We start from the raw sequence: 72,089 nt of genomic DNA, 5'->3' as shown, positions 1-72,089 counted from the left end.
ATTTTTGTTGGTAACATCTTACAGTGAGATGGTTACACTTTGGGAACACTCAAGTTTAAATAAATATCGACAAGCACAGTACAGGTGTATTTGTTAGCACTGAACATTTTAACTTAAAAGTGCAGGTTCAACAAGAAACCCAAAGGCACCATTAAAGCGGAATGAAAGACTAGGTGTCAGCATTGAGCCCTGCACAACTTTGGGTCACTCTCAACTCTCAGATCAATATGAGCTGTTACAATTTCACAGTTGGTCATGCTTCACTGTTTGACACTTGCTCCTTTAGCGTGGATTGGGATAGTTTCTGAATGTGTGAGGCAGGACAGAGAGAGGCCTGTCGCCATATGGGAGCTCACATTGACACATCCGATGCACAGCTCCACTTGGAATGCAGTCGACAGTGTTCGTTGAAGGGTAGCTGCAAATGAGTCCAGTCTATCTCATAGTTCCCCAGGTGCCAAAATAACCCTTTCCTCATCTCCATCAGAGTATCCTAGAGACCCTCAGGCAGTGATATACAAACCTTAACTTTGCCTGGCTCGATGGGGGGCACCATGTATAATTTAATGGATCATGTATACAAATGCCCTCTTCAACACACTTTTATTCTTATAGAGTGAGTGGGATGGCAGAGTACCGCAGAGTCAAATGTGTACTTCAGTATCTGGTACTTGATTGAAGCTGTTTGCTTGTGCTAAGAATATGTTTTTCTAAAATTAGTCCTCATGTTATTCCATGGTAAAAAAAAATAGGTATGCACAATATCAGTACCATTTTTCAGTGGTTTTCAACCAGAGGGCTAAAGGCCCATTAGGGGGCCTCAGCACACTTCCAGTGATGACTTAAAATTATTCAAATAAGACAAAACAAGCATTAAAATAAGTCTAATATCAAGAAAAATCAAGATATTTCTTATTTTAATTCACCAGGGTTCCCACTTTCCAGAAAAAACAGAATAGATTAGGTAGCCTAATAAAATTTCTATACCTGAATTAAATAATGTACATAAATATAATCTTATAATGCCAAGCTCTAAATATTTTATTGTGTTGAAAATGTAGATTTTTTTGTTGTTGTAATAATCCTTATCCTTAATCCTTATCCAGTACATCATGAAAAAACTGGTTGTGGGGTCTTTGATTGCATTTAACAGTAACATTTAAAATCTTTAGTTTTCAAGCACAAGACGTAAGAGATAAGAACTCAATCCAGTATTTGCGTGCTGTTGTGCGTAAATGTTTAAATTGTCATGGCTTAAAAACGTGCAAATAATAAACTTTCATGACGATGCAGCACTGGCCTGATTGGGAACAGCTCAATCAAATCAGGAAGGTTTCTTCAAGCATCTCTGAGACTTTCCCGCAGTTCTTCTGGATTTAGTCTGTCTCAGTTTTTTCTGTTTCTTCATGTAATCACAGACGGACTCAATGATTGTGAGATCAGATCATACCGGCTGTTGTCAGACTCCTTTTGCATACACAGATCTCACTGGATTATTACAATTAATGGCAAAAAGGGTATTAACATGCCTAAGATTTTGCACAGTACTGTATTTTTTTATTTGCAAATCTCATTTTATTTATTTATGAATTTTATAAATTTTTGTGAAACTCTTTAAATTTATTTGTGGATCTTAATCTATTTATTTGGAATAGTGCAACAATTCTAACCCCATAGAATCATGCCCTGAGTCAATAACCTTGTACCTTTGAGCAAAGCACTTCACCCTTTGTTGCTACAGGGTGTCTGTCCATGTGATAAACAGAAGCCAATTCGCATAGCTCTGGTTGTGTGGTAATAACTATTTTCAAGCATGTAGACTGACCCCTTATGACTGGATCAACAGTTTCTCATCGGGGACTAACTTCCCTGCAGCTTGGCACCTTGATAATTCGTCTCTAATGTGGCACCAGCCCATTGGCTGTTTACACTTCATTTTACCAAAGTTATTCAACACATCTGTCACTGAGGTAAGGTGCTGTTTCCCCCTGGCAGTGAGCTGAAGATTTACTGCTGCACACTGATACGTGAAGACTGTTTGTGTGCTTCCAGTCATCTCTGGGAGGAAAGTTAGTAAGTACTTTCGAAACTTTAAAAAAGTGACTACTTAATTTGTATACCTGTTGCTCCAGCCTTGGGTTTTTTTTCTTTTGCATTGTGTGCATTGTGATTAAGAGTTCAGCACAGAAGTCAGAAATTACTGTAGCAGTTGAAATGACTTTCCAACTCATTATGCTTTGTGAAACCAGCAAAGGCTTTTGTACATGCCCAAGAAAGCAACCAAGGATATTCTCTGAAACAATAAAGGCCCTGATATACTTGCGGCAAAGTTCTTTTTCGTTCTTTGTTTAGGGGTTTAAAGTTCGAAATACGTGACCAGCGATGTACTGTTAGTGAAGATCCGATGCTGCCCACACTGCTGAGATCGCCGTTTAGATGAATATGTAAATATGTGCTGCGCGCTTCCCTCTCAATAACAAAATAAACGCACAACAAAAATGAGAAAACAGCAAGCATTTTTTTAATAAAGCATAAAAGCATCTGGGGCCGTATTCACAAAGAATTTTAAGGCTAAAAGTAGCTCCTAACTGGCGAATTTAGGAGCAACTCCTAAAAATAATGGGCGTGTCACTCGTAACTTTAGGACTCCTAATTTTTTTCACTAAGAGTAATTGACGAAGCATTTTAGCCCTAAAAGTAGCACCTAAGCCTGGGACAGCTTAAAAGAAGTCGAGAGGACTCCTAACTCACTAAGACCTATTCACAAACCGCTTTTTGTGGCATTTCACGTTGCGATGTTTTGAAATGCGTATGCGGCGGCTACAGGAGCTTCCAATCGCGATGGAACAATTTTGCATTGTAGGCATAACTAGGGATGCAATAACGCCACCAACAACAACCAAAACTAGGCTACTCATTGCATGTAAACTAATTGTAACGTTTCATTGTGAATCAAATTAAAATGTTCTTCTCTTTGCAAACAGAGGCAGAGGCATATAGTGACAGATTAATTCAATAATGTTGCAAAGATATTGCATCAATCCATATGTTTCATTAGGCTACTAGCTATTTGTTTTGCCTTACTCTTTATTCATTTAGGCTATTTATTCAGTTATTCATCATCTTCCGTACTTCGCACTACTTGTGTAGCGCACGCATTCTCAGACCTGTCACCTGTCACTCATCATCGTAGGGGAGGTGTTTGTAATCATTCCCGCGTTACAATCATCAGCCAATCAAGGTGGACACTTCAGTCAAGCTCGTGCATGTGTAATGACGTCATCCATAGCAACGAAAACTCACTCTTAGTTTAGGAATTGTAATTTTTCTTTACTAAGAGTAGGTCTGAAAGGCGTTGTGAATAACTTTTAAGAGAAAACTCCTAGCTAAAATCTTTTAGTGCGATTTAGGAGTACTCCTAGTGGTAAGATAAAATGTTTTGTGAATACGGCCCCTGGTGTCTATTGTGGCTTGTTTGTCCTTTATGTGATTTTAAATGTGCGTTGAAGATAAGACAAAAATGTCTTTCTTCAATTGTTTGCCCTCTCCTGCCAGTGATGCCTTTTCTCTCTACTTCCTGTGCCCAGAAAGCAGCAGGGCTCTGAATCAGCCATGCTGAGATCAATAGAGAGGCGGGAAGAGAAAATTACTTCCCTCTCCTGCTGGAACATAGATTGGCTTTTCACATCTTCATTTGGAGCTGTGCAGTTGGGTTTCAATGGCTGGCAGCACTGGCAGGCGATACAGCATCTGATTCTTGTGGACGAATGGCACATTTTAGCCCGAGTAATTTATTTTGGGAGTAAGTCAGGGTGGACTGCATGTCTGAGGAAAGGCCATTGTGGACATGGGTAGTTATCAGGCTGACTTGCTAGTCTGGGAGAGTATCTATATAATTTTGTGAGACTATGGGTGGGTGGTGGTCCCCAGTGTAGGGTCAGCGCCAGGACCCTTGAAGTGGGTGGGAAAACGTAGAATTTTTGCTTGCTAAATTCACAGCACATGCAGAAATGGAGTTCACTGCATTCACTGTAATAGCCACTGTTTTTATTACAAGCTGATTTGCATGAGCAAAGGAGACTGTTGTTGCTGCAGCCTGTAGTGTGATGACGTAGTGGGTTAAAACCATAGACTGTAAAAAATATGGACAAAGCGTCTGTGACGTCACCCATAGACTTTCTGAAGAACGGTTTTGAAGCCGTTTATGGGGGGTATGGGCGGCGCCATCTTGGAAAATCTTGGGAAATCCTAACCCCGCCCACCTTCTGGCCAATTCATATATGGGTAAAGTAGTCCATGAGCCAGGGCCCCAAATTTGGTCCATCGGTATCAACGGGGGGGCAAATGCTATCATTGTTTTTTGGCAAGGTATACACCCCTAGTATTAGAAAAATCACGATAGCAGTGCAGCGGTGGTAGCGAAATCACTTTTTTGAGCTCATGAAGTTACTAACCCCCTAAGATTAATTCCGTTTTTGAAATCTGGTGTATATCTGGTTTAGGCTCATGCTAGGGATATTGTCAATATTCTATAATATGGTGCTTGGTATCGTTGGAAAGGGGACCTTTTAGACTTTCATTTAAGCCCAGTACTGAATCTGCCTGACAAACACAGAGGTCACATGACTTCTTTAAACCAGAAATAACACACATTTTTTCACAATTTCCGCCTAAACTGTATGCTTTCTTTTATCCCTGTGGCATGAAAGAACACCACGGACACACAACTCAACAACTTCAATACTCAAGGCACTCTGATGACTCAGAAAATGTATAATATACCCATACTATTTATTTGTGAGAGCCTTAAATTTGACTTGTGCAGCCAGCACAAGTCTTCAAAATAGAATAGAGCCAATAGAATGGACAAACAGAATACCCTATTAGGTTTCAGAATACCAGGGCCAAATGGTCTATTTATTCATGTACAGTTGTAATAAAAAGTAATTGTTTCAATAGTGTAGTCAATGGTGTTGTCAACATAACACTTGTAAGTGGTTTAACAAAATGTTTCTATCGTGTATTTTGATATTCACCCACTTTCAGTTAGAATGTCAGAAAGTAGCTCATGCACTGAATGTTGATGGATTTTGAAAGTTTGACAAGGTTTTGTCAGTTTTGTGAAAAGATTGTTGGTTCAGTTGACTGGTTATAACAACACTACCAACTATGCCATCTTCAATCAACTTCCATTGAGTTCCAGGGGTATTAAATGTAAGTACAAAATACTTTTTCTCTTGTGCTTGTGAATTGGTGGGGAATAGTAGCAGTAGCTAATGTAAGCTTGGTGTTTTTCACACTTAGTATACTTCTTTTAAACTTAAAATAAGAAAGTATACTTTCAGTCTACATTTTATGTACTTCTCAGAAATATACTTAAAATTACACTTCAGTGTAGGCCTACTTGATTTATACTGAGAGAAAAGTCCAGGGCCCGTATTCATAAAGATTCTAAGAATCCTCTCAGAAAACTCTTAAAGGACAAGTTCGGTATTTTACACTTAAAGCCCTGTTTTCAGATCGTTTCTGATGATATAGAACGGTTAAGATTGAAATTTGGACACATGTTGCTGACCCGAGAATTTTCGGTTTCTGTGGTAGCACCCCCCCCCACCTCCACCTCCACCTCCACCTCCACCTCCACAATGGCTGCATAGGTGCACTGGAACAATCCTTCCTAAAACGCATTACACTTTCGTTTACAAAGACGTGAAACTCACCGAGTGGTCAGGGGTGTCCACTGATATGCTCACACAAAAATCACTGCAAAAGATGCTTTCCAACAGGTGTTTTACCATTCGTTGTAAAACTGTGGACCTATTTTTCCAAACGCCTCACACCCGTACATTCTTCCGTTGAGAGCTTGAATAATAGACGGCGGCCGAGTAACACCATACCTCACAGCACATCCTAATACAAGTCAATGGAGTTGGAGTTGGGGTGGGGGGGGGGGATGTGCTACCACAGAAACCGAAAATACTCGGGACAGCAACATGTGTCCAAATTTCAATCTTAACCATTCTATTTCATCAGAAACAATCTGAAAACAGGGCTTTAAGTGTAAAATACCGAACTTGTCCTTTAATTTAGCTTAAAAACTTTTACATAGCAGTCTTAGCTTAAGAGCGATTCGGGGCCAATCTGAGAGCAACTCTGAGCAAGGAAAAGACAAAAACTTTCATCTTAGTGAGGAGGCGGGGCTGACCCCGTTGCTATGTATGACACAATCTTTTGAAGACTGTGATTGGCTGGTTGTCCAAGAAGGAAAAAAGAGTGATTTTAAGTATAGGGTATATTCTAAGCATTCACTTTGAAATTACATGCGACTACATTACACACTGCTGCAATGTTGCATTTTCCCAGTTGCCAAATATCGTAATGTAGTGATTACTTTCATTTCTGGCGCTATGGCATTTCTGTGCTGTGTCGGAGATGTTAGCGCGTCTCTAATAAGATCAGTCACAAACATGATCCCTGCACGATCTAATCTATAGCATCTTATTAACTCACTGTCATCCATTGTCTGCAACACATTTTTTCTCCCTCTTCGTCTTTCTGCCATGTTCTCCTCTGCTAAAGAAACTCTTAAGCCTCTTAAAAGTCCTCGTCCGTACTCCTTACAATTTTGACCTTAAGACCTCTTTTAAGGGTTAAGATGCTTTCTGAATTATTTTTGTCTTTACTGGGATTTTTTCTTTAATTTTAAGAGTAAACGCCCACATTTCTAAGAATTTTCTTAGAATTTTGTCACTAGGAGCTACTCATTGCATTAAGATTCTTTATGAATACGGGCCCAGGTATATTTGGCCTGTACTTGAACTCAATTTTTTGATCCAGATATACTTAAAAGAATAATTAAGAATTCAAAGTATACTTGTCTTGTAGTTGTGTTAACTCTTTTGATTGAGTAGTCAATTAAATATACTTTTTTTACATAGTTTTTCATATACAGTCTTATGAAACTTACATTGTTTGAAAATATTGATTAGAATATTGATATAAAACAGATATGTTTCTAATTCTGCATATCTGAATTTTTGTGTAGGCTAGTCCACTGGTAGTGTATAGCAATTTACTCTAATTCTACTTTTTTGTTTAAAATGTTGCCTTTCTTTATGAAACTTACTGACATTCAAGTGTTGATTAAAAAAGGATGCATGAAGCTAATAAAATGTTTTTAAAATTAAAGTACAGTTAAAGGTATTTTTCAAGTGCAAATAATATATAAGAAGTAAACTATAAGTATAATGTTATGTTCACTTAAAGAAAACTTACAAGTATACTTGCAGTATAAACTACGAAACTAGTAGTTTACTGAGAGTACACATCAGTTTGTACTTTCATAAACTAAAAAATGTACTACTTGTATTAAAATAGTAAACTACTAGTATACTTATAAGTTCACTTGTAGGACAGATGCATTACAAATGAGAAACCTAGTTTACTACTCTTACAAATACTAAAAATACTATAAGTGGGCCAATTTAGTCCCAAGCAGTATTGAAATAGTACACAAGTTTACTACAAGTACACATTGATATTAGTATACTTACTACATAAAGTATACTTAAAAAATATACTTGAAAATTACTTAAGTATACTTCATAAAATGAACATGAAGACATGCACTTTTATGATGAAGAGATGCACTTTTATGATGGACAGATGCACTTTTATGATGGACAGATGCTCTTTTATGATGGAGAGATGCACTTTTATGATGAAGAGATGCACTTTTATAATGGATAGATGCACTTTTATGATGGATAGATGCACTTTTATGATGAAGAGATGCACTTTTATGATGGACAGATGCTCTTTTATGATGGATAGATGCACTTTTATGATGGACAGATGCTCTTTTATAATGGATAGATGCACTTTTATGATGGAGAGATGCACTTTTATGATGGAGAGATGCACTTTTATGATGAAGAGATGCACTTTTATAATGGACAGATGCACTTTTATAATGGATAGATGTACTTTTTGATGGATAGATGCTCTTTTATAATGGATAGATGCACTTTTATAATGGATAGATGGACTTTTATGATGGATAGATGGACTTTTATGATGGAGAGATGGACTTTTATGATGTACAGATGCTCTTTTATAATGGATAGATGCACTTTTATGATGAAGAGATGCACTTTTATGATGGACAGATGCTCTTTTATGATGGATAGATGCACTTTTATAATGGATAGATGGACTTTTATAATGGATAGATGCTCTTTTATGATGGATAGATGCACTTTTATGATGGATAGATGCACTTTTATGATGGACAGATGCTCTTTTATAATGGATAGATGCACTTTTATGATGGATAGATGCACTTTTATGATGGATAGATGCACTTTTATAATGGATAGATGCACTTTTATGATGTACAGATGCTCTTTTATAATGGATAGATGCACTTTTATGATGGATAGATGCACTTTTATGATGGATAGATGCACTTTTATGATGGACAGATGCTCTTTTATAATGGATAGATGCACTTTTATGATGGATAGATGCACTTTTATGATGGATAGATGCACTTTTATAATGGATAGATGCACTTTTATGATGGACAGATGCTCTTTTATAATGGATAGATGCACTTTTATGATGGATAGATGCACTTTTATGATGGACAGATGCACTTTTATAATGGATAGATGCACTTTTATGATGGACAGATGCTCTTTTATAATGGATAGATGCACTTTTATGATGGATAGATGCACTTTTATGATGGATAGATGCACTTTTATAATGGATAGATGCACTTTTATGATGGACAGATGCTCTTTTATAATGGATAGATGCACTTTTATGATGGACAGATGCTCTTTTATAATGGATAGATGCACTTTTATGATGGACAGATGCTCTTTTATAATGGATAGATGCACTTTTATAATGGATAGACATTCCAATAATAGATTTTTACAGTGATTGATTCCTGCCGGTTCCATAATGAGACTGGCTGCACAAGTCTAATTTAAGGCTCTCATAAATAAATAGTATGGGTATATTATACATTTTCTGAGTCATCAGAGTGCCTTGAGTATTGAAGTTGTTGAGTTTTGTGTCCGTGGTGTTCTTTCATGCCACAGGGATAAAAGAAAGCATACAGTTTAGGCGGAAATTGTGGAAAAATGTGTGTTATTTTTGGTTTAAAGAAGTCATGTGACCTCTGTGTTTGTCAGACAGATTCAGTACTGGGCTTAAATGAAAGTCTAAAAGGTCCCCTTTCCAACGATACCAAGCACCATATTATAGAATATTGACAATATCCCTAGCATGAGCCTAAACCAGATATACACCAGATTTCAAAAACGGAATTAATCTTAGGGGGTTAGTAACTTCATGAGCTCAAAAAAGTGATTTCGCTACCACCGCTGCACTGCTATCGTGATTTTTCTAATACTAGGGGTGTATACCTTGCCAAAAAACAATGATAGCATTTGCCCCCCCGTTGATACCGATGGACCCCCCTGGCTCATGGACTAAAGGAGGCGAGTCCGGTTATTCTGCAAATGGAACAGCGCGCGTCACTCAGCTCGCTCTGCTACTGTGGTTATCTCTGTATGTATATTTTAGGCAACGAAATATGTTATAAATCACCATACTAACTCACACATTATAACATTATAGCCACACAAATGTGGTTTAGACAACGTGTATTGATTATATTCACTGCATATAACGTTTGCCTATTTATAACAAAACGAAATATAAAACACAAACCTGCCTCTTTTCGTTTAAATATAATATAAAAATATTAAACATTTTAATATGGTCCAGGCAATATGTGCATTTGTACTAAACAACAGATGTTGCAGTAAACAACATTACAGATCATCTTCGTTGTATTAAAATTTAAAATGACAAAACTCAACCCAGTCTCTTTTTGTAAAATTTTAGTTTTATCAATATTAGCCATTATAAAAGTATAAGTAAATGGTACAAGAAGCTATACAAATAAAGCAAACAATTCAGTCAAACATACAAAGTCAGCTCTCTAGTCTAACCATACAACGGTAAAGTTAAATAGCTTATAAAGTTATGAAATTTCACTTAACTTAGCCCTCAGCCAAAAGGATTGGCCAGGGAACAAATTATAGATTCACGAGACCAAAAATCGCCCGTTAGATATACACAAGACGAATTATATATCATGTTTAACCACTACAGAGACGCCAGAGTCAGCGGCAAATGTCAGAACGACTAGCCGAGGAAAGGCTGTTCCCAGCGGGGTACATGAGCGTTGAGCATACTGACTGCAGCCTCTGAGGGACGACTGTGTACGCGTTGAGCGTACTGAGCGTACTGACTGCAGCCTCTGAGGGACGACTGTGTACCTCCAGCACCACTCTGAGATGGTAGCAGGTCCATTGAGAATATGACAGCCCTGCAGTTAATCATGTAATAGCCACTGTTTTTATTACAAGCTATAATTTGCATGAGCAAAGGAGACTGTTGTTGCTGCAGCCTGTAGTGTGATGACGTAGTGGGTTAAAACCATAGACTGTACAAAATATGGACAAAGCGTCTGTGACGTCACCCATAGACTTTCTGAAGAACGGTTTTGAAGCTGTTTATGGGGGGTATGGGCGGCGCCATCTTGGAAAATCTTGGGAAATCCTAGATGCCAGAGTCAGCGGCAAACGTCAGAACGACTAGCCGAGGAAAGGCTGTTCCCGGCGGGGTACATGAGCGTTGAGCGTCCGCTGATCATCTGTATCTCACAACCTGGATAAAATTTTCATAAATCTTTATAAATAAACCACAGATTTGAGCTTTAAACAACTACATTCTCGCCTGAAAAACTCTTAAAACTACATTTCATGATACAGAAACAGTAGTATTATATTTCAACTGTATATTAAAAAATGGCGCTTCTTATGTTGTCATTCTCCTTGGCGCAGCCTATGCTCGTTATCAGCTGTCAATCAAGCTGTCAATCAAAGTTAACCACGCCCTTATTTGGCATACATTTTATATCTAAATACGATCTAAACTAACGAGTTAGAAAAAAATTCACCCCCCTCACAGTTGTCAGGCACTCGGAACCTATCGAAAAATACAATAAAAGTCCATGGGACCAACCTGTAAAAACCTTAATTTATGCTGTGAAAACGTACATTTTAACATGGGGTCTATGGACATTTGCTCCCTTTTGGGACCTGCCCCTAGCGGATTTTCAATGTATTGCAGTTTTTCGCACTTCCGGGTAGGCTTCATTTTTCAGATTAGAATGTTGCCCCTTGGTTAAAACCAATACATAGAGTAATTTTTTCCTCAAAGCAGTTCAGTGCAATCTCTGCCCCGCAGCATTGATTTTAAAAGATTTCATTACTGATGTCAATCACAGTGCTGATGGCCTACACAATGCTACAACAAATACTAACCCTTAAACTTAGCTCGTTTGGGAAGAAATCACACGTCCACTATATTGGATTTAATCCAGTATGTAATTACGACTGCATTGACATTGACACCATTTCCTGGATGCTTCCAGAGCTGTGTATGTTTTATTGTTTGAATGCGAGAAAAGTAGGACTGGGTATTGATACAGATTTCCTGATTTGATTCACAAGCTCTCAATTTGATTCGATTCCAGTTTAAATTGTATTGAATTCAGAAAAAAGTTTTGGGTCAGTAAGATTTTATTTTTGTGAAGAATTTAAATTCCGCAAGGACATTCAATTGATCAAAAGTGACATAGATCACATAGATCCTGTGATTTTATGAATCAATAGCTGGATTGAAAATAAACTGAAAAACTTTGCAGTCCTTCTCACACAGGAAGTGCTTGGCTGATGTTGGCTGAATGCTGTTCAAAGCTTTTGTGCCCTCAGCTCTGCACTGCTGACTGCAGCCTCTGAGGGACGACTGTGTACCTCCAGCACCACTCTGAGATGGTAGCAGGTCCATTGAGAATATGACAGCCCTGCAGTTAATCATAATTTATTGCCGTGATAATTACATTTTAATGTTAGCCTAGCACTAATTGTCCCCTGAGGTCTGGCCACAGGAATCACTGGTGAACAAAAGTGAGTGAGTAAATTGAGAGGGAAATGTTTTTTTGAAAGCATCTAAATGCACACGTGCTTAGTCATATTTCAGGATATGCGGATTTGCCGTTGTAAACGGTTACAGCTTTTACTATAATAAAACACATTTTCTTGCATCTCACAGGCTCCAACCTCAATTTCTGTGAGACTCAGTGATAAGTGGGCTAAAGCACAGACCTTCCCAGATATATTCAGCTCTCGATACCAAACCCAAACTAATGAGACCCCTGGGATAATTTCCCTGTAGATTTTATAGTGGAAGCTTGTGCTCTAAATGGAGTTTTGTTATATGTTTCTGGTTTAACACTAGATACTGTATCCTGTAGACCAGGGATGGGGAATGGCAGTCGTGGAGGGCCACTGTCCTGCAGAGTTTAGTTCCAACCCTACTCAAACACACCTGAACAAGCTAATCAATGTCTTCAGGATCATTAAGGCTACAGGCAAGTGAGTTTTTATTTATTTATTTTTTTCCAGGGTTGTAGCTATACTCTGCAGGACAGCGGTCCTTCAGAACTGATGTTCCCCATCCTTGCTGTAAACTAAAGGTTAAAATTTAGGATACATCTCCAATTCTGGGCCCATATCGATAAGAGTGAAATCACTCTCATGTTTGTTGTTCCTTATTCCTTTTTGCTTTATTATTTGGGGAAACACAGGCTTTATAGACCACTGAACTTGAAATGTAGTTAAAAGATTAAACAAGACAGGCCTTCTTGATTAGTTCTCCTGTCTGGTCACACAGAGAATAATTTTATTGCTTATTTACACAGAACAAGCCCCTGTTTTATATGCAACGTTCTTGATTAACTTCTGTAATGAATGTTTTGGAGCCATTTGTGCACTACAGAAATGTATTATTTATCAATGATTGATTAATTGTTTTTGTTTTTTTTAATTTGTCTATATTTGATATTTAATCGTGCACGGTCATTTTCTTTATTTTTACATTTAGATTCCCTTTTGGTTACCTAACATACTCAAAATTAACCTTTAAAATGTATGATTATTGAATGCATTTGTGTTGAATAAGTCTATTATTTAACAATCCATTTTTCATAATGTACATTAGAATGATGATGCCTGAATTCACTTCTAGCAATTTTAGTTTTAAGTGTTTTATTTTTAATTTACAGAAAAAATATAAAATTTTAATTTCAGCCATAACATGAAAATAATAATTTGCTTATCGGTATTGACCAGAAATTTTATATTGGTGCATCTCTAAATACTGATTGATACTAAATGCTGATCTAAATACTAATTGATTAAGCCTATTTGACTGTTGAATATTAACTTCAGCAGAAAAAAACATTCATTAATCATACATGCAGTTGGTGAAAACTACGCAGTCATGTGAAGCAAGATTGTGCATGTCATGTCTTAACACAAACTTGCACCCTTGCCATGCTTGTAAAAATAAAGCTGGCTTAACGTAATCAAAAATGATTTTCACTGCAAACTCTGCATTAGTGTGTTAAAGTACATGACAAGCAATGTTCATCTGTTAGTCTTATTGCCTCATGTCATATTTTTAAGTATATACATTTAATGTAAAAACAACATGCAAATGATATAATTTGGAGTCCTCCATATTCGCTTTTCTTCTGTAATGTGTGTGTTTTTTTTTGTTTTTTTTTTGTTGCCATTTGTCAGTGGGCACATGAGCTGCACTATACCCTCTGGAATCGAATACTGCTATTTCTAGCAAGAAATCCAGACATTTTGCTGAGGTCTTGCAAGCATTGCTACTCTTAGCCCCATTGAGAAAGCAAAGCTCTGTAAAAAGCTGCTCGTTTAGTCACTCTGATGTTTCCTAAATTTTAGCTCGGGGAAACCAGAGAAAGCTGTTTTCACATGCAGTCTGTTACAGGTTATCACTTACCTCCTGGTTATTTCAGACAGCATAACAAATGGGTTCGGTCTCACAGATGCTCTCTCAGAGAATTTGTAGAGATTGTTTTGCAGATGAACACCTGACTTGCCTTAGTTGTCTGAGATTGTTACATCTATTCTTGTGATTTTTGCCCTTCTTGTTTTTTTTTATTCAAATCAAAGTTTCATTTGAATATTTGCTTTTCTATTTTAGTCAGTATCCCTGATTTGTAAAATGAATTGGAGAACTCAATAACATTCTGTAGAAGGCACAATGTAATGGCCTTTTCTTTCCTCAGTGGATTTGTGGAAGACCTGTCCTAGCTTTTGTTAGGTTATGTGGTCATGGTCCACTGCTATAAACTTAAGAGTTATTGCTTTAGACCTGTGTGCCTTTCTTGCTACCTTAATATCCTGCTAAAATAAACCACTGGGGCTATAAAAGCAGCCAGCAGTTAAGCCACTTTACAGGGGCAGCATGCAGTGCCTGTAAATCCAGCAGCAGTCATTATGTCTCAAAGCCTGCTGCGACTGCATCAAATGAGAGATTTATGCTGTGATAATGACAACTTTTGTCTGGGATTTTTAAATCATTGAAGTTAGCCCACGTAGATCCACTTAAGAGTTTGACAGCAAGCAGGCCTCATTTAAGAGACCACCACACACTCAGATCAGAGAAATCGAAATGTCTTTAATAATATTTTTCAGGGCTAAATACATTTAGTTCCTCACAGTTTTTAATTGGGGTGACATTTAGGGTTCTTTCACACTTGATTCCATTGCCTGGTCCAAACCCGAGTTTGAGTGCTCCCCCCTGCCCCCCTGGACTGTGTTCACATTATATTATTTGAGTCCGAACTGCTATACGTTTGCATCATCAAAGCAGTAGCTTGTTGCCCGTTAACGTTTTTTTAACTTTTGGTTTCGTTTTAAAAGCGTCAGCACATAAGGCACTTGTGTATATCTGCCGCAAATGTACTGCAAATGTTCTAAAGAACACAGGAGTCCATTTCTGCTGAAGGTGAGCATTCTCACTGCTTGCATTGCATCAGTCACACTTGTCAGGAGTGTGAACAAACGCCCAGTTTTATCTTATCATACGTCATCAATAACGGTTCACTTCTGCGAATTAGAACAATTGCGTTCATATCAGCAGTGATACATACCGAAGTTCACATGAACTGTACCCCAGACCACTCTTTGCGGAATCGAGTACGGTTCGCAGGTGCGCACCCGAGTTCGGAAAACAGCGTTCACATCATCCAAATGAACTGAACTCTGACGTCAGTCAATCCTGGGTGCAGCAACAGTGCTTGTATAAAAGCACCCTTAAATTCTTCTTTTTCTGAAAATTTTTCTGTGATTTGTTTATTTTTGAATGTGCGATTATTTATGACGTAAGTGTATTTCATATGTTATGTTGGTTACAGCACAAGCCATTTATAGTATACCGAGATATCTGTATCATCTCATGCAAAATAAAATCCTACAGAATTGGAAAATTAAAATTTGTCATGCTAGTCGTGTAATGAATTTCACACATTAGGACATATATGACATGCACTACTATGGCCAAAAGCATTGAGGATGCCTTTTGGATATTGATACAGATTTCCTATATTTCAGTCATAATGTATATTTTGGACACCTAAAAGAAATTCTCTCTCTGAATCAGCACATAAGAGTAATTTGTTTCAGGAATCAAGCTATACTGTTTTTGCTGTGTTTTATATTTTTTTAAATATAATTGGTTTATAAGAGTCATTCATTTGTAAATCGTACTATACTGGTCATGTTGCATGTTTGTTTTTGTGCAGCGAGTGAGGACAACTCAATAGAAAGACACTTCTTGCCATTGAAGTTCTTTACTCACTACAGTACACTGGAATTACTGGCATAGCCAAATCTGTTTATTAGAGGGTGTCCACTTACTTTTGGTCAATTAGGGTACTTAACATCTGAACGTGAATCCCTTGGCATTACATTTGTGTCAAACATGCATATTACATTGATGTTTTCTTAAGAGAGTGGCTGATTGAGGAGAGCAAATCTCATCTCTAAGGCGGTTAAATTGGGTTGCATGTTTTTAATCACTCATGTTCTTCAATCAAATTGAGTTGAGTCAGAGAGGCCAAATCATAATGTTTTGTTTTCCTGCATTTGCACTGAACAATATGAGAAAATTAAATTCACAGAATTTAACATTTATTCATTTATTTTAATTTTGTGATAAGGAATTCAAACAATGTGAAAATGTGTTTTAAAATTAGACCGCTTGAGGCCTGGATGAGATAATATTTAAACAAAATCAGCGCAAGACAACATTAATGTAACTGTGGTTGTGGAAATGAACAGACTAAATATCTTTACTAAAGATATATTTATTGAATATTCACATTTTCCCCCCTACAGTTTATCTTCTCATAACACTGTCTTTCAAAAGGCCTTTGTCAGCACTGCAAGAGATGTTCAGAGAAAAAGACAAGGGAAGAGGGTACAATGACCGTTTCCACCATTCTCATGGCCTGATTAATTAGTTTGAAGTTATCCATGAAAGCAAGACAATGATAAGAGAAGGAACAAATAAAAGTCAATTACAGCTCTCTCCCTCATCGCACAAAGACTCAAAGTTGAAGTAGGCTTAATGCATTTTGCTGCCTGAGAAGGTTGATTTAGTTACTCTGTAAAGTTGTTTTACATCATACCCTTGTCATACAGCACTGGTCAAAAACAAAACCAGCACGATAATCACTCATACTATTTTATTCACTGGATTTCTTCCTCTTCAAAGAACCAAGGTCACAGCTATCATAAATTTAATACAAAAACATGATGTGGCTCAGGATAGTTGCTAGTTTAGAGTTTGGGATTGTTCTGTATGTGTGCCATCAGCCAATCACCTTTGCCATAATGTTGGCTAATTTTCCTGTGGCTCTAGAGGAACAATTATGCATCCCATTAAAAAATGAGGGATTTTTCTGCTTAAACTTCTAAGCTGTGATTCACATCTCTACACACTACTGACAATAGACATTGGAACGTCTTTGCCAATGAAATTTCGCTAATGTGACTGCACATTTAGTCACATACCATTAACGAAATGGGAATACCAGCATATAGATTTCTCCAGGTATGACGGACCTCTTGGGCCTTCAAACACAATAAACCTCCACAACACTCATCTCACTATCAAGCTTGCATATAACTCGGTTTTGCTTCTGCTGCAACTCTTGTTTTCACCACCACCTTCTGACCTGATGGAAAGTGTTTTTCTATAAATACCCTGACAGCTGGCTGGTGCTGTCTAATTAAGAATTGATCAGGCTGTGTGAATACCTCACAGGTCCTTTTTGAATCCCCACCTGAGCCATCTCTGCATAGTCACCTTCAGAGCTTCTAGGATTGAGAAAGATCAGAAAAATAGTGACAAATACAGAGTTAAGACCTCATTTGTCATTCATCACACCAAAAACAGCCTCTATCTTTTACAGTAGATTATCCTCAGTCTTTGAGTGGAATCAATACTCCACAATCATGGACTTGTCCATCTGTTGTCACCAAATTGTCTGTCTTTGATTTTAGTCTCTGTTCTTTCATAATTTTTTCCCCAGTTTCCTATAGTGAGCTCTTTGAAAGAGAAGTAACAGGTGAGATTAATTTGTTGCTAGTGGACATGCCATAAACCTACCTCCTCTACAGGGGTGTCAAGAAAGCTTCAAGAAAGCTTCACCGCGTCATTGGACTTTGCTGTCATGGTGGTAATTCACTGTCCATTGTCAACCAGGATCTGTTCCTCTCAGACTTTATTCCAGTTGGTTTTGGTGGCAAAATGTCACAGCTCAACTTCTCTATCTCTTTCTCTGAGTTGGAATTAATACCGTTGCTTTGGTTTAGACATGTCTCGAAAGTTAATTACCTTGCTGAATTATGGAGAGGTGCTCTAGCCACCTGCATTAATCAAGAAATGTTCCAGATTTAATGGCTAATCCTGTTAGAACATATTACTTCTTACATGTGCCAGTCATCTCCTACATTCATGCTCTGAGTCAAATGTATATTGATTTACAGAATATGAACAAACTCGTTATGTAAAAGCTTTACAAAGTCAAATACCAATAGGAATACCAGTTTACCCAAAAATAACAATTCTGACATCATGTTGTTCCAAACTTGTATGGCTTCTTGTGTGGAACACAAAAGAAGATATTTTGATGTTTAAACTGTTCTTGTCAATACAGTTAAAGTCATGGGGTCCAAAAAAAAAAAACCATTGGGACCCTACTGACTGTATGGACAAAAAATGTTTTTTTCAGAAGTCACACAGGTTTGGAAAAGGCATGCATGTGAGTAAATGATAGCAGATTGTTTTTTTTGTTTTGTTTTTTAAGGTAAAAAGATATTGTCCTCACAGTTGGAATTGGAGGGAACATTGGTGGTGTTATAACAGAAATAATGAAACGGACGGATTGAAAGGGCCAAAGATAGATATGTCATTACATGAGAAAGGGAGGAAGAGAGGCACAGCCTCATTAGACTGTCTGGGAAGCTGGCTCGCAATTGTGACCCTGAAAAGGACGCAGGTGAGAGTGCTGCTTTTAATGACCAGAGTCTGTGATGTTACCTGTCGACAATATTTTGGGCCTAAAGAAAGCTATTAGGCTGAGGACTGAGAGGAAAGCGAGCTTTGTGAGCTACAGTACTAGTGTTTATTTCATGTTCATCAGAACAGAAATAATTTGTGTGCAGGGAACATTTTAATAATTTTTTTTGATTTCTTGCCATTTGCAAACTTAAATCATGGAAGTATTAATGATTTGTTTTGGCAAATACATGTATTTGCTTTGTTTTATTTCAAAAACAGCCTTTATAGAAACAGCAACCAGAGTATGAAATTAAAACCCACAAACCAGCTAGTTGTGCTGTTTAACTAAAAAACAAACAAAAAAACGGTGAAATGGAGACCCAAGTTCTCTTGCTCTCTCTCTAAATTATATTATTATTTATATATAATTGATATATTTAAATTATATTATTATAATTGATTTTGCACCATGGCAACAGGGGTTGTATGTTTCAGAAATGTTTTGAAATTACTACATAAGCTCTGTTTTAGGGAGTTACCCAAGAATCGGCATTCAAATTAAGCTCCTGTGAATGAGAAATCTTATTTATCTTTGGTGCTTACACTGTGCCCGAAGCTTGTGGAAATACTCAAACATTTGCTTTGATTTCTTTCAGTAGACATGGATATTGACAGAGTGTGGCAGATGCTTCACCAATGCAGTTTTTATATCGTTCCAAAGCGAGGCCTGACATTTCTTGGGTAAGAATAAGATATTGTCTGTGCTCTTTAGATTTCATCTTACTCATCTTTTATTTTTTCTACATACATATATACTGTTGAATTTAGTTGATTTGACAGATTATTCATTTTCAAAAGTGTTATTCATATTTGAAAGACAAATCCCAACCGTAAAAACAGGAAAGATTTTGTTATTGAGACTGGAGTGATCTGTGATTTAGTGGCTGTCTGTTTAACTTTTGCTGGTCCATATGAGCCAGATAACTCATTGTGTTTAAGTCTTTAGATTGTGCACTCAGGGTATATGTTAAGAAGGGTGTACATACGTTGATACTTATTGATTGATTGCTATTACATTTTGTTCAAAATACATAATTCTAATGGTATCATTGATGTTTAAGGCATTTAGTTTCAGCTGATTTCTGCTTTGTTGACATGGAAAGATTGTCCAGTTGGTCACCTGAATGTGCTGAACAAGGCAGTGTATCATTTTCCAGAAGGTGCCATTTTGCATTCCAGTCAGCTTGTAAATGTTTTTGGGTACAAGGTGTAACTTTCTCTTTCTTCCAGTTTTGCTCTTCCCTTTTCATACGATTTAAAGTCGATACAAAATCCTCATAGACATAGCAGGGCCACATGAGAGGCTTTAGGAGATATAAATCTGACTCTTTCATGGCTGTCTCTCTCAGGAAATGTGCATACCAGAGTGAAGAAAAGGCTGAAGGAAAAAAAGGTGTGAGAACAAAAGCTTCTAGTGATCCTTCGTTGTTGGGTTTTTTTTTTGCCTCTTTCGGTGTAAACAATGAGACAAGGATGGCTTTTCCGAGCCACTCATGTCAGGAAGAGATCAAAAATATGTTGTAATCAAGAAGCAATTATGAAATCATGTTCAAAATGACCGTTACTGTGCATTGCAATTACAATCTATATAATGTAAAGGGCAACTCAAACATATTTTTGTGGATGTTACAATTACATTTCAAAAAGATAATTTGTAGTTCTACCAGTAAATTAAGTATTTTTTTCAGCTTTCACCATTTTTTCATGAGACAGTACCTCTGAAAGTTTGGAAACACTGTTAGCAAAGTCTGGTTTTGGATAATATCAGCTTAAATTCTTACCATTTTGTAATGCTTATTAAATTGAGTGGCAACCCAAATAAAACAAATATAAAACAATATAAAACTGATTTCAGAACATGGAAACACTGCTGAAAATAAAGCTGTTTTTCTGGCTGGGAGACCATCGGTGCGTCCCAATTCGCATACTATCCATCCTAAATAGTATTCGAAAATAGAATTACTACATCCCAAATCGTAGTATGTTGAAATGAGTGTTCCAAAGATACACGGATGGTCTACTATTTCCAGTCAGAATCCAAAGTGCAGATCGATGCGCGCTCTAACGACTAATATTGCCCACAACCCATCGCGCGTTGGACGAGGATTCGGTTAGAACTACAAACACAAGTGAAAAATGTTAAAAAAAAAACTACAGACATGGAGGATGCCCGAGTCCGACAGTAGAGAGGTTTAGATAAAGGGGTTAGAGTGATTAATTATCAGTATCTAACCTGATGAAAATGTATTTATTCAATGTTGTCTACATTATATTGCATCTGCATTGTGAACTTTTGTAAAGATACGTTTAGCCATTAACTTTTAAATGAATCATTTAATTGCTAACACATGAGGAGTCTCCGCATGAAAGACCCACGACTGACAGATGAACGTGCAACTACATTTTTCTCCGAAACGGTAGGAAATTAAATAAGATTGAATGGAGGATTTTAACTGTGACGATGATTGACAGGGCAGTTTACGGTGACTGGATGCACGCGACAGATCTGTCCGTTAAGACGACGAAGTAGTATGTCCCAAAGCTTGCCTGCTCTTTTGCTACACACTCAAAAGTATGTACTTTTTCTTCACAAAAAGAGTACATACTTTTAGGGTGTAGTATAAGTAGGTGAATTGGGACGCAGCACATCTAACAGCCCAGCTAAACACCAGTTTAGGCAGGCTGGAAGACAATCTCCAATCAACTTAAACCAGCTAAAACTAACAAACCAGCTTAGATTAGTTTATGCATTATTTTTTCAGCTGGGAAGTAATAAAGGTAATTATAAACCGACTCTAACTGTATACTATGTATAGTCATGTTCTGTTGTGTAATAATCTAAGGTGTGTGGACCCAGTAATCTTCAAAAAAGAAACTGTATATATGTAATAAAAACATTATCGCTCTTAATTCATAACTAATTGCTAGTAATTTTAATGCATTTATCAGGAAATACATTTGAGATTGTCTGAAATCTAGGGGGTGTTTCCAGACTTTTGAAGAGCAGTGCATGTCAGCTGAGTGGATCTGTCGCCTCAAGGGAGTTCATGCTGCTCCAGAGGCCGAGTGCCTGGGGGGCCACTCTCATCATTAGAGCACTATGGGAACTCTAATGGATTAGGGTTACAGGGGCAATCCAGGCAGAGCTGTCTGCAGCAAGCATCTCACTCCCTGAGGATTCACTCACCTATGTGACTCTGGGTCTCTTCATATTCCCCTAGGTTTGGCATCATTTTACCTGACCAGTTCATGCTTCATCCATGAAAACAGCACTCTGCGATTTCCATACTCCATCTCTGATTATAATTTCATGAGGACTGAATAGCATGTATACAGCGCCTCATAACACAAACACTTCCCGCTTTAAGCGCAAAACCAAACTTGCAGTTATTATCCCACAATAGAAGTTGAAAAACAAATGTTGGTGCAAAGAAATGAAACAATCCCAATATATGCACATAATCAGGGAAACTGGTGCTTTAGGGAAATATGCACAACAATTTGCATAGTTTCATATTGAGCAGATATGAACTACTGTGTTGCATATTGACCTGAGTGGGAGTGGAAGAGACACTCTTCTGCACCCACACTCCTCATGTTTCAGATTTTCTCATCAACTTCAGCTGCTCTTTGAGATTGCTAGGAGGAGCCCTGAAGGTGTCTCTGAAAATGCCGTGTTGAGAGGCGGATCTGCTTTGAAACCCATCTGCCTTTTACCTCTGCCCAATATTCTCTTGGCACAATTGGCTATTCCTGTCATGCAGCCTCCTGTTGTAGCGAGCCTGAATTGGCAAAATGGGAAAAGGCAAATTGATACTTAGATATGAACATAATTTGACAGATGTTAGACGGCATGCTCTGCAGAAAAGTAAGAGTCTGGCGGTACAAAGGCAGAAAACGTAATAGTTTCCTGAAATCCGAAGGCATCGTGGAATGCACCGTCCATTATTCATAGAGCGCCGTGTCTCAGTCTGGAGGCCTCATAACACTGTGGATTATGAATGTCTCTCTTATTTAAAGTTAAAATGTGAATTTAACTACTGGGCCTGGATTATCTGTCTGTCTGACCATTCACCAGATGGAGAATTGTTGGGGAAACCTGAAAACTATCTTTATTTTAGCAATTCTGTTTGGTGACATTAGAAATGACACACTTCAGCTTTAACACGGCCAGGCCATAAATGTATTCTACTATTTTGTTGAAGTATAAATTAAAGTGTGTTAGGACCCATTTACACCTGGTGTTTACATACATCTCAAGTGCCAGTGTTTTTGTGGCTGCTTATTTTAATACTTATTTTAATGTCAACACAAACATTTTTTAGAAGAATGCATATTTTAGTCAAGTACTTGTATTAACTGACCTTCAGGTGTGTGTGCTTTTACATGATCTGAGTCATTGGGTCGCCGTGATTTTTCCAAAAAAATCAAAAAATCTATAAAATGCGCAGTAGTGATAAAACTCTTCTACAAGAAGAATAATGCAATTCATTTCCGGTTCCTCTTCAGAAGATGCATTTGATGTCACAGATCAGCTCAGTTGTGCCAGGCTCTATTGCAGATAGATATTAATACCAGGTGTAAATGGGATATGAAAGACATCTGGTGTGTTGTGAGAGCTGCGGTACCAGGTATGAGAACTAATGATGTAGATCAATGACACTGATTTGGTGAACCATCACTTTCACTTCCATCATTAAAAATGTCAAAAAGACTTTCTTCAAAAAATATTTTTCTCCAGCACATTTGATCATGAATGCTATAAAGTAATCCAATTTGTCATAACAGCTCCTGTTTGGCTGATTGCATTTGTAATCAAACAATGAAATGCGTCTCTGCATGTAGTCTGTAGACGATACAGCTCTTGAGGCGGACGATTCATTTAATAATCAATTCATCCAACTTTGTAAATGAATGTTGCTGTATTGCCTACAAAACCACAAGTGATTCAGAAAACAAACCTTTTGTATTTCAGACTGGCTTCCAGGTCTCTATACAATCGTTACCAATGCATTTAAGCAAATACAGTAATGCGTATCAAACCAAATTGCGATGGGGTGGGGGGGGTGAAGCTCCATACTTACACCTCCATACACCCACCCTCCACTGCTATGCTGAAATATGACTCATCCATCTGTTTAGTCTGACTAGTGTTTTGTTCCTGACAAGAAAGATTCACACATAAGGACCACAGTGTATCAAAATTTCACAAGAGGCAAAAACACATCCAGCATTTGCAATAATAGATACAAGATCATTTTTGTCTCAAATTATTTATTTTATATCGCTTGTTCTTGTCTTTCATTTGGAGTATTTACATCGTCACTGTCTTACAAGCACATTCTAATCATGAATGAGAAAAACTCAAGTATCACAATATTAACAAAACACTAACAGCAAAACACTGCGAGCACTGGCATAAAATGAATGTCAGAAAACGACTAGTCACTATGGAAATGCAAATGGTGGGGGGGGGGGAGGCACGAGGACCAGGCTGATACATAATCAAGGGAGGGCAGACACTGACACTGTTCATTTAGAAATTAATGACGCAAACACATGAGGAAAAACGTGAACGGCTTGAGACCTTGACTGAAAGTGAAATCCATTTGCATTACAACTGATTTTAGTTTTTGCTATTTATTATTTATTTTTTTTCCACTTCAAAATAGCAAAGGTTTGCTTGGTCAAGCTTCAGTGGCTGCAAAGTAGCATAGAGTGTTATTTGTAAAAACAATTCTGTTTTGCTATTTCCAGCTATGCTCTGGAGACTAGACACTTTCTCAGAAAAAGCCATTATGGGAAGCTAATTGTGAACCGTAAATGTCAGGTATGACTAATGCATGACCTGCGCTGAGAGACTGCAAGTGTCCCATGTTGGCTTTCAACGCTCTGGGGGTTGCAGTGAAAATGCATTTGCCGAAAACCGCAACAAAACCAGCAGGGTCTTGAGTGTGTGCTGTGCATCATAGGCTCTGAGAAAACAGTAGACGTTTGTGTTTAGCCATCCAAGCATCATTCTTCCCTGTTGTGCACTCTGCTACATACTACTTCAAGTATGTGAATGTAGGGTGGTGTGTTTGCATAAAAAACCTACAAATGTTCTGGTATGACTGGTATGCGAATTCATTTTTATTATCAAGCGCTTAATTGCTGAGTGAAATCTCATTTTGGTGCCATATACTAAACATTAAGGGTAATTAGTTCTTACGGCACAGATATGAACAGTGAATTAACTGTAAAATCTTCATCCATACCCTCGTTTTTCATTTGAGCTCATTCTTGTCTAATAAAAGCTTGGTGATTCAGTGAATTCATTCTCACAAACGTTGTCTTTCCAATTACAGTGCTGGCAATGAGTAAATCTGCTAACCTTGACAAAAGCACCAAACCAATAGAAACTTATCCTCCTGGATATTAAAACAAACCTAATCTCTTGACCTTTATTTGAGATCATGTATTTTCAATTATTTGTATCTGGTAACACTTTTTACACATTCATATAATTCATCAGTATAATAACAATAATGCATAAATCCAGGCTTCTTCACAACAGAACTCCAAGTCAAACTTGTTCCTTAATGTAGCTCAGTACTTCCACAATATGTACTCACTCTTTAACATAAAGACATAAAGCATGACCTTTACCATTGTGCTTTTTTCACAATGAACAGTTCTCCACACACCTTTAAGTCCCTGTGAATTAGTTTCTCCAGAATTCAAAAAGCATCTGCAACCTATACCATCATGTCAGCTATTATGTTTTGGGACAGGACTCATGAAAATCTACTTAAGAAGAAAGGTTCTTAAGAAGTTTATTAGAATGTGCTTTAAGAATTTTCTCAAGAGCATATTAGTAAAAATTACGCTTGATGTTGTCTGATTGTATCATGTTCATGAGGTTGCCTTGTCTAATGGGGGTTGAAGGTTATCCTAACTTAAAGAAGTTGCGTATGATGATTTACGATGAAAGAAGTTTTGTCCTATGAACAATCCTAAAGGGATAATTCACCCAAAAATGAATATTATGTAATTATTACTCACCCTCAAGTTGTTCCAAACATGTATGAATTTCTTTCTTGTGCTGAACACAAAAGAAGATATTTTGAAGAATGTTAGTAACCAAACAGTTGATGGACCCCATTGACTTCCATAGTATGAAAAAAAAAAAATACTATGTAAGTCAATTGTGTCCATCAACTGTTTGGCTACCAACATTCTTCAAAATATTTTCTTTTGTGTTCAACAGAAACAAGCAGAGACGGTATCCAAAATGTATGCAGCACTTCATTCACGAATGAGGCTGGTGGAGATATATAATATATACTGTATGAGGTTTTGCCGACAGTGAGGATCCACTGGAGTTACGAGGTTACTCTAGTATAAAGCTATTTGGTATATAGTTGTATTGTTTTCGGAACTGCAATTTTACGGAAGGTACGCATGAACAGAAATGTTAAAATACTGACTCCGATTTATCCCTACATCAGATTCAAGCTCCATTGTTGTTGAAATGGACCAGTCGACCTTTAACTCAACATCCCCTGTGTTCGTTCTCATGCTTGTGAGCTTACAGACATCCAATACATTATTAATCGATTCAATCTGAGGCCCTTTCACCTGAAAACAAAGCCTGCCTTTTTGTTCAAACATCCGTCTTAGGATTTGAGGAAAGTATATTGTAATTTTTTTTACCATCTGCCTTGAGTTTTGCCACCTCTGAATTTTTCCAATCATATGAGACATTAAGTGATGCATTTGGGGAATACGAGGACAGACCACCATATTATCCACGTGTACAGTTGTTTCATTTATATTCAGTTCAGACATCTTGGTGTTAAAGACAATCTGTTAAAGTCAAGCAAATTATTAACGATATAAAATGAACGCTTGTTTTCCATTCGTGTTTACTTGCTATCTTCTGCGTCCACATAAACCTTGCAGCCTTCGTTGAGTCAAAATGAAGATTTGGACTTTGGACAAAACAAAAGAGAAAATTTACAACACAAAGCATAGAGCCCTAAAGAAGTGGGAACTACATAGAGGTTGTGTATAAGCTGAATTTCACAGATGAATTTCAATTCTTAAAGGTGAAATGTCTTTGATAGCTATTTCTTGTCCTGTAGTTCTGTATCGTGATCAAAAGCATTTAGGTTCATGAACTCCACATTTGCTTATAACATACAAAGCTGTGTTATTTTTCCTTAATAGGGTGGACAGCATTCTATCCTTTTTAACAGAGCTCACAGACTGCAGTTGGTGTATTCAGCAGTGCTGGTTTAATTGGGCCACACACACATACAGGGTTTACCAGACTACGCAAGTAACGAGAGAGAAACGGACAGCAGCTTGACTTCTCTTTCAGGTTCCGAACGAAGCACAGTTATAAAGGGAAAAACAAATCCAAGGGCTCTTGGTCCTTTTGATCCTTACGTGTGTCCTTTGGAATAGCTTCCCTTTGGGTTCGGTTAATTGGATTGCGTATTTGTCTGTAGTTTATATTCTTCACCTGAACTGCTCTCAGACTTAGTTAAGTTTTATCCAGTGTGGTGTGACACGAGGTGAAACTTACATTTATATATTATGACTGAGGTGAGAAAGTCCCCAGTTCTTCTGGTTCATCCTTTTCTGGTTCATCCCTTTCTCTGATTTGGGCGGACAGGCGGTCCACGGGGAAGGATGCGAATGAGACATTTAGAAAAAAGACGTTCAGAGGTGGCTGTGTAGTATCGTGGAGTTCTGTAGTCCTCTCCTGACCGTGCTAAATGTGGCCTGGTTTGGACAGATACGCGATGAGGGCCACCACCACGCCCACGTAGACCCCCGTCCCAATGGTGATGGAGAGAGCGGCCAAGAACAAGGCTCGTCTAGATGCAATGCTTGCCAATGGGAAGTCTCCCTTAGTCACAGCTTTGCTGGTCTGGAACAAAGAAAGGGAATGGTGAGAAAGATCAAGATCAAAGGACACATTGACCTGTTTTCCATTCAAGGATAAATTGCTTTGAACTATATAGTGCTTCCTTGATGATGCTGAGGGCTCAATGGAATATTAGATGTGTTCTAACGCACATCGGCAAGACATCTTACGCTTAGTCACATGACATTTAAAAAATCCATTCGACCCACTTTGCAGGGCAGTGTCACAAAGAATGGTACCTTTTTAAATGTATAAAAAATTCAAAAATTCATTTTAGGTAGAAATGTGGAAGGCCACATTTGATGTGCTGAATGCATCTAGAACAGAAAATAAAATTCTGGACACATTCATTAGGCAGGGTGTCCGTAGATCCTTAAAAAAGAATTTAAATGTCTTCAATTCACATTTGTGAAAAAAATTCACATAAAAAACGAAGGACATAAAAAGTAAAGTTTATCTGACAGGAAACAAAGGACGAATAAAGACATTTAAGGTTATGTTGTTCCATCTTTAGGTTAGTCTTTGTTGACGAAAGAAAGAATTAGCACCTTTTAATCTTTTAGTTGGTTTTGTTTTAATATTTGTCCATGAAAGACAATTGTCAGCGTTTAAATATGTGATACACTCTGCTGTTCGTGTAAATGCACCACTTCTCGGTACACTGATTCAAATTCTGTATTGCCTTTTTAGCGTAAAGACGTTTATAGTCTAAATTTAATGATTAATGCCATTCTGAAATGCAAACTGCCACTGAAAAAATAATCACCCTTTTAATTAATATATAATACCACTGAAGGCTAAAAAAGACCTTTATTGTTTAGCCTTAATTACCATTCATACATTTTTCTCTATTTTTGTTTTGTTGCCAAATCGTGTATCAAATCTTTTAAAAATTAGCATTTAAATAATACTAATTTATAAATAAATCTATTTTTTTATGCATGAATAGTGAGCAGTCAGTTATAGTGAGTTTGTATAGTGAGTCAGTTATAGTGAGCAAGTCAATAGTGAGCAAGTTATAATTGTAACTTGCTGTGTCCCTATTGGTTTTACCTTGTAAACCTTCCTAAAAAAAACATTTGAGGTTTCAGTCACGATCAGTGATGCAACAGAGATACAAGGAAAAGCCAGCATTGCACAGGCGTTCTGTTTGTCAGCAACTAACTTCTTGCATTGTTTCTTTATTGTTATAATGGCCAGTGTCAGGAGGGATGAGCCAAATGTGAAGCAGAGATCAGAATACAGTTTCAGCAGCTGTTCTCTCGACATTCTCTCAAACAAATAACAACACAGTTGCTTGATGGAGTAAAACACCCAATCTTATACTATTACCCCCTGAGCGTTTTAAAGAAATGACATGTGACTTGAAATGGCAATGAATGGCCCTATCTAATGTTTCACTTTCCATACAACCCCATGCTGGAAGTACGCTGTGCTGAGAGCTATTAGACTGAAAAAGGGAACATCACACTGCTTTAATTTCTTTAATAGCAAGCCCTATGGAGCCCCATGTGTAATCAATCCATTTCCTAGTTCAAATGAATAATTAAGTCCTACTATGATGCTCATTTACCAAGAACATGGCTCAAGGGCTGGATGAATTTAACGGGGGGGGATTTTTGTTGAACGTGCATATAACTAAACCGACACAATTATGCACAACATTCTATTTCCCCACAGCGTGGTGTTCGCTATATGTGAGCAAGCAATCATACTTTGAACAATCGCTTTTTGTGATTGTCTCATGACCCCTCAGAATCTGGTGTCTATTTTAGTATCCCCATGAGAAAGTGGAAAGAGTTGCTAGTCACACATGGCTGTCACTGTGGGAGGTGTCTTGCTCTCTTTGTCACTGCATCCAACCCGGTTGTCCAGGGAAAACACTATTGATTTTCAATCCAACGCTTTGTGACAGTCAATAATGTGTTCCTTGGACACACCAGTGCTCGTGCACCAGCTGAGTTGCCATGTTAACATGTTTTTTTTGTTCTTTAAATTTAAAGACATCATCTTATACAAACATTTCCTGTAAGGCTGGCAGATATATTAAAGGGGTCATGAATTGAGAAATGACATTTTCATTGATCTTTTGACATTTAAGAGGTCATTGTATAAAAATATCCTGTAAGTTTCAGAACTCAAATCATCTTCGTTAGTCCAAAAACACCTTTTATTGGAACCAAGCTCAAAAAACAACTCGTTTCGGATTGTCACATTATTACGTAATAGTGTGATAAAAGACAGGCTCTGCAGAAGAAGATCAACGCCTACTTCTACATCGTTGCCTCTTTAGCCCGTCCACCGATTTGCGCATGTAATGTAGAAGTAAATACGAGACAGACACAAACACAGGATTACTCCAGCAACAAAACGATAGAGATGCCTCTAAGGATTTCAAGACATTTTGGAAAACACAGGCTACGTTCATACTGTCGATTTTTGGGATTGACAACCGCATTTACTTACAGGTTTGAGTCTTGAAATGTCCCATTCAAACAGCAACTTACAGCAGCGTCTCGAATACTGTCTGTATAAACGTGCAACGGGAGTCAAGCCAGTATATTAAAATGATCATATTCTCTTAAAGGGATAGTTCGGCCAAAAATGATATTTGACCCATGATTTACTCACCCTCAAGCCGTTCGAGATGCATATGTCAATCATTTTTCAGACGAACACACTTTCAATGGTTATAATGTGAAGCTATGGGGTCCTTCAAGTCCCAAAATGTGCATGCATCCTTCACAAAAGTAATCCATCCGGCTCCAGGGGGATAAACAAAGGCCTTCTGAGGGTAATCCGTGCGGTTTTGTCGTGAAAATATACATATTTAAAACTTTATAAATGAAAATATCTTGCTCCCGGCAACGGTCGACTTTCATTTATAAAGTTTTAAATATTCAAACTGTTTCAATTAATTGATTATTACAGTTATGTTTGTTTCCTCATTCAAAAATGCACTTGGACAACATACTGTATGAATGTAAGTATTGTTTTTATTTCTATGTAATTCTTATATTGATGATTTTAAATTAAAATGATTAAATGTGAAAAACTGATTAATTTGAACTATGATTGTAAATTAGATTGTAAAGTACTTTGATTGTAAAGTAGTACCTACAAAATGATGGATCCCCTTTCAGTCATTTTAGAGTGAAAAAAATTATACCGCTGACAAATATTGTCATATCGCCCAGCTCTATATCCATGGGCTCTGTATGTGTCATGGCCTGTGTAGAACTAATATTGATTTTAACATACAATCCAAAGTGCTTAATTAGTTATAAGTAAGAGTAAGACAGAGGTGGAAGCTGAGAGGAAGGAGTCTGAGGCAAATGGTTGGCGTCACTTCTCATGAACATTCAACCCTATGCCGCGGGGAAGGTGAGAAAATCCATTCAGGATGTTCTCCGAGGAATATTCCCAGCCAGGAGACAGGGCAAAAACATTCGCATTTTCACTAGATCTCATTTCCATCCTCTCTCACACACACAGACACAGACACACACACACACACACTGAAGTTGCATTCTGGAGAACCTTTTCTGAACAACACCACCATCATCATAATTACTCTGGGAGAATTCACTTAGCTCCTGACAAAATAATTCACTCTGCCCGTGTCTGCCACAAACTTAACTATAGATAAGAATAAAAAGCCTCATTCTGAGGTAGAAAAATTGATGTGTTCTGTGCTGGATGAGAAATTGGAGCTGAAATCATGGCACATCATCATGGTCGTCACACCCCATCTGATCAGTGCATTCATGTTTACACCATTTATATTAGAGGAGTGCCTGGTCATTTTTGCAGTCACGCAAGCAGAGCTGTTTGCGCGTATGATGGGTTTTATAATGAAGCTGTTCTGTATTATTAGAGGGAGCTGATAGAGATCACAAACACTTTTCTCTCAGGAGACTACAGGCTTGTTTGGAGGGCATGGATGAAAAAGTGTTGAAGAATTCATCTCTTCTTTCTCGTGTCGTAGCAGATTTTTAGCAGGCTTAATGGTTAGGCTCTGGATTTGGTTGGTGGGCTCTGCACTTACCCCCTGAGAAAAGTAGAAAGCAGCAATGCCCAGAGGCCAGAAGCAACAGAGCATGGAGAAGATAGCGAGGCCTAGGTGATCACGAGGAGGGATGACGATAAAGTTGTCCTCGCTCTCACTGTCACTGGAGCAATCTGTCTATAGGGAGAGAGAAGATTCATTAAAATCACTGCAGTTTGTTTACAGGTGATGCATTTAAATAGAATTATAAATTATAATACAGAGACTTTAAGTAATATTGAGAAATATTAGTATTTGAATATATTTTAAAATGTAAATTACTGCAGTCTTCAATGTCACATGATTCTTTGATGAAAAGAAGGTTCAAAAGACAGCATTTATTTGAAATATAGTTTTTGTAAGAATGTAAAAGTCTTTACTGTCCATTTTAATCACTTTAATGCGTCCTTGCTGAATAAAAAATATGATCTATTATGAACACATCTGAAACCCCACATAGTGGTCAGGGGGGGGGGGGGGGGGAAATGATTTTCTGTGATAATTAACATTAAGCTTCACATACTGTTCATAGGGCTTATAAATGACAACTTTTATTGAATCTGTGCAGCATTTCTACAACAATTTGTGAATTTTCCATTGTTTGTCAGTTCTCTCCTTTGATTCCAGTGATTCACTTGAGTTACTAAAAATAACTTCGCCTGTAGAGTGTGCCAAGAGGAAAGCTGTTAGGAAAATATTTCTGTACTGATTCCCGGCAATAAGCTGCAATCATCAGTGAAGGATAGTTCTGTCACCGGGATTTTATCTGTGCAAATAATAGGCCTACCTCTCTATAAAATAACATGAGATGTTAGATTGGATTTCTCTGTAAGGAGGGGGGTGAAGTGGCTTGTGCACATGGATATTGTCATGTTTCTGCTATATGGTGAAGTACATCTCTTGGCAAAAACCAAAATACAGTTTACCTTGTCGTTAATGCTAAAGAAACCTGGCAAATTTCAGTCCATATAACGAATCGTCACACCTACACTCTTTCTCATTGCTTATATCTGAACACCTTGACGTTACATAAGAGGATATAAATAATTTCATTGGGTGTTTGTTAGCCATTCTGCTGTGTGCTGTGGACTAGCAGTTTAGTGCTTTAAACTGAAACACTTACAAATGAACTGCGGCAGTTGATGGCATCATTTGTATGCATAGTTTTCGCACCCGATTCACTTTGCAAGGCTAGTGGCATTATTGCGTAACTGTGCAAATGCGCACACAAAATCAGTGATGACAGAAATGACAATGAGTGCTATAGGTTTTGGAGGATATACTCTCTGCAGCATTAAATAAATTATAATGACTATGCACAATATGTTATGACTATATATTGGAGACTATTATTTGTTGTTTTTCATCTGTATTAATTAATATTGTGTTTATATTTGTTATATTGTTCAGGGGCGTCATGCACTATTTTTCAGGGGGCACATTTTTATTTCCATGACAATGCGTCATGCTTGTCACGTGACAAACCAAGCTGTATGACTGATGTATTGGATTTATTACATTTTTTCTGGTAATCTGATTCACAAATACGTGCAAGTAAATATATTTTGTCTGTAAATATCTTTATAATGATCATGTTTATCTTTAACGGGCGATGGGTGCCGCTGCAATTCAGAGAATCAGAGTTGTCTGAGTTATAACATGTAAATTCATCCATTTCTCCTGAAAGACATAAAAGTAAGTGGCCGGTGAACTTGGAAAAGAATAGAATAAAATGTATAGTTACAATGTGTATCTGATATTATATATATAAAACAAGTTTAGGGATTATTATTACTGCTTCCATAGACGTCAGTGTGTATTTTACAATCTATAATCTTTTTTTTTTCTTTTTTTTCTAGTACTATGTATGTAAATTTAACCCTCATGTTATGTTCGAATTCCGTACAATTTCCCAGAAATCACACTATGAAAAAAAGAGAAAAAAAAACAAAAAAAGAATCAGGTGCAAACAATCAACTTTCAATATCAATACTTTTCACACATTGCAAAGAATAAAAATCTGAATTAAGGATTAATAAAAAAAAATATAACGACTATTTTTAAGACGGCCCCTCCCCCACACATGTGGGACGTTTGAAAGCTTGAACTATAAATCATTTGAAAGCTAATTTGAAAATTATGGAAATATATGGTTTAGATTGCTCACCATAAAGCCTACAGAACATTGGAAATGGGTGTGTCCTTATATTGTCACCAGTGGAGCCTGGAGGTCATCTAGTGGAAAAGCTTGGTACTGCATACACACATATCTTACTGAAAGTAAAATTTTTTAGATATCAACCTAAAATTTAGCACGTAACTTGTTCAGATGTTTGGTTTTGATTTTCTTGTATTTTTAGAGTTGAAAATGTTTAGTAAAATATATATTTTACATAAAGTATAAAAATTATATTTTTAAACTTTTTTTACTTCTATAATAATCTGCAAAGTGTCCCTTTAAAAAGACACCAAACTTAACTCTGTGCTCCAAAGTGTTCAAGATTTATAACAAATTAAATTAGGAAATGTCTTTTTCTATGCTCAAATAGAAGGTCTATGCTCAAAAAGGGGGACTGACAGTTAACAGGTTAATCAGTTTTGTTTTCACAAACTTTTAAAATAAAAAGTTGATAACTCAGCAAGACACTGGTGCTTCAGGACTAGAGTTGAAGAGCGCTGACATACAACAAAGAAATGTTTCTATTTTGGGTCTGTACAGTTGCCTTTAAATAGCTTCCTATATGGGTCAAATTGACCCATGAACATCAAGATAGTTTGAAAACTATCAAAAAGAAAAGTTTGTATGAAAAATTCACAACACATCAGCCCACGAACATCACACACGTAACAGAAAGTAAGCATGTACATGTCAAAACACATCAGCAAGTTGAAACTTTGTCTTTGCATGCATGTTCATGACCCTAAATGAGAAAAAGTCACAAAATGTCAACAAAAAACCCCATCTCAAACTCAAAAATCTAAATGGGTCAAATTGACCCACAACATAACGTCTCGGTTACATATGGTAACCCTCGTTCCCTGAGGGAGGGAACGGAGACGTACGTCGTGGTGAACGACGAATAGGAATCTCGCTAGAGAGGCCAATCTACTTCGAGTGAAACTAAACGAGCCAATGCATATTGGCGTGCAATCATTTGCATCAGCTGTGCAGCCTCGCAACGCGGGTATTTAACGAGCAGCTGGTGCGATTGCACTTCAGTTTTTTGCTGAGGAGCCGAGCCGGTGAGCTGGCTGCCCCGGCGGGTCGCAGCAGATGTGGCGACGGGACGTACGTCTCCGTTCCCTCCCTCAGGGAACGAGGGTTACCATATGTAACCGAGACGTTCCCTATCGTCCGGTCACTACGACGTACGTCGTGGTGAACGACGAATAGGAATCCCTACTAAAGTGCCACAGCTGCTGCACCCCATCCAGCGCCCTGAGCAAGCCTCTACACCTTGTCTGGAAGGACGATAGGAGAGGGCTTACACCGAGAGTATCCGTCACTGTTGTTCCGTGATAACACATACAGTGAGATAATTGGATAACACTGGGAAGCGTGCCCGATCTGAGGGAGGGGAACGCTGCGGGAGCCACATTCTTAAGAAGAGTTATGTGGGAATAAACATATGGACTAACCCAAGGGTTGTACTGCATATGAATAGTGGGTGACTAAGGGAAGACACGGGCTTCCGTTTAGGAGCAGCCGTGGAAGATATACACATATGGGATCCCCGTAGGGTCACACATATGGGACCCAGCCTAGACCCGGTTCTCAAGGATACAGCGGATAAAGGCCTGGCACCGGACGCTCCGCCACGTCCGGGCCGAGGGTGTTTGGAGGACTCGACAGGTTTTGACTCTGGAGCAATAAGGGTGCACAGTAGGGTGCAGCAAGCCGACAGAGCCGGTACTCACAGTGCTTCTACCCGTTTAGGGTGAGAACACGGGAGGACACCAGCTCTACACGTAGGCTACAGTATCTAGCGAACGTGTTAAGTGTCGCCCAGCCCGCAGCTCTACAGATATCTGTTAGCGAGGAGCCACGTGCCAGCGCCCAGGAGGATGCAACGCCTCTCGTGGAGTGTGCATGCAACCTGAGCGGGCAGGGCACGCCTTGGGCTTGGTAAGCCAAGGCAATGGCATCCACTATCCAGTGGGCCATCCTCTGCTTGGAGACAGCCTTTCCCTTCTGCTGGCCTCCGTAACAGACAAAGAGCTGGTCTGAGGTCCTGACGCTTTGAGTTCTGTCCACGTACATACGCAGAGCGCGAATGGGACAGAGCAAGCCAGGGCTGGGTCTGCCTCCTCCAGGGGCAGCGCTTGCAGGTTCACTACCTGATCTCTAAAGGGAGTGGTAGGAACCTTGGGCACATAGCCAGGCCGGGGTCTCAGTACAGCATGGTTGTCACCCGGCCCGAACTCTAGGCACGATTCGTCGACCGAATGCTTGCAGGTTCCCTACCCTCTTGATCGAGGCCAGTGCAATCAGCAGCAAAGTCTTCAAGGAGAGAAGCTTTAAGTCTGCTGACTGCAAAGGCTCAAAGGGAGCATCCTGAAGTGCTCGGAGCACCAGGGAAAGGTCCCAAGAGGGTATGGAGGGGGGACGAGGAGGATTTAATCGTCTCGCCCCCCTAAGGAACCTGACGACCAGGTCGTGCTTTCCAACTGTTTTGCCATCTATGTGGTCATGATAAGCTGAAATAGCGGCAGCGTGTACTTTGAGGGTGGAGAGAGACAGCCTTTGCTCCAACCCTTGCTGCAAGAAGGAAAGCACTGACCCTATCGAACATCTTCGGGGGTCCTCTCTGCGAGAGGAACACCACTCGACGAACAGGTTCCACTTCAAGGCGTACGCACGTCTCGTAGACGGCGCTAGCGCAGAAGTGATGGTGTTAAGTACCTCTGGGGGTAAGTCACCTAGAACCTCCGCGTCCCGTCCAGGGACCAGACATGGAGTTTCCAGAGGTCCGGACGCGGGTGCCAAAGGGTGCCCCGTCTCTGAGTCAGAAGATCCTTCCTCAGAGGAATGGGCCAGGGAGGGACTGTCACGAGGAGCATGAGTTCTGGGAACCAAGTCCGGGTGGGCCAATAGGGAGCCACCAGAAGGACCTGCTCCTCGTCCTCCCTGACTTTGCACAGGGTCTGTGCAAGTAGGCTCACTGGGGAAAATGCATATTTGCGGAGGCCCCGGGGCCAGCTGTGTGCCTGTGCATCCGTGCCGAGTGTTCCCTCGGTCAGGGAGTAAAACAATCGGCAGTGGGAGGTTTCTGAGAAGGCAAACAGGTCTACCTGAGCCTCTCCGAACTCTCTTCAGATCAGCTGAACCACCTGGGGGTGGAGTCGCCATTCTCCCGGGAGCACGGCTCGTGATAGCTCGTCGGCCACACGGTTGAGCACACCGGGGACATACATGGCTCGAAGCGACCTCAGATGCTTCTGACTCCAAAGGAGGAGATGGCGGGCGAGTTGCGACATGCGACGGGAGCGTAGACCACCTTGACGGTTGATGTACGCAACGGTCGCAGTGTTGTCTGTACGGACCAGCACGTCTCTGCCCTGTAGCAGCCTTTTTAGGCGGCTCAGAGCGAGACGTACTGCTAGCAACTCGAGGCAGTTGATGTGCCAGTGCAGTTGGGGGCCCGTCCACACCCCTGACACTGCATGCCCGTTGTACGTGGCACCCCAGCCGGTGGCAGAGGCGTCTGTGAAAACCACAGCATGCCTGGACACCTGTTCCAAGGGGACTCCTGCCCGGAGGAACGAGGGGTCTGACCACGGACTGAAGGTCTGGCGGCACTCCGGTGTGATTGCCACCCGGTGAGTGCCGTGATGCCACGCCCATCTCGGGACTCGGCCGTGAAGCCAGTGCTGAAGCGGTCTCATATGGAGCAGACCGAGCGGAGTTACCGCTGCAGCCGCTGCCAAATGCCCCAGGAGCCTCTGAAAGAATTTCAGTGTGACCGCCGTCCTGCCCTTGAACGTGTTCAAGCAGTTCAACACCGACTGAGCGCGCTGCTCTGTGAGGCGCGCTGTCTGAGCGACCGAATCCAACTCCATACCGAGAAAAGAGATCCTCTGCACGGAGGCGAGTTTGCTCTTTTCCCAGTTGACCTGAAGGCCCAACTGGCTGAGGTGCCTGGGCACAAGGTCCCTGTGTTCGCATGACTGATCTCGAGAGTGTGCCAGTATGAGCCAGTCGTCGAGATAGTTGAGGATGCGAACGCCCTGTTCTCTCATGGGAACAAGGGCCCCCTCCGTGACTTTCGTGAAGACACGGGGAGACAGGGCCAGCCCGAAGGGCAGGACCTTGTACTGATATGCTCGACCCTCGAACACAAAGCGCAGAAACGGCTTGTGTCGAGGAAGAATCGAGACATGAAAGTACGTGTCCATCAGGTCGATCGCTGCAAACCAATCTCGGGGATCTCGGGAAAATGCAATTCTGCATGAGCATTTTGAACGGTAGCTTGTGAAGGCTCCGATTCAAAACTCACTGGTCCAAGATCGGTCGTAACCCACCACCTTTCTTGGGTACAATGAAGTAGGGACTGTAGTGCCCTGACCTCATATCGGCTGGAGGGACCGGCTCTCTCGCGTCCTTCGCCAGTAGGACTGCGATCTCCACACACAAGACATGGGCATCGGCTGCTCTCACTGTAGTGGAGTGGATGGCCCGAAACTTGGGGGGACGCCGGGCGAACTGAATCGCATAGCCGAGCCTGATGGTCCGAATGAGACAGCGAGACGGACTGGGGAGCGCTAGCCAGGCTCGCAGAGACCGTACAAGCGGGACCAAAGGGACCGTAGGCGTACCCGGAGTGGGGCAGCGAGGTGGAACACAGGGGCTCGGCTCGGAAGGCTCTCTCTGGGAGGCGGCCCGTAGCGGAGTCTGAGTGTGCTGTGCAACACTTACCTGGTTCCACAAGGCAGGAGGTGCAGGAGGCGGCTTGGTTGCGTTCTCGAACCGCACACTGTTGCCTGCTGGCGATAGAAGAGGCGGATGAGAGTGGTGAGGATTCTCTCCTCCCACTGCTCTCCTGGTCCTCTTCAGACCCAGGGATAGAAGAACTGCTCTTTTTTTTTTTTTTTTGAGAATTTAGGTACCACTGTGACTCTAGCTAGTGGTGGAACACTCAAAAGATTCGTACCCCGGCCCTCACCGGGTGAGAGCAGCTCCACCCATCTCCGGGTCACCCATCTCAGGGGTGATTGTTTCACCGACCACTTAACAGTGGCTGAGACGGGCGGTGTCATCCTCCTGCAGCGGACACAGTAGAGCAGGCTGTGCCGGAGTGTTTTTTTTTTTTTTTTTTTGCAGGGGATGACACCCTTGGCGACGAGTAGACTGAGGGGCAGCCAACGAGGCACTCTGGTGGTACATCGGGGAAGCGCTTCAGTCTGCTGCTAACTGCGGAGAACTGCTGGGCCAATTCTCAACAGTGTCGCCGAAAAGGCCACCTTGTGAGATGGGAGCATCGAGAAAGCGTACTTTGACGACGTCTCACACCTCTGCAAGGACAGCCAGTGGAGCTTCTGGACCACCAAGGTGGACATCGTCTGGCCGAGGGCCTGCGCTGTGACCTGAACACGGTCAGTCGACAAGCGCAGCTCAAATCCGGCTCAGAACTACCCTCGTGCCATAAGAGTGCCTTGGCCTCGCATGCAGGGCAGAGGTGGCTCGCCAGGGGCACAGCCACCCCACCCTCGAGGGTAGCGAGAGAGGTGAAAACTTATGCAGAATTTGGCACTTTTGGCGTTCCATATTTTGGCACCAATATAGCTCCATACTCCTAAGTTTTCAATGCACATCCGAGAAAAACCCGGGAAAGCATGGCTGTCAGTTCTGAATCTGATTCAGCATAAGCACACACACTATTACAGTGGGAACTCAGCATACCCTCATTTCCAGAACAAAACAGGCCCTCTCTCCGATGCAGCAATCGACATCTGCCCTCAGCTGGAGCCCTGAATGAAACGCTAGGTTCCTCCAATTTTGAAGGACCAGCAATCCCATCCAGAAGCTGCACAACTTGTGATGCGCTAGAGAGGGAGGGGCCCTAGGGGGTTGGTTCCCCGAAGGAGAAGCCCTCAGCTCTCAGATCACCCAAGCCATTCTACTGAAGTAGACCTCTCCTGGTGGCCACCAGGGAGGGCGCTACAACGAAGAATAGACAAGGAGACCGCGCACTTAGAGCGCGAGCGAGCGCTGGGTTGCCGTGACAACCCGCGCTGCAGCCCGGCAGCTCGACGGCACACGACATGCTGAGGAGCGAGAGATCCGTCGGGTTTTCCTCGCGGAAGCTCTCGCCGATCTCCACGGTCCCCCAGAGGGTCGAGCAGACCTGCAGCTGTGCTTTACACACAAGCAGCGGCTGGCCAACAACAGAGGGGACTCAACTTTCCGGAGAAAGAAGAGTTGACCGGCGTGCCGACGTGGTCATGTTCCCGTGCGAGAACATGAACCACCCACGAACACAATCTCACATGTTTCCCAGGCATGCAAGACAGTGATCGTGGCCGTCAGTGAGGACAGGAAACGACCGCAACCAGAAACACACGGGTGGAATGTCATCTTTAGAAAGACGCAACTCACACCCATGTAAGCTCTTTCAGGGAAATACTCTCCTTGGTACTGAAGCACGCAGGGGAACGGTCGCAGCGGACACAGACAGGAATATGCAACCTGTCGTGCGCTGTCTCTCTTCATGGCAGTCTTACCAGCCATAAGAACGGCTATTCAGCGCTCTTGGCGCACCGTTACCAGCTGTGAAAACAGCTTTTTTTGTTTTGCTCAGTAACACATAAACAAAGAGAGAAAAAGAAAGTCGACCCCGCTGCTGCGCTGTATCGCCCGCACCAGACACGAGAGATCATCTTGAAGAGCTTGCTCGTTGTTTGATCACTCAGTAGATTAAACAGCATCGAAACGCTCGGCTCCGAAGCAAAAAGCTGAAGTGCAATCGCACCAGCTGCTCGTTAAATACCCGCGCTGCGAGGCTGCACAGCTGATGCAAATGATTGCACGCCAATATGCATTGGCTCGTTTAGTTTCACTCGAAGTAGATTGGCCTCTCTAGCGAGATTCCTATTCGTCGTTCACCACGACGTACGTCGTAGTGACCGGACGATAGGGAACTATGTTTAAATGTCAGAAACATAAAGTAAACATTATATGGTTGAAAACACTTAGAGCTATGAAATGATTGATCGCGATTAAATAAAAGTTAAAAGTGTTGTGTTTACATAATATATGTGTGTACTGTGTATAATTATTTGGATATATAAATACACACACATGCATGTATATATTTAAGAAACATTTGTTAATTTTTATATAAAATATTTACATTTATATATAACATTAATTATATATAAATATTTATGCAGTATATGCAAATATTTCTTAAATATATATATGCATGTGTGTGTATTTATACATACAAAATAATTATACACAGTGCACACACACATGTTATGTTAACACAAACTTTTATTTTGGATGCGATTAATCGCGATTAATTTTTTCACAGCCCTAGTTCTGATACATGACAAGTGAGCACTTCCATCTCTTACTCAGCGCCAGCCAAAGCGTGAACACATATTTGAATTTAGCAGTTGATCATGTGATGCACTAATGTTCTAATCACCGGTGTGATCCTATCAAATGTAAAAAATAGTATTATTTTTTGGTCTTTTGGAATCTGTAATCAAAATCCATCCAATGGAGTGAAATCCATTTCACTCAAAAACCTGAGGAGGCATGTGCCCCGAATCAAATCGTGAGATACGTCGAGATTCCCACCCCTAGTACTGACTAAAGTAACTTTGCAACTACGTAAACTTATTTATACTAACCCGAACCCGAACCCTAACCCTAAACTAAAGGGTCTACTACAGATTACTCTGAGTGTTAGGTTACATGTAGTTGCAAAGATACTTATAGTTAGTAAAGTGTCTAAAGTGGACCATTGAAATAAAGTGTAACCAAAAAAGTAGTCATTTATAAAAAAGATTTTGGATGATATTGAATATTTAATTGTGCATGCCCCCTTTGTCATCATAATGAACTTATAGCAGTTAAAATTATTGATTTTATTATTGTGTTTTTTATTACAATTTTTACACAAAATAGTACGGATATTGCCCAATTTGAGAGTATCGGTCATAATAAATAAAAATAATTATTGTTGATCTCTGCATCCCTAATAGTGACTAAATTTGAATAAGTTGCAGCACTGTTTTATCAGATTTAGGTGTTTTTGCGAATTAAACTGAATTGGGGGATTTAGTGAATAGTGTTAGTGACTTTCTAATTTGTCACCAATAAAAAAAGTTAGTATAGCTAAAACTAATTTAGGGCAGATGGATCTGATGACTGATGAATGAATCTGTATTCCTGAATATTGTACAGAAGTAGTGGTACATGACTGTACAACCTGGCGAATCCAATGGCAATCGCATGAATTTTCACACTTTTTTAGCTTGTAAAGCATCTGCATACGCTTACCAAATTCGAAACGACAGCACCTGATTTTTTTCCCCCCAACTTGTTTAAAAAGGACGTAGAAGCATCATGCAACAGAAAATGTACAAACATCTTTCAGCTAATATCCTGCATGGATTCAAATGCCTAATGCATTGAACTGTCCAAAAAATGGAAAACAGATAAGCCAAAAACAAACATCTTTCCGCCAATATCCTGCATGGATTCAAATGCCTAATGCATTGAACAGTCCAAAAAATGGAATAAAAACAGATAAGCCAAAAACAATCTCATCATCTCCACATTTATTCTGAAAGGCATGACATTTTTGCATTATGTTATTACTGATCTAAGCTGTATGTGAATAATCTGCCAGCAGTGTCAAATAGTTAAGCCCCAGAGCCAGAGAGCCACAGCTTGGCCCCCGATAAGCCCACCTCCACCCCTGCTTCTGCTTCTCAGGTGCCTCTCCTGAAAGGGGGGGGGGGGGCACGGCAGATGCTGTCACTGCCTGCCTGCCAGCTTCCTGACAGGTAATGACAGATTAATGGATGGTTTTATCCTTTCAGGGTGGCAGGAGGCACAGGAAGGAAAGCGTGTAATTTATGTTACCAAAATGCCTCCCCCAGCATGAGCACGATGAGCCCTGTCCTTCTTCCTTCTCCCCTTTCGGTCTTTTCTGTTCTTATGCGATCCATCGCTCAGCTAATAGAACTTCATCTCGATTTCAAGGTGATCGATGTCAACACTTTCAAACTTATCATGTATGTCATGTGTGAGGGCTCTGGATGAGTGCCCTCCTTTGGCGGAGAGGAAATTGAATCCATATACATTTGTGATTAGCTGCTTAATCAAATTGATCAAAATTCCAGTTACTCTATCCGACATGATTTCATCGCAGTGCAACAGGAGTAAAATAGCTTCATGTCAAACTGAAATTAGCCTCAGATGGCAATGCCCACAGACCTCCCAAAGTCTGTTCGCTGAACATCTGATGCAAACAAAAAATTTTTTTCAAGCACTTAAGTCCTCAATTTCAATCTGATTGTTTCGGTGTTTTTAGGGGTCCGAACGGTGCAGGAAACCTATTGTATTTGGACAGATTTTTCTATTATTTTATAATCGTTTAAATGTTTTTGAAAGAAGCCTCTTATGTTCACCAAGGCTGCATTTATTTGATAAAAATACAATAAAAAATATTTAGAAATATATTAACAATTATAATAATAACTTTTCAATTTTAATAAATGTTGTTGGTAATGTTAAAAGTAAAAATGTTAAAAGTCTTAAGTTTCACATGATCCTTTAGAAATCATTCTAGTATGCTGATTTAGTGCTTAAGAAACATTTATAATTATTATCAATGTTAAAAGAAGAGAATATTTTTGTGGAAACTGTGATGCATATTTTTTAGGATTCTTTGATTAATAGAAAATACAACACCATATATTCCAAAAAGAAATCTTTAGAAATATTATAAACAGGGCTTGGCATGAACTTTTTTGCTCACCAGCCATGGTGGCTAGTGGTTTTCCAAAATTACTAGCCACTCGGCATTTTCACTGGCCACTGTTTTGACATCGATACCATGGGGAACTACCATAGATATTTTCAATATTATCTCAGAATTTGGCAGCAGGTGTATTAGGCTGCTGTCACTTTAAGACCTGATGCACAGATCTATTCTTTCTCAACTTTAGTCTCAAGTTTACGTTCACTTATAACATAACTGACTGTTGACATGCCAAGACCTGCATTTTGACATTATGTTGTATGTATTTGACTGTTTAAGTGCAATAAACAGTGAAAAAGAACTCAATTCGGTACCGAGAGTCAGCTTTATGTGCGCACTTTATGTCCGCACACAATCTGTGGGAATGAGGGGAGGCGGGTTTGTGTGTCAACTTGCTGTTTAAGAGATAAGAGAGCAAAAAAACGCAGCTGGTATCATGCATCTATTTAACGGAAAACGATATATATCGAAAAATCTATATTTATGACACTCTACATTGCACTTTTCAGATGCCCTTTTAAAAGACTACATTTAGAAAAAAAATATTTATTATATATAAAATTCAACCAAATTCAGCCAAAGTGGCTAGTTACATGCCACTGCTGAAATCCACCTGCATTTTGGCAGGTTGGCGGGTGGTAATGTCATTATAAATGTCTTATCAATTTAGTGGATCCTGGCGCAAAGGTACTAATTTCTTCTTCTTCTTTTTTAAAGTGTATTTTTATAAAATTACATTCTTTCAAATTTGGCAATTTAGTTACTTATCTCCATTTTTCTAAACTCCTTGAATTTAGATAAGTGTTTGTGGCTATTATGCGCTGGCTAATTATTTGTTTCCAAGTCTGCTTGGAAACAAGGAGGTAGCGGGTTTGTATAACGGGTGCATTTGATGAATAAATAACTGTTGTATTTGTTGTATAGACTAATTTAGTTTGAGGCATTTCATTTCAAATAAACTAGATAACCATGAACAAAGCAATATATTCAGTTTTGTTTTCTGAGTTCAGGCAGCCTTTCCCTCAAGACTAAACTGAAAGTAGTGCAGGCTTTGTTTTTGTCCCTTCATGAAGCTAAACGCAACTTGTGGGGTTTTATTCCGAGATGCATTTCAACTTGGACAAACATAGGATTTATGAATTCTTCCTTTGCCGCAGTCTCCCTCCACACCGTTCTGACTTGGAGCAGTCTGTAATGGAATTTGATGTTGAGGATGGAAAGCGAATGAGGCGATCTAAACAGCAACCAGTAAACTGATGGAGGGTGGTGGTGGGGGTCATGGAATAAAAGAGCTGTCAGGTGAAAAGCACTCCAAGGCAATTATATCTCTACAAAGGGGCAAGTAACTGCATCAGAGATGTCATTGTCCCGGCAGGTGTCATGGCATTGCTGAAAACAGCCGCATACGTTTTTAATGGGACTGTTCAGAGATTATAAGCGGTAGTCTCATGGCAGAGAGTAGTTAAGTTGTGTCCTGCCAGGTGCTGGCAGCATTTCAGGCATGGGTCATGAGGATATAATTCATCAGGGGGTTTGATTAACGTCTAGTGCACGCCAGACAAATAAAAAACACTGACTTACTGAGCTGTTAATAAGCCCGGCTGATTTATAGACCCCAGGACCACACTTGCGTATGGCATGACTCGTGTTCAAGGACCACAATGGGATTCTCAATCACTGAGCAAATAATCAGGATGATATTAGTGAAAAGAATAATAATTCTGTACCATATTTTTTCCAAACTATATTTTCAAATGCATTACTTTTCTGTTTCCAGAATCGGCTGTTTTACCTGATATTTGGTGGCAAATGCTTGTTGATAGAGGCTAAAATCATTTTTTTTTATAAAGCTCAAGGCTGTATTAGTAATTTATGGGTACTTGGACTCGATTTGATATTGAAGCTTGGGATAAACTCTTGTAATTGATATCTGCAACCTCCTAACAAAGATACATTAGTACAGTAATACATTTTGCGATGTTTACTCTTGCTTACCTATCCATCAGCAGTTATGATAATTTGATTTTCTGTGGAATACACAGCAAGCTCATTTATCTTCAATCTGTGTAAATAGCCTCTGATCACCTGGGAACTCGGTGTACCCTCTCGCCCACAATGTAGCAGTAATGAGATTAAGAATGGGTTAGTGTTGACAGAGTTCTGTGGGTCTTAATAATTTAAAGACTAATTAATTGCCTGGTGCCAGAGCTTTTTATTTAGGCTAAAGAGCAGCATAAGAGAAACAACATTCAATGTAATGGTTGCGCTTGGCTCCGGGGAGAAACATTAGAACCAGTACAACCAGATTTTAATGATGATCAGATTTTTTTATTTTTTTTTTCACATAGCGAAACATGTTGGTTTCAGCAAATCAAAAAATGTTGTGTCAGATGCAGCCTTTATAATCCAGCTGTGATCTTACATTTTTGATGCTTTTGGTAAATTATGTAACATATTATATGATCAAATTGTTTGAATTTTTTTTGTAGCAGTATTTTAATTTATAATTATTATTTTAGATTTTTTTAGCTGATACCCAGCTAAGCCTCGAAATCACAAAGTTATATTTGCATTATGTTTTTGAAATGAATTTAGCAAGGAATTTTTTGCTCCCTGAACTGTGCTTTATCGTGTGTCTTTTAGGAGCTTTATATAAAACGATGGCTGATGTTTTGGCATGGCGCTGAGAAATTCATCTTAAGACTGGCATCCGGCATGCTGGAAAGAAAGTGCAGGTGCATCACAGCTTCAGCGGAATATGATTAGTGGTTGAAGAACTTGTTCGCCTTTCTTTCTGTCATAAAGGACATATTGTGAAGCCACATTTCAGCTGTGAGAGTTTGTTAGCAAGGGAGAAAGAGAGAAATTAAGACAGTTTGACAGTATACAACTGTACACAGAAAAAACCCAGTGCCTTTTCTGCTTTTTCTTTTTTTCTTTTCTTTTTTGCAGTCAATCATCCAAGTACAAATTTTCTATGCCTAGTAAATTCAATTTAAACATCTCCACAACTGACAGAAATTTGTCCTTGTGGCACTTGGTGGTAAACAGCTCTCGGAAATTAAATGTTCTCGAATTTGAGAGAGAAACTATTTATTGGATGTTTTATAAGTTTGATCAATTGGACATATGGACATTCTCTGAAAACTTTGCCCATATATAATGCACTAACAGCTGGAAGAAAATTATTTATTTGACAGTGTAACACAGATGGTGTGTGATGGCAGATGTTATCAAATGGGTGGCGAAAGAAAACAAATTACATTATTGACTATAAATTTCAATGGTACAGATTTCCAGTCATCAAGAGCACTCCAGTTTTAGGCCATCTACTATTGATCATATTGAAAACATATACTAAATTGAAATAAAAAGACCCAATGATGGAAATAAATCCACAGATACACATACCTTTTAATGGTACAAATAATTATAAAATAAGGTATTTCCTCACTAGGGATGCACAATATATTGGTATAATATTAGTTATCGGCTGAGTTTTTTTTTTTCCAATTATTGGTATGGCTGTTTTTATTGGACATTTCCTTGTTCATGCTCATTTTCCCTATTTTTATATTTAGATTGCTGTCATCTAATGCTCACTTAAAGTTAAGAACACTGTTAAATGTATTCTTTAGCATATCTAATATAAATATCCATTATTATAAAATTATTTATTATTTATCATACTATTATTTTCATACTGTGCATTATAATGTTGTGATGCCTAAATTCACTTGTTTAATTTGAGTTTTAGTGTCATTTATCAGTTCATCCTTTAAATATTGGCCAGTATCAGACAGACAGAAGTTTAATATTGGAGTATCTGTATTTCTATTATATGTGAGTGACATTTTTCATCACAGCATTCCATTGGTCTCAGCATGTGGCTTAGCATGCAATTAAAGCCAATATAAAAACCAATATTAAAATTCTGTCCAACACTGATAAGCTGACAATTATTTTCATGTTATGGCCAATATTACATATTCAAAACACATTGTGTGGAAATGTATGAAATGTATGTGTATAATATAAAAAAAATGGATATTCATTTTGAGATTTCTAAAAGATTACATTTAGATAAAGATTCATATACCATTTAAGTTCAGCTTATCAAAAACCAACAGGGATAATGAGCATGACAATCTCCATCAACATAATCATTGTCATCATCTTTTCATTTAAAGGAGGCTCATTGAGGATTCTTAAGTTATTATCCACTGATGAGAATCTCTTAAAATCTCAATTAAGACATTTAGGCACTTTGCCATTAAAGGCGATCCAACAATTTCTTTTTTAATCCTTTCTGGATAATTTATCCTTTGTGCATTCTTTCTAACAGACGATTCAATCTGAGAAGGAACTAAATTGGCTTTAAAGCCATCAAATACTGCTTTCAAGATATCTTGTGACTTCCAAACAAAAACACTAGGACCATTAGTGGCTCTTTTCTACTAGAGGATGTTGGCTAACCAAGATCTGCCGTCAATCCCCCTTCAAGCGAGAAGCTCTGATAGATGTGTGCACTCTCCAAGAGTGGGAAGGCACAGTTCACACTTTTCTGTTACACACAAAATATATTTCACAACACTCAGAATAAAGAACAAGAATGGGAACAACAGGGGTGTCTCTAGAGGCAAGCTCCCGCGTTCACTTTATCATTGCCACAGAGGAAGAACAGAGGGATCTTAAAGCTATAGAATACAAATGAGAAACACAAGTCTCAATGTCACAGGGATGTTATTAATGCACTGTAGAAATATCTCTCAAAGGATGCTCATGAATATCCTATTATCAGATATAAAGACTGTGTGAACCGGATGAATCATTAGCCATTCACATGAATCGTTCTGATTTCACACATGCTCACTTTGATGACTTTTACTTGACATAACTCAGGCCCAGATTGTTTATTTACATTCACATCTGTGCTTTTTGAGGGAAAATCTGTATAATTTTGCAGAGAATTTACTGGCATCAGTCGATACTTTATATTTAACTGTGCATGCTCATTTATTCTATTTTGTTTTATAAACTTTAATAGAGATCCATTTTTCATTCTGTATTGTTGCGATGCCTATACTTGTAGCATTTAAAACAATGGATTTTTGTTTTTAATATTGTATTTTTTTATTTATTTAGTCATTCAGTTTGGTTCTGTTCACATTATATGCAGATATAGGCGGCTGTTGCTTACATTTTTGGGAGTTAATTAATTTGTAGGTTTTCTAATGTACTGTAAGCCACAGAACATATCATGAAGACAGATCACACCATATGGGCCGCAGAGGTCCAGAGCCCCACACGCAAAGAATGTCTTTAATATCATCAGACAACCGCAGTGAGTACCGGTGCTGCCCAGCATGGAGCTACATCCACTGTGAGACGCTGAAAGGCTCAGAATCCTGGACATGACCAGAATACGTATTCCTCTCACTGAGCTTCGAGGGTGACGGACCCCCATCCAGCACCATTACATCCTATCAGCAGCACTGATCATTGCCCAGCCCCTCTCATTAGCCCTTGCCTATCTGCTGAGAAATTGAAGTGGTAGTTGTCACACATGATCCAGTAGAGCCAGCAGATGTTGCTGGAGCATAAAGTGATGTTTTACAGCAATTTCAACCTCCAAATAGAAAATTAAACCTTTGGAGGACAGCTTTTTGAAATGTGAAGCCTTTCCAAAAAGGGTCTTATATTGTAGTGTAGGCTACTGTATAACTAAACTGATGTTCCCTGAGAGAAGGGAACTGGTGTTCCCTTGAGCTGCGATGCTTTAAGGCAACCTGTCAATGGACCTGATGAATTAATCCAGCCATAAAAAACCACATGAGTTCGGCTCAGCGTCTTCAAAGAAACTTTTAAAATGCAAACTTACCTCATATTCAACATATTCCTCTTCCTCCACCTCATAAGACACAGTCTGGATTTTCACCTCGTTTTCGTCCAGCAGTTTAGCCTGCGGGTCCTCCGTACTGGGGGTCTCCACTGCTACGTCCTTGTCTTTCTTCTCCATGAAGGTGGTCTCGCAGCACTCGTTTTTGTAATCCTTGCCCTTGCTGCCTACGTCGTCCTTGTAAAGGATGAAGTTAGGCTTGTAAAAGGCCTCCACCGCCAGGTGAAGCGAGGTGGCGTCCAATAGCTGGGCTTTAGCCTTGCCGTTTCCTCCTGTGACCGCAACCCCACCTCCGCCGCCACCTCCTCCTCCACCTCCTCCACCAGTCACAAAGTAGTTTATAATGTTCTCCTGATACTGGTTGCTGTGGAAGTCGCCACCATAACCATAGTCGGCCATAACCATATGCTTGCTGTTTTTATCTAGAAGAGGGTTCTGAAGCTCACTTAGGCTCTCCATTGTTGAAGAGCAGAGCGCCGGGACTCTGTGTTTAACAGCCGTATGGAGAATGAAGGGAAGGAGAGATGACCTTGCCTGGACAGATGTGACAGGTGCTAATGTGTTCAATAGGCCGTGAGCTGTAGGAGGAGTGAGAGGAGAGAGAAGTGAGGGAGAGAGAGGAAAAGACATGGACTATTGAGCACATGCAGAGGAAAAGTTTAATAAGACTGAACTGCCATGATGGACAGGTTCTGGCCAATGGAAAGGCATCCATGCAGATAACACAATGATGTCCGTGGCACCAAGAGTGGCTTAAGCTACAGTTGATCTGTGAAGACTCTTATTGGGGGCTATGTCTTAAAAATTACAGGTTGAAGAGTTTTGCAACAAATTTGTGAATGACAGTACATTGTCAGTCTGAGAGAGAGCTTTTTTCTCTCTGATTACTAAAAAGTCATCATGTCCCATTCCTCTCCACCTAACTGATAAAATGTGGTTATCAGACAGATTTTAATTAACTTTATTCTGCTGCCCCATGACACTCACTGATAACCCTGCCGAATGGGCATGCCTGATAGTTCATATGCCCATGAAGGTAAAGTAGACATCTTTGTTACAAAGGCAAAACATGCCCAGTGACCCATCCTAAATGCCTAACTGGCCACCCAGAATTGAATTGAAGGGGAAATATGTAGTTAGACCTTTGACTAAATGGCATTCTGGTCCACCACTCTGTAGTTTTTCTTTTCTTTTGTCATTATCTTTTCTTTTATGTCATTTTGTATCTGAAAATATTTATTTCACAATAATAGACTGGCATGAAAAACTAATAATGGGACGGTGGTTGTACCTAGTCCCTAGTTAAAACACTAATAAATCTAAATTATTTCACAGACATGTCTCAGAAAACTAGCATTGTCAAATTGTATTATATTATATATTCGATTGCAATTAAATGGACTTTGAATTATGCATGATTGCTTCCACATTTAGCCTGTTATATGACAGGACAAAGCAATATTACAATCTACCAGAACCTTAACACTAAAATACGTTTCTGAAACTACTAAAACATTATTTTTGTGGAAATATGTAGGCAGTCAGTGTGCATAGAGTCAATTATCTATAAATCAATTGTTAATAGTATTACCACAAAACAGACTTTTTTTATAATTATTATTAGTTTCTTTAGTGGACGTTTGTGTCATGACATGCAACGTGCAAGCTGTGCTGGATTCTAGCTTCCGATGACTTTATTTATGATAAGGCAGTGTTTGCACCATCTGTTCCTTATTACTAAACACATTTGTGCTTAAATAGATTGATTTAATCAATAAATTATTAGTGACAATTAATCAGTCATCAATTAATCATAAATATCTTTACTGCAAACCCAAGTGTTTGACCGAAATCTTGTTTAAACTGTATCTTTCAAGTTTTGATGTCACTAATTATTGATTAGCTTTTCCTCAAAAGTGCTCATTGCATCATGACTTGGAATAATAACTGATTAAAACATACTTGCGTGTCCTTACTCGGGGAAGCTGTGTAAAGTCAGCCAATCAGATTAGCCCTTGCCAGATCTAGCAACTGCTCTCCAATTTTGTGAGCAGTGTGCATCAGACGATCAGTGGGTGGTCTGTAGGTGTGCTGTCTGAGCCTGAGACTAATATGTATCAGTTTCTTTAATGTGCGACTGATGTGAAGTTAAATAGTCTAGCAGGTTATTGATGCTCTTTAACTGAGCACATCAATTGTACTCAGATCTAAATCCTGTCAAAACTCTCTGTTGATTGGAAAAAATGACATGTGGCCACAGTGGTGGGTGTGCCCTCTCCTACCTTCTCCTCATTAATCTGTGATTAAAATAGCAACACAATCAGATAGAAAGCAGATTATTTCAGAGCTTTTGATTTGGTTGTGCCGATGCCTCCGGGGATCGTCAAATGCAGGATCATGCGTCAAGGAATGCTGACTTCATGCTTGACAGATTGTTTGAGCTCCCCCAATTCTCAATACACATTTCAACACAGTCAGCATCTACTGAGCACATTCTCCCAGTGCAATAATACTACACTATCAGAGCTAACTAATGAAAAGATGCTGTCGAGATCAAATTATGAATTAGGGAATAGATTGATAATTAGTTATTCTAGGAGCCTTCCCAGTTTGAATGTCAATCTCTCTCTCTTTCTCTCTCTCTGCATTGATTCCTGGACAGTTTCGACCTGCATCTTCAACAACTGCTGCAGATCCATTCCTCACATTAGCTTCCTCTCCTATCATCATTTAAAACAAGGGTCTATTTGTGATGAAAGAGACTAGTGGTACCGGATGAAGAGTGTGTGCATTAGTGGCTTATGTAAGGCTGGTCCTAACTATAGCAATTAAGTTGTATAATGTCAAAAAGAACAACAAAAAACAGCTACGGCTTTTATTTATTTTTAAGTATGTACAGTATATGTTCATATTATTTCATTTTGAAATACAGTATATTAAATAATCTTTAAATAAAATGTATTTAAAAATCAATTCAATTGTTTTTATTATTTATGGTGTCTTTGTTTTCTAATTAAAATACAATTTTTTTATTTATTTTTATTTATTTTTTTATTGTCATCAATCATCTGAAAGCATTAATTAGTGTGTTTTTTCGTAATTAAAATGAGGCCATGCTAAAATTGCCTAAACTCCAAGTGCCAGTAGGATGTCACAGCAGACCTAATTTCCATTTCTGCTACTCTATGCTTGTAGGCTGCACCACCCTGGCAATTGAAAACAGAAAAGAAAAAATCCCCCAGGTTCTAACTGCCATTGGGATCTTGGAAATGAGAAACTTCACATGGCCTTAAAGCCTTTCTTGTCAAAAAGAGACAGGCCTTGGCCTGTGAAACATGCAAGCATATGCTGTTGTTTGTAGCTGAGAGGTCAGAAATTGTGTTTACAGATATAGTTTTTGAATTGGTTTTATAGGACTCTTTCATTGGTGGAAATTGTGGAATTTAAATTTTCATTCCATTCCTGTGCATGTGTTGGTTTTCTCTGTGTCACTCCCGGTGGGTTCAGAGAAACGTCCACTCGGAAGATGAGTAAGGTGAGGGAGTATTTTGAAAGCCTACACAAAACTTCATTTTCTCCTGTAATGTCAACTAGTATATAACAGTAAAGCTTGCTTATAGGCTTGTTATACTACTGGTTGGTAGGGGCAATATGATATGAAATTTTATATCGGAGTAAAGGAGAAACTTTATGAATGAAACTTACTTGACACTTGAACAGTTGCTATATCAACATCCTAACGAATAGAATATGCTTACATAATGTAGTTGTCAATACACTTCAAGCTTTTCTTGTGATTTTGCCACCCGTCATGTGTACAGATACTTTTCATACACGAGAATACACGGACACGCAAGTGGTTGCCATGGTAACGAACAACAATACCTTACCTTATAATAGGCTATTAGGTTTGAACTTATTGGTCTTGATTCAGTTGATTTGAATAAATATATCTATAATAACTAATGTTGCTTAAGTGAACGCTTTAGTTTAATATACAATGATCATAATGCAAAGCAAGCAAGCAGACTAGTCGGTTGCAAAATTTCCATTCAAACATTTATTCAAAAATTAGACCTTATGCACATCCCTAGTTAAGAGTGTTCACTTGTTTTTTGCTGAATTTTACATTGAATTGAAAGGACTGCTTGTAATGCAACTGATATAGCAATAAACTATTACACTTTGCAGAGCAATAACAGATTCTGTTTTTAATGGTACTGTAGATGACATTTAGCATTTCAGTTTAGTTTATATTTACATAATTTGACAATATTATTGTAGACGATGTCATAGTTATGTATATTCATTGAGAGAGCTATCAGATATATAATTTGTCAGAATTGCTATGTTGAAAATTGAACAGTAGAATTGCTCATGATTCATTTCATAATTTAGGCGGAAGCAATTCAGCTTAGGATAAAAAGTGTCTTCTAAATGACAAATAACTGTCTGCTGAGTCAGAGAGTCCATCAAATCATACATTCACAATAAACTACTTAAGCTTTTACACCTCTGCATTTCTCTTCCATCTTCTTTTTTAGATAACTGAATGTATTTTATGTGGAACCTTATCTCAGGAAGCCCCTTCCAGAAGAAATTCAAACTGGAAACATCGTTTTAAAATGGTGATCACAGCAAACACTGTTTCATTTAGCTATTCATTATGACTATGGTGTGTACAGTTGTCCATTTACATCTGTAGAAACACCTGTTAAGTGTTCAAATATCCTTTGTCAATGTCAGGTCTAAATGAGTCTAAATAGCATCAATATACTGTAGGCAGAGATAAACTATGATTTTTTTTTTTTTTTTTTTTTTTTTTATGTAAAGGCTGTTTACCTTCTATAAGAACAAGCAAAACTGAAATGACTGTGGTTAAATAAAATATGCATCAGACCAACATACAGAAACACAGACCTTTTATCCATATAGGCAAGCATATAATTGGTAAATAAATACACAATAAAGCAGATTTCTTAGGTCTCCCTTATTTAACAGGGTTCAACATGATTATAAAAGTCACTGATGAGGAGGGTCACAACACCGTTTTTCTTAGTTATTAGTATGAATATGCAAATAAATATATTTCATGCAAGACAAATATAACTAATGCATATGGGTGCAGTGACTCAGACTGAAGATTTGTCTTCAACAAATGAAGAACCATTTCATAGACTTATACTTGAATCGATCTGTCCATTGCAGCAAAATTATTTCAAAGAAGCTTTAAATTAGTAAATTTTCAGTTCTTAACAATTTGTGAATAACAGTTCTCCATTTCAATAACAGCAAGGCAACCAAAACAGAGAGAGGTGCAACATGCTTCCATTCCTCATTGATTATAGCACCTTTCTCCTTGTGCTAAGGTGCAATCAAATCCCCCTGCCGGTGTCTTAGTCAATTAAGCCTTATGAGTCTCTGCCCTTCTGAATTCTAATAGGATAGAGGCTGAAAACACTTTAGCAGTGTTAATGTGTTGGGTAAAATGGATAATGGAAACTTTTGCTACTCATGTATGCACTTTAATCTCCCTGTGCACAATGCTGGTACAAGAGAGGGACAGAAGAACGAAGTAATGTGGACTTGTAATACAAAGAGGCTATTTGTACTCTAGTATTCATTTGATTTGCATATTTAATTATCTGTTGATGTTGTTCACTCATAGTCAATCAGGTTGTGACTCATGCACCCTTGTGGATGAAGGGTAAATCGGTGCGAATTTACAGATCAACAAAAAGAAAATGAGAGCTGAATATATATATATATATATATATATATATATATATATATATATATATATATATATATATATATACATATACTGCTTTGATTGCATAATACATCTGTATGCTTGGAAACTGTACTGGACAGTGTAGTGTATACACATGCACAGATAAGGTACTATACACTAAGTAACGTGCGTAAAACAAATTTGTCATATCCATGATGTGTCAATAACGATAATTAGCCCCATTATTGCAACATTAAATAAGTAAATGTGTATGGCATATCAGTACAGTGTACTTTTCACATAAGGGCTCAGACAAAAGCATAAAATGTACTTTTGTGTTTAAAGGTTTTCAAACTGTAATACACTCTGGTCAAATGCTGTCTTATAATTTAGACATTTGTAGGCTACAGTATAACTCATAGTAGCAATTAACCTATAGGTATTTAGTGTAGCCTACAAATCAGAATATCTGTTTATACCAGGATTCAGTTTATATGTAAGCACCTATATTTATGACAAATTTCAGCCTCATATTCGGAAATGACCATGTCTTACCTTGCGCCTCAGTAATCCAGGTGTCCGGCTCATTCGATTTGATTCAGTGACAATTTGACATTCGACTGGCTTTCCACAGAAATGTCAAACGGTTTGAATCCTTGTCTCCATTCCAGAAGCCCGTGATGCGCCGGTAAACTCGGCGAACAACAATACCTCTGATTTCTAAGGATGAACACGAGCAACGAACAATGAACCTGCTTAAACGTGAGTCATTTTTCGAGCAACAGATATCCAACTTGACTAATGCAGAAGATATCTAATAAAAGCCGGTGAAATGACTGACTGTAACACAGTACCGCTTTAAAACAGTCTTACTGTACACCGCACCTCACAGTAGTACGAGTCCGCGCGCATCTTTCAGTTAAATCATGAGCTGTTCAGGACCGCGCGAACTTTCTTGTCTGAATCTCCGCGCGCAGCTTTTAAAACACAATATCTGCTACAAAATCTTTCGCTGTCCCTTTGATTTTACTGTATGAATTTATAAAGTCACCTTAGATTATTGCTGTGTGAAGCTGTAAATTCCCGTTCAATAGAAGACAATATGTTTCGTTCTGAGAGAACAAGGTAAGAATGCTGTCAGTGACAGAGTGAACGGACTTTCCGTTGTGCGTCTCTCCAAAAAGGACACGAAATATGTAGCCTACCATTAGTCTTGTGTGCGTCGATGCGTTTCCGTCGACTCTCCTCTAGCCGAAATAAAAACATAATACGGCAGGTTTGCGTGGGACGAGGATCTTAGAGCTCTAAAGCGTATTGATTTCACATCTTGTGAGGGAATCTCTGCTGGGGATATTGACGATAAAATGTACAGCAAAGTATTTATCTATCTATTTATGTTTCACTAGTTGGAGTGTGCATGGAAAATATTGTAGAGGAACAAAAAGGGACATGATTGGGTCATTCTGTGAAAAAAAGGAGCCTTCTGTCCCTCATGAACATGTGTAAACAATGACTTCAACAATGAGAAGCCTACTTAAAAGTATATATAGAGAGATACATAGATAAACATGTTTTACTTCACATTTTAATGATGATAACACCATCTCTTTTTTGACTTTATTATATTTTTCATCATAGCCTATATTTTGTTAGGTTTGCAACCCTAAATGATTAACCTATGATTGTGTTTAGCAAATTTCGTACTATTTTTAATTTCGCTTAAGATGACAAAATGCAATTTACTAACATTCTTCATCTGATTGAATGTTTATCATTATAAAGAAATTTGCTTTAAAAATCACCTTTTAAAAACGGATACGGCACCCATTTCTTGGAATGACCAATTGTGTAAGATAAGGCTGAAGACTATCAGTGGTCTTGTAATCTCACTAAAAAGGATCAATTCAAAATGATTTGAAACTGCATTTTATTCCTAGAATTCTAAAAGAGTTTCTGGTCTATTCTCAGCTGTCTATATAATGTATATAATGTAATAGAAAATAGGCTATAAAAAGTAAGCGTCAGATGGGGATACAGCATGGAGGGAAATGCTCCGATGTGTCCGTGTCTGAGTGCAGAATTGATGTGCCTCAAAATCCCCTTTCATGTGCTCCGTCGGATCTGTAAAAGGGGGAGGGCAAAAAAGGGGTGACACGGAGAGACCGGCTGAACAGCTAGTTGATGTCATAGCTCAGTAAATCATTTCTGGAGAAAACAAGAACATGGGGAAAATAGATTGCAGAGAGGACAGTAATTAAAAGTGAAAAGGAGAATATGTCAATGTGCATTATAAAACCTGACTTTTCTGATTCAGTGGTTAGAAGCAGTAAGCCCTGGGTGAAAGCATGCCATTTAATAGACTGCTGCCTTTTGTGGTGGCATGTGTCCACACTTTGCTTTTCTCTTCAAAATCAGGCTCAGAGCAAACAGCTGCTCCACACGCTCTAAACCAAAATCCATCACAACGTCTCCCACAGCACATTCGACTTGCACAGAGTGAGGCAAAGCCTCATTTCACTTTTCCCTTCTGCCACTGTTTACGTTATAATTTATATGTGATTTCAGACCTTCTCTTTTTGTCCATTTTGCTCGTAAAGAGGAAGGCTGTTGTACCTGCGGGCTTAACTTAAGGTTCCGATGAGCTTTGAGATTCAATTTATTTCAGATGAAATTACTTCAGTTCTTTTGCCACAGAACATTAGAGCTGCAAATGAATATCCTTTGGGTACACTTCTTCGGGGTCCATCTGGAGACGGCTGTCAGGCAGATAGAGAATCTTTGAGAAAAATGTATAGCTATGGTCAGTTGTGCCTCAACAGGAACTTGTGGACATAGCTGCGTCCCAATTCATAGTCTGCATCCTTCGAAGGCCGCATTTGAAGGCCGATTGCTTCACCCCGGCACGACGAAGCCTGTCCCAATTCTGAGGCTCCTTCAAATGCATCCTTCGTTTCCTGTGAAATTAAGGATACAACAGGATACTTCGCAGCCTTGCCTACCCCAGAATTCATTGTGCACCAGTGACAACAGGATCTTTTGGAGAGAAATTGCTGAATTACACTTTTTAACGCAAGTATTTGGTTTCAGCTACTCAAATATCTAAATGACTTAATATGTAAAAAAAAAAAAAAAAAATGTTGAAGCGGTTAAAATGTTGACTCATATCCTAACAAAATGCGATTAAATATAGTTTATGCTCTTCACATTCAGAAATGGACTGTGGTGAACATACTTGGGCAATTTGTGAACCCTGTTTTGTTTTCAGACAGTTTAATATAACTTTCAAAAAAGTCCAGTACAAACGTTACTGCCACTCATCAACGGCAGCTGTCACAGTTGCAAGGCGACAAGAACAATCCTCTGTAGGCTAGACCGTCCCATTTAATAATGCTCGGTCTGACCTTTGTGGCCTTTGAAGGATGCAGCATCTGAAGTCTGAGTTCTTTGAAGGATGCAGACTTTGAATTGGGACACAGCTAAAGATTCAGCATTGAAGTGGCCATTACAGTTGGACAAACTCTTTAAGAGTCCTGAACAAGACTGCTGTTGACATTCACATAACAGTATAACCTACTGTATTAACAAGATAATGGTTAGAATGGTTTGCCTTGGGCTTGGAAGAACTCAAGATGGAATAGCAGAAAGTGAAAATTTGTAGTGACCTCCACATAACATAAAATGTGGTGCATTGTGCATAGGTTTTGGTCAACAGAAAATCAGCCGTAACATCAAGAAATTCAACAAGAACAATAATTGAAGCACATGTGAAGGGCAGTGTTAGTCAGCTGGCCATAAATTGTGTGCCTCATTAGCTCAGTACCTCTATGGCAGGGATGGGCAACTTTGGTCCTGGAGGGCCACTGTCCTACAGAGTTTAGCTTCAACCCTAATCAAACACACCTGAACAAGCTAATCAAGGTCCTCAGGATTACTAGAAAATTACAGGCAGGTGATTTTTTTCAGGGTTTGAGCTAAACTCTGTAGGACTGTGGCCCTCCAGGACCGAAGTTGCCCATCCCTGCTCTATGGTGTGAAAAGAAAATAGATCATTTTCTTTGGGTTTAAACTGGGAAAACATTTGTGGTAAATCTCCAAGGCATATTGTAACTGAAAAAATTATACTAAAATAAAACAGTGTATTAATATATCCATGTAGAGAGATTTACTTTAGCTCCTTATATATGTAGAAACTGTTCCTTCATATTCCCTCAAACTATTTTTTTTTTCTATTTTACTCCCTAAATGAAACATTCTAAAGATAAACCTCAAAGAATTTAATCAAAAGAAACATACCAAGGAACTGAAAGTCAACAAATACCTTGGACTTCTCTCCTAGAATCCCTATTTGAAGGTGGCAAACATGTGCATGTGCTAAAGGATAAAAAGACCTCATGGTTTAAGTAAGAGTGGTTTGAAGCTGTCACACCAGAAAGTGTTTTCCTGCATATCTCCAATTCCCAGCTGTGACCAAACTGTTTCTGGTTCACTGGTAGACATGTGGTGCAGAAAAACGGCAACAAGCCCACAACATGTTCATTATTTTCATGTTGTTTAAAATGAAATTTAAAAGGGTAAAATTAAAATGATGTCATCATTTGCTGATGTCGCTCCAAACCTGTATGATTTTCTTTATTCTGTGGAACATGAAAGAAAAAAAAATTGTCGATGAAAGTCAATAGGGTCCAGAACAACACTGGACCTCACTGACTTTCATTGTATGGGCAATTTTTTTTCTTTCATGTTCCACAGAATAAAGAAAATCATTAGAAAAACAGTAGCGTCAATAAATTATGAAATTTTTCTTTTTGGGGGTGAAATATCCCAATAATATAATATCCCTATACTATAATGTAATATTCAGATATTTAAAAGAATAGAACGTAATTTTTATCTGTGATAATAAATTATTTGTTTTCCTTTTGATAAACAGCAACTTAGTCTGCCCTCATATTGCTGTGTTTAGATTTTTATCCTGATACCTATTTGTATGAAAAGTCTTGAAAAAACATTCAATTATTCACTTCTCATTCACATGCACTTGGGAGGATGTGCTATATATACACAACATAAGCAGATTAAATTAATTGTTTTACAACTTTGATTTTGTATAAAATGAAGAGGCAGTAGGCCTCTCTGAGATCTTGTGTGAAATATGACAGTTCACATCAGATTACTAGGTGTTATCACCAACTCCTGTTCCTCGTTTGCTCCCTAAAATCTTTCATATTCATAGCGTGGCTAAAAATACATGTAGCATCTCTGCCGCTCACCCTGCCCCCTGCTCCATGCAGAAGCTCCCAGCAGAAGAGGTGGTATGAGGTGGAATTTGACACGGGTCACCCTACAGGTGAACCCACAGTGGTGAGGGCTTTCAGGCATAGTAGGAACTTTTCTTCAAAACAGATGTGTTGGTGAGGCAGATTAGAGGTTGTTCTCTGTGGATGAGGTGATGGACAGTACCGGCTCAAAGGCAAGTTTCTGCTGGATGCATTTAAGTGCGCCACATGGGAAAGAGAGCCCTGTGCTTCCATTGTGTTGCTGCTTTAACAAGAGTCCAAGCACCTCAAATGCACTTAAATACTGGCTTTGAAACTATGATACTGCATTGTCAAGTCAAGTCACCTTTATTTAGTGCTTTATACAATACAGATAGTATTGATACTCAGTTGCTCCTATACTGCCAATTTTTGCTGGAAATATTTTTGCCGGAGACCGATCCAAATCCGATATTGTGCATACATGTATGTTATTGTTATACCACACAAAAAGCACAAAAGCATTATAAAGCACCATAATATTTTCGTGCACTATATTCCAAGTTTTCTGAAGCCATTCCATAGCTTAAAGGGATAGTTCACCCAAAAATGAAAATTGTCATCATTTACTCACCCTCAAGTTGTTTCAAACCTGTATGAATTTCTTTTTTCTGCTGAACACAAAAGAAGATATTTTGAAAAATGTCTGTAACCAAACAGTTGATGGACCCCATTGACTTCCATAGTAATTTTTTTTCCATCAACTGTTTGGTTACAGACATTTTTCAAAATATCTTCTTTTGTGTTCAGCAGAAAAAAGAAATTCATACAGGTTTGAAACAACTTGAGGGTGAGTAAATGATGACAGAATTTTCATTTTTGGGTGAACTATCCCTTTAATGTGAGGTAGGCCTACAGATGAATATTTAAGTTGTTCACAAGTTCACGCAAGTACTTCCCTCCGCTGCTGCTGTCAGTCATTCAGCATTTAAACAGCGCTCGGTTATGACAGTCAACATGATGAAACTCTCTCTAAGATGATTCAATGTTCCCATTATTATACTGTAGATCTGTAGATAATTCTATGGTTTTGTCTTGGAGTCAGCCTGACTCCTGTTTATTTTGAATTTCTGCCAAGCTAGTGAAGCTATTGGTTTATTTACAGTTGCTGCACTGGTGCACAGTTATTTAATAAAAAATGGAAAATAATGTTTAAGTCAAGCCTGATGCCTTTCAAAAAAGCATAATCAGTCTCTTCCCCACTGTGAGGCATACAGAAACAGTTTATTAGGTAATTCAGCACAGTTAAAAAAATATATATATTTTAGTATCGATCGGTAGGCTACTTGATATTAGCCAATACTGAATCCCAGGTATCGGAATCAGTATCGGAGGCAAAAAGGCGGATCGTGCCACCCCTAGTTTCAAAGCAAGTTTTCAGTGATAACAGGAAAATGATGCATTTCGGCTGTTGTTCAACTGTAGTTAGTTCAGTGTTGACTCAGATGTGTTGTAAAGATCAACAATTATTAAATTAATTCATTTAATCTATAAAGCAGTTCTGCAAAAAAAAATGTCACCATCCAGCTCAGTTTGGTTCTCATACAACAGCGTCAGTACAGTCAGACCATTAATATTGTTGAATATTAAGTGTGACCAACTAAGCAAGCCAGATGTGACAGTGGCAAGGAACCCAAACTCCATCAGTTGACAGAATGGAGAAAAAAAAAAGATTAAAAAAACCTTGGCCTCAGTCAGAGGGCCAGTTCTCCTCTGGCCAACGAACGAACATGATGTCATTATGGACTATAATGCGTTAAGAGCTTGTTCAAGTACTGAAGAGCTAAACCATTTAGTGCTTTGTAAGTAATTAGCAAGATTTTAAAATGTTTGTGATGTTTAATAGGGAGCCAATGCAGTGTTGACAGAACCGGGCTAATATGGTCATACTTCATGGTTCTAGTAAGAACTCTTAACTGCTGCCTTTTGGACCAGCTGGAGTTTGTTTATTAAGCATTCAGGGCAACCACCCATAATAGCATTACAATAATCTAGCCTTGAGGCCATGAATGCATAAACTAACTTGTATGCGTTTGTCATTGAGAGCATATGTCGTAATTTAGATATATTTTTAAGATGAAAAAATTTGGTTTTACAGATGCTAGAAATGTGGCTTTCAAATGAAAGATCTGTATCAAAGAGCACACCCATGCTCATAACTGACTACGAAGACTTGACAGAGCAGCCATCAAGTGTTAGACAGTGTTCTAGGTTATTACGTACAGAGGCTTTTGGTCCAATAATTAGAATCTCTGGGGTTTTTTTCAGAATTAAGTTTTAGGAAATTACTAGTAGTCATCCAATTTTTTTATATCAACTATGCATTCTGTTAATTTTGTGAATTGGTATGTTTCTTCAGGGCACAAAGAAAAATAGAGATGAGTATCATGAGCGTAACAGTGAAAACTAACACCATGCTTAATGATATCTCCCAAGGGTAGCAACGGTCCTAGTACACTGAAATAAATACATATACATACTGTTCTAGCAATAAAAGTGAAACTTAAAAGCCCAGATCATTTTGAGGTACAGCTCTAACACAACAGACTTATGTGTGCAGTTCCCCCTTTTTGTGTACAATTTTCTAATTTGTATCTTAAATATTGTGGAATGTATACCTACAGTAGTAGCTAAAAGTTTAAGTTGTCTTTCCGTGCACTACAAATAATTTTCTCAATTATAGCATTTTTAATTATGGAATACTTTTAACATGCTGATTAAGAATGCAAAATGTCTTGTCACAAAGGTTTGAACAGTCAGAGTCATACCGATAAAAATAACTATATACAAGCGTTTTGCGAATCCCGTGTTGAACTTCGAGATTTGAGAAGCAGTCTTCAGTAAAATTATGTTTGAGGGTGGGCCAAGTTGTTCGCAGGCGAACATCATACAACATAGGCATATGCAAATGTATTTTCTAGTGATGTAGAACCGTCGCACAGTGGGATTCGAATTACAAACGACTCGTAAAGGCGGTTCAGAGTTGATTCTTTCTTTTGGGAGACAATAACTTTATTTATCATGCACTTTTGACTTTACAACTTTGCAGAACGTTTACATTTACAACAGCTATTACACACTGCATAAAAGGGAATATTCCAAAAAAACTAAATAGAGGCACTTTAATTAATAATTAAATAGTTTTTTGTTGTAAATTATCCTGTCAGTGAATTACCAAAGGAAATACAGAGCTCCTGATGAAAAAGTAGCTGTTAAGATAATCAGTGAGCAATTACATTTTCCAATTGCAGAAATGACAATCTTTCTGACAAGGGTGGGTGGTTAAGACTTTTCCATTTCAGTAAAATAAAAATAAATTTGAAGCTAGAATTAGAATAGTTTAGATCTGAGCAGACATAGAAACTAGATAAAAAATAATAATAATTATAAGCTGTAGAAATGGTTGCTTTAATAATTCATAAACTCAATCTAAGTGCATATTGCCGATAGGGAGGATTGTCATCAGTATACCTAAATTGTTTCTATATCTACAGTGACAATAGAACAATTGGATTTGAGGTTGGCCAAAAAACATCCAGAAAAGCACAAGGAAAGAATGGAAAAGAGAAACATGAAAGGACTACAAAGACCACCATGTTCGTCAAGTTACAAAACAAGAAGTTATACATAACGGAATCATCCAGCTTAACATGTCTGTGTACTTAAAGTCCAAGTTTTTTTAATTTGAAAAAATATATATATATATATTTTAATGCTGAGAGCGAATGTGTAGAACAAAGTGTTTTATTATAATGAATGGCCTTTTAAATGCCTGTCTTTTTCAAAGTTAATGCTTTGACTGCAGCATTAACTCTAATAATCTAAGCAGGAATTAGACTTGAAAGCCAATTCACACCCACTGAGCTTTATAAAGCCAAAACACAAATGAAGTCTCTTTGTATTTACCGACCTTTTAAAAAGTGAACTTTACAAAGATATTGAAATTACAGAAGTCAATTAACATCTCTCTGTCGTCAGTCTTCGTTTTGTGATGATCAGAGCTTCAAGCCACTGAATCACAGTAAGCTTACTAATAAAGTAATCTTGTAATGTCCTACAGCCTTGTAATATTGCAAGAAAAAAACCTTGTGAATGGAGATAAGTTCAGTGTCACACATATAAAGGTCTAAATCAATATTTTAGCTTTGACAGCACTAGACATACTGGTGGTGTTATGTGGTTTGACCTGCTCAGACCTCCAGTCTTGTTCAGCTTTATTTATTTCTGTCTGGTAAATCAAGTTTATCAATAGGAAGCAGAAAATGATTCCCATCTTTTGTTGTTAACATCAAAAGCAGTGCATCCAATCTGACGCTGTATTTTAGTGTAAATCCATCAATAAATTCAATAAGCCAAACTAGCCTTACTCATCCTTGAAAACCATGAAACGATTATAACCCAGACTACTTTAAATGCTTGTTTACTTGCAATGAAGATATGCATGGTTTGTGCAGACCACATATCTGTAATGTGTGTTATTGACTTATTATTACAATTAATACTATTTTAAATATTCAATTGATTATGTATACGTACTGTATACAGTCCCGGCCACTTTATTAGGTACACCTTGCTAGTTGGACTCGCTTTTGCCTTCAGAGCTGCCTTAATTCTTCATGGCACAGATTCAAAAATGTGTTGGAAATATTCCTCAGAGATTTTGGTCCATGTTTGTTGACTTGATAGCATCATGCAGTTGTTGCATATTTGTTGGCTGCACCCCCTTAACTCTTCTTTTTTCTGTGCCATCTTTTTGAACAATTGTTATTGGACTGACCTTAATCATATTCTCACAGTTAAAGTTAAGTTGAACTCTGATGTTCGGATGCTGCTGAATTTTAAATAAGGGTCTGTCTGTATGGTTTTTTTTTTCAAAGAGAAACAAGAAATCAAGGCCAGAAGCAATGACCTGGGAGTGTACAAACTCACGGTGGTTGTCAGGACATTGAGTTTGGGTTACTGCCAAAGTCTTTGTCAAGGCCATCATAAAGGACTTTACTTCTCCAGTGTTCCACTGACGTACAAAGGGAGATGACTTCAGGCTTGCTTTACATTATGAGCATTGTTGTTTTGTGAATGTTGTAAGGTACACAGTATATTTTATATTTTATTATATTTCAGACAGTATATTTTAAATAATCATGGTATCATACATTTATATATTTTGTACATATATGTGTAGACCTTGTATTTATTACACAGCTCTCTTGAATGCTTGATTATAGCCTATATGTTGATCAATAGCAATACCTGTATATCATTGCCTGTATATTATTATCTTTCGTGTTCTTAATTTCTTGTTCTTTCTAGATAGTAAACTCAGTGTAAAAACTAAGATTTCTGCCTGAGCAAAGTCAAATTAAATGTCAAAAAATTCGAGTTATTGAGTTGCACTTGACTGAATCGCTTGATTATGTACTTGTTTTAGACCCTTTGAACTTTGAAATTACTTTTGAGGTACAGTTCCATTTGAGTGGTTATATCACGATGTGAAAAAGTGACATCTATTGTGATTAAAAGCAAAATGTGAGTAGGTTTTCCCGTAAAGATGTCTGTGTTGTTTTAGATAGGAGGTATTTTATTGGAGACCTGTTTGAGTTCAAAAGATATCATCAAGGTTTCTCTCAATAACACACAAGGGCATAAAACGCTTGCAAGCTGTTTAGAACAGATCTGAGCTGACATAAGACTGACAATCTCTTCTTTAATTTCTTTATTTTACCTCATGCATCTGGCCTCTGGAAGTTTATCAATTTCAAAGACTCAGGTTTGATGTTGCATGTCCACGCATTTCAAGGTTCTTGAGTCTAGTGTTTCAGAGTGTCTTAATGTAATTTGAAGTAGGCGACTTTCTGCTTGCCTGCTAACCATTATAGGCCAAAGACTCACAGTACTCCAAAGTGTTAGGATCATATAGTTATTATTATTATTATTATTTTTCAATCAATTCAAGAATAATTTAATGGGCCAAGCATTGATGGAATAGCCTGAGGTCTCACTATACCGTTAAAGTCTAAAATACAAGAGGGGGCAATGTCCTGTATTATTATACTTCTAAAACATCACAATAAATAAGTGTGTGTTGCAGAAGGGAGTGGTATGCACACTAGCCGAGCCGAATCAATAGTCATTTCCTTCATATTACACAATCTTCTCTTTGGGATTCAAATAACTCACAGTAGCTGGGAGTTATGGATTTCTGCCCCATGGATTCATCCAGCATTGATGAGTTTGGTTGTTGCCTCATTACAGCTGTCAAAGAGTAATGTTTGCTCATAGCTTTCTCAGCTCCGTTTCTAAAAAAATAAATACACTGGGTAATCTGTTTCCCTGAGACTTCTTGCAACCCTGCTCATGTCAGGAGCAAATGCTGATGTGACATGATGGTGAAACGTACTTCTTAGACACCTGCTCTCCAAACTCTAAGGCCCCGTTTAAACTAGTGCGTTTTCGTTTTAAAATGCATAACTTTTGCTGCGGTTATACCTGTCGCCTGCACTACTCCGGCATGTTCAAACCTCGAACCTCGCTTCAGACCCCGTTTTAGTTTGAAAACTCTGAGGTTGTGTATCAGACCAAACGTAGACTTTTGAAAACAACGGCATGGCTACCCACATTACGCTACTGGAACACAACAATAATAGACCAGGAGTGCACTTCCCAGAAAGCTTCGTAAGCATAAGTTGATCGTAGGTGGCTATTGTTCTGCAATCATTGCTTTTGGGAAATACAGATCAGAGCCGTCTCTCTTAACGGCTCTGTAAATACCAGCCTCGACAACCGTGTAAACAATAACATGGAGACGGAACGGCAAGCTTTGCTAACTTTGTGGTTCTTTTAAGCAGCCATTGTGCAGTTAAACTCTGCATTTTATAATAATACAACTGCCTACATGCACAAGAGGCGACTGTTTACACTTGTATGTGCAATGTGTGCATGAGCGGTCATGTGACATGCGTTTTCAGTAGTGTAGTGTGGACGGAGATTGTTTCTGTAACGCAGTGGAAATGGCAGTATAGACGAGGAGCACTAGTGTAAACAGGGCCAAAGTCTTCCCAGCAGTAAACACACAATTCCGCTATGATTTTTAATTAGGCTCAATTAACAACACCTGCAGAATAATGTTGCCACAAAAATGTACTTACACTTCTCCCTCCTTTTCTTTTTATTTTTAGAAAACAAGGGATGAGTTTTTTGTTAATCAATGCTATACCACAAATCCTCTCTAATAATTCTAACTTTTATTGAACCTGGAAGGCTGTATGTGATTTGAATGGAAGTATCATAAAGAAAACACTTTAAGGTTCAACGTCTTGATCTCTTGAAGGTTTTTGTGGACCTAGACTCATGAGAACTCAGATTCAGGTGTTCCACCTAGTTTCTATGGAGCCAAATGCAGTTTATTTTTTATCACCAATAGATGTGACTGTTGAAGAATTTACTGAAGTGCAAAAAGAGAATGACTGTCAGCTTTGATATCTGAGTGCTTTCTCTCAAGTTTCGCTCGTCCCTTCGTCTTCCCTCGATCACTTCCTTCACTTTATTGTTATATTTCAGAGAGCCTGTAATCCTTAAAGGAGCAGTAAGCGATTTTTGAAAAACGCTGTTGAAAAATGATTCGGACTGAGCACCAAAACACACTTGTAGCCAATCGGCATGAATGTGCGTATACACTCATGATGAGGGAGGAGAGAGAGAGAGAGCTCAGTGCACAAGACAGACATTAGCAGAACAACTATAGAAAGAGAGAGATGGCAGAGAAAATATAACAGAGGAAAATTAGGAAAATGCCATTGGAATATAACTTTAAAAAGAAGGGTTACGATCAGGCAAGAGGTAAGAGAGGCTTTCCAGCACTGGAGAGGCAGGAAGGCCTGAAAACGGATGCAGAGGTTGCTTTATTTCTTCTCGATACATGAGTAACTTTGGTTTTGCTGTGTTTTACAGAACTAAGATATTCTGTCTTTTGCTTGAATATACTCATGTCATCTTAACTTGTTTGTTTATTATTATTATTATTATTAAGCCTGGAACATTGTAACGACTGAGACAGAACGTCTAAACCTCCTCCACCGCCCGTTTCAACCATCAGCTCCGATAGTGTGTCCGAAACGTGAGATAACATACTCCTAATATATGTTTTTTCTTTTGGTTCCCTTTTAGTGATAGCTATATTTTATTCTTTAAGCTACCCCTTAATCTTTTCACTTTTGTAGTATATTAGTTACTTGGACTGTCGTGTTATGTAGGGAGCTGTTCATCATGCAAACTGTTTATTTTTTGGGATGGAAGGGATGATTTTGCCATCGAAGGAGTAGAGGAGCTAAATGACAATTAGACATTCGACCTGAATTATCATAGTAACACAAATTGCTTTCACTTATTGATGATGAGATTCCGCCATAGTCGTTGCCTGTGTTGCATAGTGTGTGCGTGAACGTGGGGATGGAGGTTTCAAAATAGGTTTTGGTAATTTCAAATATCAACAGTGTTTACCAGAAATTGCTTACTGCACCTTTAAATGCAAAGGCTAAAAATAACCTTACCGTTTACCTGTTTTAATCAAAAGGATATGTGAAGAGGTTCTGGTAGGGACATTTGAAGCAGAATATTATCTTCAAATTTCTCATTTAAATGTACGCAGAGGCTGTTTCCCTAGTAAGTTGTGACAAAAGCACGATAGAAAGCGGTCCAGTCCTCTCTTTTTCACTTGGGAAGTGTCCTGCTTATTTGCTTTGCAGGCGGCCCCTATAAATCTGCAAATGATACATATGACTTTGTGCTGGGAATTCAAGTAGAATGGAAAAAGTTAGATATTCAAACTATGAGACCAAAGAACAAAACAAAAGGGCTGTCCTCACTCCTCACCAAAAATAGCTATTTGTTCCTTGTAAAATAAAATAACAAGAAATAGAATAATTCACATTGGTTTCTTCTCTATTGTATGACCTTTTCAGAAGATGATCTTCTGTGTCTTTTGTGTACTTTTATCTAAAAGCGCATGCTAAGAATGACAAAAAATAATCCAAGTAAATATCCTTCAGTTCTACATAATTTTTTTATTTTTTATTTTGGTGATCAGCAAGCAATTCAATGTGGCATTTAGAGAACATATAAATAACCTCCCTTAATAGTCCCAAATATATGATCAAATCATAAGCTATTACCCTGTAGCTAAAGACTGTTGCCCACTGAAGCTAAGCAGGGTTGAGCCTGATCAGTATCTGGATGGGAGACTTAATGGGAAAACTAGCTTGCTACTGGAAGGGGTGTTAGTGAGGCCTGCAGGGGTGCTCACCCTGTGGTCTGTGGCGATCTTAACGCCCCAGTATAGTGATTGGGACACTTTACTGTCAAAAAGCACTGTCTTTCAGATGAGACGTTAAATCTAAGTCCTGACTGTGGTCATAAAAAATCCAAGGATGTCCATCGAAAAAAGAATAGAGGCTTAACCCTGGCATCCTGGCCAAATTTGCCCATTGGTCTCTGTCCATAATCATGGCCTCCTAATCATCCCCATATAGACCCCTTTTGCGCCGACGTCACAGTTACGTCACGGAAAACTGGAGGCGGCCAATACAAACCAGCACAGATTCGGCTACATAATAAGGAGCTTAAATGATTATTTTTATTATTAAATGTCATCTTGTTGTGTTGTTGGGTGCAAGAATCGATGAAAAATGAGTATGCTGTATCTGGAATTTTTATTTCTAGAAAATATTCATATCATTAAAATTGCACCGTAGTGTCACTCTTTACATTATCGTCTTCTTGGCGCTGGCTTGGCAGAACTGCGGATCGTACCACACAAGTCTTTACATGACCATTCAGCACATAGTTATAGGCATCTAAATATATATGCCCTCAGTTTCTCTTTACCCTCGGTTTCTCTATCGGGTAGGTGTAGAAGTCAGGCCACTCAACCGGAGGTAGCGTTAACGTTAATCCTGTCAGATCGTCCATTGACTGAGCGTGTACGGTCATCTGGTTCCGTCCGTTAAAATTAACTTTTGCAAATAACAATCGCGGTCCTGGACAGTGAGTGACCTTGCACATTAAGACAAAATTGGATTTTTTCCAGTCATTGTTAAAAAAACAAGCTAACAAAACTTGCAAACTAGCGTTAGTGAAGCGGCCAGAGGGATCTTTCTGCCTCCAGCTAAGCCCCGCCCACACAAATACGTCACCATGTTTACCAACTGTAAAAGGGTCTATTTACTGATTGGCTCAATCACCCTGTCTCTTCTCCACTAGTAAGCTGGTGTGTGGTGGGCGTTCTGGCGCAATATGGCTGCCATCGTGACATCCAGGTGGATGCTGCACATTGGTTGTTTTTGAGGAGATCCCCCCTTCCATTTGTAAAGTGATTTGAGTACTGAGAAAATTGCTATATAAATGTAACAAATTATTATTATTATTATTATTATTATTATTATTATCAATCAGAGAAAATTGAGGACTGACTGAAATGTGTGTGTCTTAGACTAAGATGGTCATTTCTTTCTCCCAATTCCAGTTGTCATGGTGGTCACAGTGATCCTGCATATTTACTTCTAAGCTGTTAATGCTGTTTTTCTCTTCTCCTCTCAGTCTGTTAACAGCTCTGTATTGATCCGTTCCTTTAATCCGTTTTGAGAAGAAGCAAACACAAGGAGATTAAGGCTATGACCACAGCGCACAGCTACAGAGTGTTGAGGGATATACGCTGCATCTATTTCCGTAAGGCCGAAAAGAAAGGAGCGAATACACTGCTATCAGTTGCAATATGCAGGCCATAGTTTATATGATATACAAAGATGTATAAATGGGATCACTTGTGCATTCTGGAAGCAACAACAACCACCTGTTGAGATTATTAAATCAGTGGAGCACTCGTTTATTTCGATATCATGCATTCAATGAATAATGCAAATGAAAGAAATAAAGAACATATAGCTCATAAACTCTGTCATCTTGTATTGCATGCTAAAGGGAGAAATATTTTCATGAGGGAATTTGTCATCAGAGCCATGGAAGCACAGTACATTTGGATGAAAATGGAGATTCATCTAATATAAGGGTTCATTTCCCTAAATGAGACTGCAAAAACTCAAAGCCCATTTCAGAATGTACTACTTCATTTAATGTTTCTACTTTTTCATCACCTCTACTTTGAGTATGGGAGATTGGTTGTAACAGTTTTTGCTTTAACATCTAACTCTGCATTTTTTTAATGCTGTTTATCTTAAAAGGATAGTTCATTAAATATATTTTGCAGAAGAAAGAAAGAAAGTTTTGGAAAAACACGAGGGTGGGTAAATGATGACAGAATTTTAATTTTTGGGTGAACAGATATAATGTCCCCACATTTATACAAATTGAAGGTTTATTTATTTATTTACAGTACGTGTCAAAAGTTTTAAAACATTAAAATGTATTAATGTTTTTAAAAAGGTCTCTTATACGCACCAAAGCTAAATTTATTTAATCAAACATACAGAAAAATATTGTGAAATATTATTACAATTTAAAATAATTGTTTTCTTTTTGAATACATTTAAAAATGTAATTTATTCCTGTGCTGCAAAGCTGAATTTTCAGCAT

At 38.6% G+C, this 72,089-nt stretch overlaps 1 protein-coding gene across 2 annotated transcripts; it reads right to left on the bottom strand.

Moving 5' to 3' along the window:
* Positions 1–23,860: 23,860 nt before the first annotated feature.
* Positions 23,861–56,502, bottom strand: syndig1l (synapse differentiation inducing 1-like). 2 transcript variants are annotated; one of them, XM_079887914.1, is made up of 5 exons: positions 56,397–56,438; positions 55,747–55,911; positions 49,440–50,035; positions 31,560–31,697; positions 23,861–27,514 (listed from the first exon to the last, which is right to left on the bottom strand). In XM_079887914.1, exons 3-5 carry the CDS (start codon positions 49,914–49,916, stop codon positions 27,356–27,358), a joined length of 774 nt encoding a protein of 257 aa, XP_079744040.1. In that variant the 5' UTR covers positions 49,917–50,035; positions 55,747–55,911; positions 56,397–56,438; the 3' UTR covers positions 23,861–27,355. The 2 variants fall into 2 exon arrangements, with proteins under 2 accessions (XP_079744040.1, XP_079744039.1); XM_079887913.1 differs by lacking the exon at positions 55,747–55,911 and having other exon boundaries at positions 56,397–56,502.
* Between the last annotated feature and the right edge of the window lie 15,587 nt (positions 56,503–72,089).

Source organism: Squalius cephalus (assembly GCF_949319135.1).
Source record: "Squalius cephalus genome assembly, chromosome: 12".
In the NCBI taxonomy this organism is placed as follows: Eukaryota; Metazoa; Chordata; class Actinopteri; order Cypriniformes; family Leuciscidae; genus Squalius; species Squalius cephalus.
This window is presented reverse-complemented; position numbering and strand designations above follow the sequence as displayed.

Bases quoted from the DNA above. Each gene is read 5' to 3' on its own strand.
- syndig1l (XM_079887913.1), bottom strand. From the start codon at position 56,457: ATGTTTTTATTTCGGCTAGAGGAGAGTCGACGGAAACGCATCGACGCA. The intron at 31,698-49,439 runs GTAAGTTTGCAT...CTCTCCCTATAG, and splicing joins AGGAATATGTTGAATATGAG to ACAGATTGCTCCAGTGACAG. The intron at 27,515-31,559 runs GTAAGTGCAGAG...TCTTTGTTCCAG, and splicing joins CTTTCTACTTTTCTCAGGGG to ACCAGCAAAGCTGTGACTAA.